The sequence below is a fragment of the Brachypodium distachyon genome, chromosome 5, assembly GCF_000005505.3.
Source record: "Brachypodium distachyon strain Bd21 chromosome 5, Brachypodium_distachyon_v3.0, whole genome shotgun sequence".
NCBI lineage: Eukaryota > Viridiplantae > Streptophyta > Magnoliopsida > Poales > Poaceae > Brachypodium > Brachypodium distachyon.
In genome coordinates this window covers 4,304,857-4,359,157 of record NC_016135.3, presented here as the reverse complement: position 1 = coordinate 4,359,157, position 54,301 = coordinate 4,304,857, and the positions used below count along the sequence as shown (strand labels likewise).

Sequence of the window (54,301 nt, the reverse complement as noted above, 5' to 3'; positions counted from 1 at the left end):
AAATGGTACAACATATATTGGTTATTGTTTCTTGATAATTCATATAGAATTATGTGAACAATAAATATGCCTTATATATTATCCTTAAAAACCCCGGTGGGGAAAATAAAAAAATATGACATATAATCTTATGTTGATATTGCGTCACTAAAAATCTTTTACTAGAAACTAGTGAGTAAAACTCATAATAGGAAAAAAGTGCAATATGATGTCATGAACAGGTTAAATTCAGGTGAATACTCCCTCTGATGCTTGCAAAATTTTAAGTTGTCGCATACTGATCCCATGGACACATTTTTGAAATGTGGAGTTGGGTAAGTAATTAGTGAACAAATCTGCGAGGTTATCACATGATTTGGTTTGCAAGATATTTATCTCCCCATTTTATTGTAGTTCATGAGGATAGAATAATTTGGGTGCAATATGTTTAGTCATATTGCTTTTTATATAACCTGTTTGCATCTGTGCAACACAAGCCGAATTATCCTCATAGATAATTGTTGGTGATTCAATCGAACCAATACCACATGATTATTGTATGTGGTTAATGATTCCGCGTAGCCATACACTTTCACGAGATGCTTCGTATAAAGCTATTATTTTAGAATGATTTGTGGATGTAGCCACTAGTGTCTGCTTAGAAGACTTCCACGATATGGCTGTCCCACCGTGTAGGAACACGAAACCGGTCTGGGATCTGGCATTGTGGGGATCAAATAAATAGCCAACATCAGTGTATCCGATTAGTTTAGAGTCTTGGTTTTCCTTTTGGAAATATAGACCTAGATCTCTAGTGCCTTGTAGGTAGCGAAAAATTTGCTTGACTCCCACGCAATGGCATTTTGTTGGAGCTGCGCTGTGTCTTGCTAGTAAATTTACCACAAATGCAATATCCGGACGGGTGCAATTTGCAACGTACATTAATGCTCCAATAGCACTAAGATACGGGAACTTAGGTCCCAAAATTTCCTCTCCATCACCTTTTGGTTTGAATGGATCTTTCTCTACGTCTAGAGATCGAACTACCATAGGGGTTTTGCATGGATAGGATTTGTCCATGTTAAATTTCTCCAAAATTTTCTGGCTATATGTAGCTTGGTGAACCAATATTCCCGAGGGAAGATGCTCACGTTGTAAACCTAAGCAGAACTTGGTTTTACCTAAATCTTTCATTTCAAATTCCGTCATTAGATGATTACGAGCTTCATCTATATCCTGTTTGTTGCCAATGATGTTTAATCATCAACATATACAGAGATAATGCAAAATCCTGTTTTGGATTTCTTGATGAATACACATGGGCAGTCATCATTGTTAGAGTAACCCCTTTTAATGAGAAACTCACTTAGTCGGTAGTACCACATTCTACCTGGCTGTTTTAAACCGTATAAAGATTTCTTCAACTTTACACAGTACATGTTGCGTCTTGCGTTAGTATTCGAAATTTGGATTCCTTAGGGAACCTTCATGTAAATGTCCGAATCTAATGACCCATAAAGATATGCAGTCACGACGTCCATCAACTACATAGATAGACGATTTTGAACAGACAATGAGATTAAATATCGGAAAGTAATTTCGCTCATAACCGGAGAATATGTTTCATTGAAATCAATGCCGGGTCTCTGCGTGAACCCTTGTGCTACTAGTCTCGCTTTGTATCTCACCACCTCATTGTTTTCGTTCCTTTTCCGAACGAAAACCCATTTGAATCCTACTGGAAAAACATTTGGAGGTGTAGGTATTACTTCTATAAAAACCTTCCTTTTATTCAGCGAGGCTATTTCTGCTTGAATTGCATCCTTCCATTTAGACCAGTCGGAGCGTTTTTCAAACTCGGCCATGGTCTTTGGATCATGATCATTTTGAAGGTTGTTTGCAATCTTAGCAGAGAAATAAGTGTGGACAAACGTAGTCTTTCTATTGTATATTTCTCCAGTGTTTAAGTAATTTGTAGAAATTTCGTTTACCCTTGGTGACTGTTCGTGATTTCCCGTTGCGGTTAAGTCCGGGTTTTCCAATGTCCCGGCATCAGTAATTGAGTGCACTATTGAGCTGGTTGTGGATATTGGTTTTCCGCTGGGTGTATATTACCCAATTGATCTCGGTCAATCATATGTTGACTCACATTTGTTGTTGTAGAAGGAGGTTTAGATGGTTTATTCTTCTGTTTTCTTTGCCGCGGCTCCTTCGTTTGTTCCTTTTGTTGCTTGCTGGAAGCTGGGTCCTTTTTAGTTGTCGTGCCTCTCCCCCTCTTCCTTTGAACAGTAGTTACAGGAGGTCGACTAGTTTTTATAGGTATCTCTACTCTTTCGTGTACGTTCTTTGCAGGATTATAGGACTTAGTTACACCTTTGTAATCAACAAATGTGTCTGGTAAATTGTTTGCAATATATTGCAAATTTATAATTCTCTGAACCTGTTGTTTAGTTTCTTGAGTACGTTGATCTGAGGCGGAAATGTCTTGGACATTCCAATTGATTTCTTGGCATTCTTGTTTTTCGTACTTTAATTCTCCCCCTAATATGGGGAAATGATCATCATGAAAATACAATCAGCGTACCGGGCAGTGAATAGAACCCTTGTGAGAGGTTCTAGGTACTTGATAATTGACGGTGATTTGTGCCCCACATAGATCCCCAATTTTCTATGTGGTCCCATTGGTGTACGTTGTGGTGGTGAGATCAGTACGTATGTAGTGCAACCGAATTTTCGCAGATGGGAAATACTTGGCGGATTTCAATGTACTAGCTGAAAGGGAGAAGAATTATTGTATGCAGTTGGTCGCAGTTGAATTAAATCAGCGGCATGGATAACCGCATGACCCCAACAAGTTGTTGGTAAATTACAATTCTGTAATAAAGGTTTTGCAATAAACTTAATTCTCTTAATTAAAGATTCGGCCAAATCATTTTGTGTGTGGACATATGGGACTAATTAAGTGCTGAACTTCGATTCCTAAGACCATGCAATAATCATTGAAGGCGTGTGAGGAGAATTCAGCTGTATTGTCCATTTGAATTGTTTTAATTCGATGTTCTGGATAATGAGCTTTTAGTTTAATTACTTGGCTCATTATTTTTGCGAATGCATGGTTACGTGTGAAAAGGAGACACACATTAGACTATCTTGTAGATGCGTCGATTAAAACCATGAAATACCTAAATGGTCCAAACATTGGTTGGATAGGACCACAAATATCTCCTTAAATTTGTTCAAGGAATTGGAGTGGTTCCGCTTGTATTTTAAGATGAGAGGGTCTTAAAATAAGCTTGCCTTGTGCACATGCAGTGCACACAAAATCCGAAGATTCTGGGAATTTTGCGTTATTGAGATTATGACCAACATAATTGTTAATAATTTTCCGTATCATCCGATACCGGGGTGACCAAGGCGATCATGCCAAGTCTAAATGTATTGACATTCTGAAAAATTATTTTATACGCAACATGGGCTACATGTTTTATGTATGTATAGTACAATCCAGACGATAAAGAAGAATTTTTTTCAAGAATTTGTTTGCCATATCCGTTACTTTTTGTAAAAAGGAGAAATTCCTCATTATTGTCATCGTGGGTTTCTATATGAATCCCATTTCGACGGATATCTCTATAACTTATTAAGTACAAGTTGAATCGGGATACAATAAAGCGTCCTCGATTGTTACTTGTGTACCCATAGGAAGAGTGATGATGGCACGTCCAGAGTCAACAACTAATGTATTGTGTCCATCGATTGTCAAAATATTCCCTTGCGTTTTAGTAAGAGTTTGAAAATATTTTGTTTCCCTAAGTTCTTCGTCCATTTTGGATTGACTCCCGTAGAAAACTGTATATGGAAAAAGGAAGAATTTTAATATAATCCTTAATAGTATATAGAATACATACAAATTTATTTATGTATTAAAGTGATAATACAATATCGTAATTTACAATCATATGTCAAATATGTAGGTACCAAATGCTGATACAATAGTGTAATATTACAATATAGGTGACAACGGTCACTATAATTTATTTACAACAATACTTGGGACGTAAATATAGATAATGTCTATTTCGGAGATAGGTAAACTAGCTTAGGTCTCCAAACATGTTATTTGAAGTGAATTCAATGATCATGTTCTCCGTGCTCATTAGGTCCTCAAATGCCCGGGGATTGTCGGATTGTTACTTGGGTCCTCCTTGATATCATGCGAACAACCGGCTTCCTTGAAATTGTTGTATTGGAGGTTGAAGTGTGATTCAAATCTTGGTGTTTGATGAGCAGGTCGCTTGCGTCCTACGGATTGGAGGTACAGATCTACCAAATGACAAGGGGTACGGCACTTCTTTGTAATATGCTTGTAGCACCCACATTTCTGACAGGCATTAGATTTATCATATTGTGGCTTGAAAATACCTTTCCCCTTTTCCGGTACACGTGGCCTGTTTTTCTTGTTGCCCTTTTGCTTGCCTTTGAAGTTGTTTGGTCGTTGAGCTGACCCATTGAACTTGTTATTTTTCTGAAAATTGGCATGTAGGCAAAGGTGCAGCACCTACGGGACGCTGGTGATGATTGCTCATTAGAAGTTCATCATGCTTTTTGGCTTGAAGTAAAACATGGAAGATCAGAATATCTATTGAATTGGCGTGCACGATACTGTTGCTGGAGGATCATATCGGCCGGAACCATAGTGGATAAGGTTTTTTCAATCTTTTCCGCTTCAGAAAATTCCTTTTCGCAAAATTGCAACTTTGAACAAATTTTATGAACGGCATGATTGAACTCTCCAATAGATTTAAAATCTTGTAGGCGTAGTTTAGTCCATTCATGTATGGCTTCAGGCACGTTCTGCCATTCATATCTAGTTTTAAGGGCAAGCCATAGTGTGTATGGATTTTCTTCCATAAAATACTCTAATTTGAGATCAACATGGATGTGGTTCCTTATAATGTATAAGGCATTATATTTGTTGGGTTTGCCCAAAGATCAATCACATGAAGACGTACATGATCGAAAATTTATTTGTCAGAGCCACGTGTCATGCCTTCTTTTCTTTATTTCTTTTAACTTAATCTCTTACAACTCCACGTTACAAACACTAGGCCTGGTGCATGTGTAGGCCTGGTGCATGTATATATACACGCACGTAGCTAGCTAGCACGAACCACACAAACCAAACCTGATTAGGACTCGAACACACTTGTCCTAGTCCAACTCTAACTGGTACTTTAGTAACTCCAATCTTAAACTCACGCACGGCCAGCACTCAACCCTATTAGGACTCGTACTCAAGATTATGCTAACAATCTCTCTCTAATTTTGACTCATGTCTTTCGCGCTCTCCCTGATCTTGACTCACCGCAGTTTTACGACTTCTCGACTCAGTTCAACGTATGATCTTGACTCACAGTCACGTTAACCTTGTGCACAACACCGAACACCCTGTGGCAACACCGTCCACTCCTAGCGCAAAACATCCACACGCGACTACTCACATAGTCTCATGCAGGGGACATGGTTGCCGTCTCACAATACTCTTGAGCTTCATCTCCTCGCTGAGACACACAGATGACCACCTGCCACCTTGTCTGCACGCACGTCTTCGCCCTCTGTGATATACTTCACCGGACAGCCCTTCGACCGTGACGCACTTCTGCTGCAATAGAGTCCCACACAGACGAGCACTTGGACACAACCACGACTCACAGACGCTGACCTGGACGTACATACGCAGCTTGACCCGATGTCGAGTACTTTCTGACGATCAGGATGATCTCCCGTTACTAGGAGATCGATCCACTGTGACGATAGTCCTATTTGATCTGTTGAATGTCGCTCCTCGCACGGCCGCCAATTTCCTGCTTTTATCCGCGGACACCGCTTCGTCACTGATTGCCCGCTCTTATCCGCGGACGCAGTTCTGCCACCGTTGCCTGCCCCGAGACGCTAGCACATCGCCACCTCAGGGCAAGCGCGTCTTCAAATCTTGGACCTCGCTCTGATACCAAATGTTGGGTTTGCCCAAAGATCAATCACATGAAGACCCACACGATCAAAAATTTATTTGGCTAGAGGCACGTGTCGTGCCTCCTTTTCTTTATTTCTCTTAACTTAATCTCTTACAACTCCACGTTACAAACACAAGATTATGCTCAAGATTATGCTAACAATATTTGTATAGATCTGTGATGGGCAGTTGTCCCTCTTGAAGAGGTTGTATGGCCGCTGAAAGACCGCGTGACGCAAGGCCACTTTTATGTCCATTGCCCAAGTTGGATAGTTTCGACCGTCGAGGGCGAGTTCATCAAACTCTTTCTCGGTCATTTTGTCCTACACGGGGTTGAAAAACCTTGGATTTTGTCAATTACTAGTAGGTAAAGCCAAAATGTTGTGGTCATTGTTGTAATTAAATTTCAAAAATGTATGAGATTTAATCAATGTTAAATTCATATAGTGTAGACCTCAAATAACACTTTGAAGATAATCACCAATTATTGATGTAGATCTCTCAGCTCTACACGAAAAATTTGCTGCTTTCAATAAGGTGTATGTTCCCACGGAACATTCAACGCCATTAAGCATTTAACCATTATTGAAACACTGTAGCACCTTGTGTTATTTTTTAATTTAATATTGGAAGAGCGCATTGAAGGTAGTCATTGTGTACATTCGACACTATGTAGACCTCTCAGCACTACGCGAAAAATTCGCTGGTTTCAATAATGTGTATGTTCCCACGGAATATTCAACGCCATTTAGCATTTTACCGTTATTGAAAGACTATAATACCTTTTGTTTCGCATATATTAAATTGAGGTAGTCACGTAGTGATAATTTTTGCTTATCACGAATGGAGATTTTTCTTGAATCAAGTCTAATTTGGGCATTTTGATGCCATTTGGGACTTAATCGATGAAACAAACTCTCAAATATGCAAGAAATAAGGATCTCAATTGCAAATGCATAAATATCACATGTAATAGGGGATGTATATTATACAAAAACATTGAACTCAACAGTATTTACATTGACATTTAAATAGGAACATGTCTTTTAATAGGAATCCAACATAAAATCACTGGAATCTAAATAAATATAAGTTTAGGAACCTATAAGTATTAATATTGCTACTGTTAACTAGATACTTGGACCAAATCGCAAATAGCCAAAATCTTCGGGCTTTTTTGCAAAATGTCCTTTTGCGAGTGGGGAGGGCGCGCGCACAGGGGGGTTCCAGCGGGTGGGCCTGGGCCTCGGCGGCCTTTCGGCCGGCCCAGGTCAAGGCTAAGGGGGTCGGGCGGTTGGGTATAAAGGGGGTGAGGGGGGGGAGGCAGTTAGGGTTAGGGTTTCCCCTGCCCCATCCCGCCGCCGCCGCCGCCGCCTTCTTCTGCGCAGCCCGCCGCCACTTGCCGGCGCGCTTAGAGGGAGCCCCCCCCCCCCCCCCCCCGTTGGAGGAGGAGAGACCGAGGGCCGCCGGGTCCCAACCGCCGGCGACCGGACCGGCACGGTGGGCGGCCATGGCGGTCGCGAACTTGCAGAGAAGGCACCGGGCCTCCGGGGGGACGACGTCGAGCACTTCACCGGTGTCGTCGTCGGCCGTTGTAGCGGGGTCGGCGGCCGGAGGCGCGGTGTCCGTCAAGATCCAGTCCATCGACGGCGAGTAGTCTGGGGAGGCCGGCGGTGCAGTGGTCGGAGCGGCCGTACTTGGGCCGGCACGGGTCTCCATGGCGGCGAACCGGCGGCCACGGCGGACATGGAGGCCACCCGTGCGGGTCCAGCGGCGGCGTGGGATCCATCGGCGGCGAGCCGAGCGGCGACGGTAAGTTCCCCTGTGTCTTGCATCTTGGCCAAAGAACTCGAGGAGAGCCACAAGAACTAGGGGCATATCGTAGATCGCCATTTCTCATCTTTCTCTTCTGTGATTTTTGCTCTTTATTGTTGGAGAGACAAACGTGGCTGATAACGTGTTGTGAAATGAATGAATGTGTGTTCTTTCCATTGAATGTGTTCATATATATACAAGGGGAGGAGACACAGGCGTCCCAATATTTGGGCACAGACGTCCCAAATTTTGGAATATTGGGACGCCAGTGCCCGTTTGGTCTCAACCGTGAGAAACAAAGAGAAAAGAGGCGGTTGCTAATTAACTTCCAAGTTTACTATTAATTAACTAATAATTAGATCACATGCTAAATTATCTTAACAGGTTTTACCCGGGCTGCTGGATCAGGCTGGCTCCGCCGATCGATGGTGACATGTGCTGTAAGTGTGATGCAAAACCTCTTCTTCAATGAATACACCAAAAGGAGTCGCAAATTCGGTCCTAAAGAATTGGAATGACACCTGTATTTGCAAGCGAAGATGAGAAGACGAGCTTATGCGGCTGCCCCGACTGAGACAAGGTCGCGATAGACATACGGTGATGAGCTAGGATCATATGACAGATCTCACATCTAAGCTATATATGGTTGGGCTCAAATTAACAGCAGTGCATAGAATTAGAATCTAGGATGACAATTTATTGGTACTTTCCACCTCTATGTTTAGTGTCTGGGAGTACAAAAGTACCAAAAAAGCGCTCAGTCAAAAACTGATCCGTTTGTATAACCTTTCGTCAAAATGAATTGTACACATGTATCTGAAGCAAATTCATTATCTTGCTTAAATTTACTTCGGCAACGCTCACTAGATTATGTGTGGAAAGGCATGCATCTGAATTTCTTTTATGCTAGTGTGGAAAACTACAGAAGAAAACATGCAAAAGTTGGTTAGCCAAAAAAAAAGGCAAAAATTTGTTGAAAAAGCTAGATTATCATAATGCACCTCAATCTCAAACTCAGCCTAAGTGACAAGAAATATTTACAACCGACTGGAGCAACATAGCACAATATATAGCCTTAACATCACATTCGAGAAGTCATGAATACTAAATTACAGTAGCAACATTGGTAGAATAGTTCCATGGGTCACACAGACAATAGAATGCAACTTGGTGTCTTGGTCAACAGACCACCATGAGGATACATACTAAGGACAGATCCCTCTGGCCTGCCCATAGCTCTGCAACCACTGGTACTTGCACATTTTCAGTTTCTCCCCGACTTCAGTCATAGTAGGCCTTTCATTCACTTCATCCGCAAGACACTGAATAGCAACGAGACCAACTTCCTCAAGGCACTTCACGTCCTCCTCCAAACCGGACGCAACAATCTCTGCATCATACATCTCCTTTGTCTTCCAATCCATGGAAGCCTTGACATAGTTTATCGGAAGGCTATTGTTTCCATCATACCTGGCCTTTTTCCGTGTGATGATCTCTAGGAGCACGATCCCAAAGCTATAGACGTCGCTCTTCTCCGTGAGAAGTCCGGTCTTCATGTACACTGGGTCGATATAGCTGCTATCCCCAATCACCCAGTTGGTGTGATCTTTGTCGATGGACATGAGCCGAGACGTCCCGAAGTCCGAGACCTTGGGCACAAACTCGTCGTCGAGAAGGATGTTGCCGGACTTCACATCGCCATGCAGGACTACATTCTCGCTCGCCTGCGAGTGCATGTACGCGAGTGCGTCCGCGGAGTTAATGGCGATGTCGAGGCGTGTTTGCAGCGGGAGAGCGTCCCTTTTGCGGTGGAGCACATCATAAAGGCTCCCACGGGGGACAAACTCGTAGACTAGCATGGGCACCTTCGTCTCCAGGCAGCAGCCCAACAGCTGAACCAGGTTTCGGTGGCTGATCTTCGACTGGATCGTGATCTCATTCGCAAAGTCCTTCTGGCGGTCCTCGTTGATGGCGATGGACCGTTTTACGGCAACACGTGCATTGTCACCGATGGTTCCCTTGTAGACCTCGCCGAAAGCACCTTTGCCAACTATGTAACGGTAGTTCTCTGTGACATGGTCTAACTTCTCCTTTGTGAAAATCTCGATCTTGATGCTTTTTAATAACTGCCCTCCGTTCTTGTTGAAATGATCTCTCAGCTTTCTTTTCTCACGCTTCGTATGTAAGAATATTACTAGCACCGCCAATAATGCCATGGCACTGATTGTACCTGCGGACATAGAAATCATTCATTTTCATACAGGACAACAAAGAATATTAATTTAATCATGTGATTGAAATATTCTGTCTATTGCTGGTTGTTACCAGGGTGGGTGTGCATGTCTTTAGAACATTAATAAAGTAAAGCATATAAAAAAGCCTCACCTATCACTGCTACTGCAGTCGTTGAGATTATTGCTTCACATCCATTGGGACTCTTACCGTCACCTCTTCGTCCAAAGTGGCATCTACATTCATAATCACCTATTTCATCGAGGCATGTACCGCCACTACAAGGAAATAGATCCTTGCGTTCACATTCATTAATATCTGAAAAATGTATGGAAAATTGCATATTATTTAGTGACTAATTAGAATTTAGAAGCAAAGACTAGAACTAATCACTTGTATTTTTTTCTGTAAGGGTGCATAATAAAACTACAAAATAGTTTTATTATTGCATATTATTGTAAGGGTTTTCGGTAAGGTCATCCCATGAGCCCAAAAAATCCGGAGATCCCAAATCTTTCCCTACAGGCTGCCATGGTATTTGAACCATGCATTAAAATATTGAAAATAAATTTGATATTGAAGACTATAAAATAGAACTACTTCCCTCTCAAAAGAAAATATAAAGGGTGTTGTGAAGTATACAAACTTGTGCATCCGTTTAGAATGTAGGGGTTTCCGGCATATCCTCGGGAACAGTTGCAGAAATAACCCAATGTACCGCTGCTGGCATTAACACAGTTGCTGTGGGTGCTAATGCAAGCGCCATAGGGAACACTTTCCATGTCGCCACCTGACGGTGTCGATGGGCAGCTCCCATTCCTGATTGCCCAGTCAAGAACAACTGGGATGACATTGCTTGGTCCAAGTCTGTCGGCCAAAGTCTTATTTCCAATGAGATCTTTCTTGCTGTACTTGTACCTGCATGATAGATTGAATAAACAATCTGGGTTAACACTATGGTAATCGTTCTTTTATATATATATATGTGTGTGTGTGTGTGTGTGTGTATTGCATACATATATCATATGCAATAGTGTATGATGACACTAGAATACATATAACATAGGGACATATAACATAACAGCTTGTATGAAATTATAGCCACCAGAGCTACCCCCGCCTTGCATGGCTGGTTCTCTACATATTGTTGTACTCCAGGGCAATATGATATTGTGTATATTCATGAAAGGTGCTAATATGATACTCCAGGGCAGTATTGTGTATATTAAAGAAAATTGCTAGATCGTTTGCTTTATCATCATTATTCAAAGCCACGAGATCCAGCCGCCACTATTCAGATGTGGCCAGACTGACCACCATTAGGGCACTGCTGCTTCCCATTTGCTGCCTCTACTACTATAGAATGGGCCTCTTCCGCCCCCCTTCCAGTGGCGGTTTCCGCTAGCCAAATGGATATCCGTCACTAAAAGACGAACGGGGACTCCAGGCAAATCCCTTTGCCATCCTTGAGTGGCAGCCAGGCTAACATGTTGGAAATAATCTTTCCTTAATCAAGGTAGGTCAGTCCGAGTGCTACAAGAGTTAGTATTAGGGAGTTAGTACTTAACTAGTAGTGCTAGTTTAGTTTGAGTCCTAGTCCGTGTAGGTTTGTAGCTAGGAGAGGATGTGTATATATACGCATGGATGGCTGCAGCTTGTAAGGATAAGCTTGTAAGGTTGTGGGTTTTGAGAAATAAAGAAAAAGAGAGGCACGACAGGTGCCTCTGGTCAAATAATTCCCGATTGTGTGCGTCTTCATGTGACTGATCTTTGGGCAAACCTAACATTTGGTATCAGAGCGAGGTCAATGATTTGAATACGTGCTTGCCCTGGGGAGGCGATGTGCTAGCGCCTCGGGGCGGGCAACGGTGGCGGAACGGCGTCCGCGGGTAAGAGCGGTCAATCGGTGCGCAAAGAGGTGTTCAGCGGATCGGATCGGGCAATCGGTGGTTGTACAGATCAGATAGGACTATCTTCGTAGTGGACTGATCTTCTAGTAACGGGAGATCATCCTGATCGTCGGAAAGTACTCGACATTGGGTCAAGCTGTGTATGTACGTCCATGTCAGCGTCTGTGTGTCATGGTGGTGTCCAAGTGCTCGTCGGTGTGAGACTATGTTGCAGGGGAAGTGCGTCACAGTCGAAGGGCTGTCCGGTGAGGTGTATCACTGAGGGCGAAGACGTGCGTGCAGACAAGGTGGCGGGTGTCATCTGTGTGTCTCAGCGAGAAGACAGAAGCTCAAGCGTATAGTGGGGTGGTAACCAGTGAAGGTGAGTCTTTTCAATGAGGACATGTCTCTACGTGGAGCTATGGGTTTAGCTAGCACTTATTGGGCTAGGTGTGGATGGTGTAGTCCATACGAAAGCTAGCGTGACCGGGAGTCTGGATCATACGTTGAGTGTAGTCGACGAGTCGTGAAGCTGCGGAGAGTCAAGTTCAAGGGGAGCATGAGGAGACAGCAAGTAAAGATTAGGGGGAGATTGTTGAAAATAATTTTTCCTTAATCAAGGTAGGTCAGTCCGAGTGCTACAAGAGTTTGTATCAGGGAATTATTACTTAACTAGTAGTGCTAGCTTAGTTTGAGTCCGTGTAGGAGTTTGCATGAAACTATAGTCCGTGTAGGTTTGTAGCTAGGAGAGGATGTGTATATGTACACATCGATGGCTGCAGGTTGTAAGGATAAGCTTGTAAGGTTGTGGGTTTTGAAAAATAAAGAAAAAAAGAAACACGACAGGTGCCTCTGGCTAAATAAATTTTCGATCGTGTGCGTCTTCATGTGACTGATCTTTGAGCAAACCTAACATAACAATCAATAATGGGTTCACCTCCAGTGTCGTTTCTGGCTTTTCAAAACTTTGACCGCCATTGGAGGCTACCCCATCGGCAGCTCCGTCAGTGGCGGTTTGCGTTTACTGAGCCACCACTGGAGGATGAGGCTCCAATTGCTGGACAGCCAGTGATGTACCAGTGGCGGTTCACATGCCAGGAGCCGCCAGAATAGAAACATTAAAGATTACCACACAAATTCGAAAAAAAAAACAAGTTCGCAATGACATATTATAGTAATTTGATCAAAGTTCATAAAACATTCGATCTAATATTTAATTCTAAAGCAAAATAAATTCAACTAGGCCGCAGCGTCGCCAGCGAACTAGCTCGAAGTCGGAGGAGACTCCTCCACGGACGCTCCATGGCCCCACGCGAGCTCCATGTAAGTAAACATGAGACTGCACGCGTGGACTCCCATGATATCCACATGGTCTAGTTCTCCTCCGCGTTGATGCCGTGCATCAAGGGCGCTAGCGGAGGGTTGGCACAAATGGGAGGGGGAGGCTGCAAGCAGTGGTCCAGGAGCTCTCCGGTGGCAGTTTCGACAACCACCACTAAGGGCGATTTTGAACTGTCATTGGTCGCCTGTTCTGCAGTAGTGCTCACACAGTCTTCTCATTTATCAAATGGACGTTGAGACAACTTTTCTATAGGGAGAATTCAACGATGAAATGTACATGGAACCGCTAGAACAGGAAAGGATGGGCGAGTTGTTAAAATCTTTGCAGGGTCTTAAGCAGGTATCTAAGCAATGGCATGAGAAGTTCGAAATGACTTTAACTACCGCAGGCTTTGTTGTAAACGAAGCTGACAAGGGAGTTATCCTTTGTTTGTTGATGGCATACTGATCTACGAGACCAACCTTAGTGTGATCGAGGAGTCAGGCATTTCTTATCCCGTTGCTTTGAGATGAAAGATCTAGGAGTTGCTGAAGTTGTGTTGAACGTCAACCTGTTGAGAGACGATCATGGTGGGATTATCCCATTTCATCACTATGTTATTTAGGTCTTGAGTTGCTTTGGTTAGATCGACTGCAAATCTTCTTCAACACCATATGATCTTAGTGTGCTGCTTCGAAAGAATCGAAAGATTGCTAGAGAATAATTGATATACTCTCAAATCTTTGGCTCGCTTATGTATTTAGTTAGTGCCATGAGGTCTGATATCTCATTTGTTGTGAGAAAACTGAGACGATTTGTTTCAAATATGGGAGTTGATCATTGGCATTCTCTTGAGAGAGTGATGCACTATCTAAAATGCAATACGAGTTATTGTATTCACTAGACCGAGTATCCAAGGGTACTAGAAGGTTAAAGTGAATGAAACTGGAAATCTGATGTTGACGAGAGTAAGACCAAAAGTGCATATGTGTTTAGTACCATCTTAATGAGGTCAACAATGGAAGGAGAACTCAAATCAGTCGACAACATGGTAGTTGGAGCAGGTTTGCTTCATTATCTCCTGATGACATGCATGTGTTTGAAAAACCCGTACGGCCGTACCGGCTATGCAATGAACATTGATTGTCTAAGGTGAATAGTTCCAAGGATAATATGAAGTCATCGTTGCATGTGAAGAGGAGACTACAGTATGTTGGAAAAACGAGAAATTCTGTGGCTATTGGCATTGGATTATGAGTGTGGATGTTTTTACTTGTACAAGCCCCAGCTTTGAACTATCTCACCGTTTGATTCCTACTTCGAGATTTTTGCACCGATTGCGCCTTATATCCAAATATGTAAAATTATTGCAGATCCTTTTACGAGGGTTTATAAACAAATGCATCGAAGTGGATGGGTATGTGAGACCGACAATATGATTTATACCGAGTGGCAACCCACGCTATTTGATCAGAGATCCTATGAAGTAGAAGTGCGAGGCAAGTTGTTGGTCAACTGATACTTATATCTTTCTTTTGTGAAAAATACCACTCCTTGAGGATGCAATAATTGTTAGATTTGTCCAAAGATCAAGACATGAAGACGCACACGCAAAAACGATCACACAATTATTTGACAAGTACGCGTATCGTGTCTTCTATTTTTCTCTTTATTTTTTTCTCACAAATCCACGACTTGATTACAAGCTACGGCCCTCGGGTGTGTGTGTATACACACACGCACAGCCGGAACACCTAAACCTACTCGAACACAAACTCACGTTTGTAAACGCAAGCACCTAAAGACTACTACTGCTCGGGGACACACACGTCCAAGCAATACCTAAATCAACTAGGACTGAAACACATGCGGACACTAATTGCTCCTCCTCATTGTCCTAACTCTAATAGGACTCATAATCAAGATTGATCTTAACATTCTTCCCCTAATCTTAAAGTTGGTGTCTTCCATGTTTTCCCTGCTTTTCGCTCTCTCTTCAGATTCACCACTCGTCGACTCAACTCAACCCATGATCCGGACTACCAGCCCACGCGGACACATCTCGCGCGCTACGTGTAGATTACACACACCATTAATCTCACGCAGGAACTCAACTAAACTGGTCATGATCCCACTACACGCCAAGCTTGATCTTCTCGCGGAGACACGCAGATGACCACATGCCACCTCATCTGCACGTACGTCGATCTCTTGCTCCGATGACAGACCATACCAGACAACCTTTGACCGTGACGCACTTCCGCTACAACAGAGCCTCACACCGACGAGCACTTGGACACAACCACGATTCACGGATGCTGACGCTAAAACACATAACTCCTCACGAGCTTGCCGACAACAGTTTGCCCTGATGCCGAGTACTTTCCGGCGATCAGTATTATGATCTCCCGTTATTGGAAGATCGGCCCACCTCGATGATAACTCGATCCAATCCACTCCACGCTACTCCATTGCACAACCGCAGATCGCCACCCTGATCCAGGGACGCCGCTCCGCCATCGATGCCCGCCCCGAGGCACTAGCACATCGTCACCCCGGGGCAAGCGCGTCTTCAAATCTTGGACCTGGCTCTGATACCAAATGTTGGGTTTGCCCAAAGATAAAAACATGAAGACGCACACGCATAAACGATCACACAATTATTTGACCAAGGACGCGTATCGTGCTCTCTATTTTTGTCTTTATTTCTTTCTCACAAATCCACGACCTGATTACAAGCTACCCTCGCGCGTGTGTGTGTGCACACGCACAGCCGGAACACCTAAACCTACTCGAACACAAACTCACGTTTGTACACAGCAAGCACCTAAACGCACCTAAAGACTACTACTCGGGGACACACACATCCAAGCAATACCTAAATCAACCAGGACTGAAACACATGCGGACACTAATTGCTACTCTTCGTTGTCCTAACTCTAATAGGACTCATAATCAAGATTAATCTTAACAATACTCTCATAATCTGCATGGCAAGTTGATGTTTATCTTAATAAGTTCTCAGTGTTTTTTCAAAACAGACATGTTGTGCTGCAAAGCATCTTTGGAAGAACACACACATGGACGAGTTTCACTGTGAAATGTCGCAGTCCTTTAGAGTTGGGCACTCTCTAATAAATTCATAAACGTCTTGGAGTATGACATATAAGCTCCACCCACGAGAGGAAGCCTTGCGGCAGCTCAGTATTGGTTGGCCAAGACTTTGGGTGGAGCTAGCTTCGTGGAAAACTTGCAATTCAAGGCACAGTATCCAAGTTGTGAACTAGTCTAGCATTAAGATTTAGGTGGAAGTTAGTTTAACTTCAGAGTCTCGTCCAAATTACCGGTATATAAACAATGTTTTATAACCATAGACAAACTCTGTTTGAGAGAGTGTCCTATTTTGCCTGTCTTTACCTGTAAGTAAAGTAGTGTTTTATAGTAACGTGCATAAATATTCAGAGTTTCAGACCATCAAAAAGTGTATATGTACTAGCTGCATTTGTTCCTTGCAGTGTCCTTGTCCCGTGCTAATGCTACTCATATTTTTATATAGGAACTCAGGTTGCTAGTTCTTCTCTGGTTGGTGGATGGCTGATGTCGAGACCTGAATAAAGTTGGTGGATGGCTGATGACGATTACGTATATGTTACACCTCCTGGACATCACATCAGACAGTACTTACACTGATTTTGCGTGATCACACGGAACCAACCTCTACCGCCTCTCCGTCCTATTTTCTCTACGATAGTTACTCCGTTTCATAATTCTTGTCGAAATATTATATGTATCTTCACGTTTTTTAAAATAGATACATTCTTTTTTGGGCAAATTTGAGACATGCAAGAATTATAAAACGGAGGAAGTATTTTTTATTTTCCCGTCCGTGATCTCTTTCTTTGTTTTAGCAAAATATAGGTGACGAGGAGGGTTGTCGATCATCAGGTGTATGACAGCGGTCCAAATCTGAATACGCCGCGGTATATATGGAAAATAACACTTTGGTTCATAAAAAGCAAAGCGGTTAAATGCTGCACTCACGAAGAAACAGAACTAGATCAACATGTACACAATTTCAATTTCCAAAAATCATTCCATGTGGTAAACATGGTGATCAATGAAATAAAACTTTTAAAAATTATACTTCCTCCCATATTAAGTGACTCTTTATTACAAGTATTTAGACGCTTTTTAGTCATGAATACATCCATATTTGAACAAATTTTAATCAGATAATATGGGACAGAGGGAGTAGAAAACAACTATCCAACCAAAATTGTGAAAATTAGGACCCTTGGTCTAAGAACTTAAATCTCAGATTTCAAGGAATACATTAGCATATAGCCACCCTAAGAGGTAACTTCTATATAATTGCTAGGCTTCAATAGAATAAGAGTAAATACAAAAGGACGTGGCATCAAAATTGCGCCTACATTTTTTTCTAGAGTTTAAACAAATCGAAAACTAATTCATAGCACGTGCTTGTCCCCCTATGGGTAGCACGCGCGTGCTCGAGTTTTTGGAAAAATAGTTTTCATCGAGTAGCCTGCTCATCCGCGCACTTTAAGTTCCTGAGATATTGGAATATAAGTATAAAGTTTTATATTTTCTTTTTTAAAAAGGTGGTTGAAACCTTCAGCCTCTGACCACATATATACTTCTATATTTAGTTGAGGTTTAGCTTATTTAAAATTTTGGTCAGGCCTGACCGTGTTGCCAACTCGGAAACATAAATATGTCAGGTTTTTTCTCCCTACCCGCTGTACCTGACATGCTTTCTGACATGTCTCAGCTTACTAAACCGCAATGTTTTGTTGGTTTTCATGTCATCTTCCTTGTGCCGTAAAAAAGAATGAGTAAAATACATCATGAGTCCATGAACTCGAAAAAGTGAACATTTTAGTCCACGAATTCGGAAAACGCACACTTAAATCCCTAAATTGGGACTACTGTGTCACTTTAGTCCAAAAACGGTTCGGCGAGGCTTAATTCCGCCACGTCAGCTTCGGTGACCCCTTCACCGGCGTCCTCTCATCAAAATTAAGCATTGTGCGCTTGATAGCAACCTTAGGCGAGGCGGCGGCTGCAACGACACGGTTCTCAGGGCCCAAAGATCCCCGTCTGGACGCGGCCGCTTTGCCCCTCGCGAGCAGCCGGGCATGCTGATTTTGCAAAAAAAATCCTGAAAAAACCGAGTAGCTTCCCGCGGGCTTGGACGAAGCTGACGTGGTGGCCACGTGGCGTATTTAAGCCTCGACGAACCGTTTTTAGACTAAAGTGACACATTAGTCCTAATTTAGCGGTTTAAGTGTGCGTTTTCCGATTTCGTGGACTAAAGTGTTCACTTTTGCCGAGTTCATGAACTAGTGTGGTGTATTTTACTCAAAAAGAGTAGGAAGTAGGGAAATAACATACAGACCACACTGAGAACTTACAACCATGAGATGACACGCTTGATGCTTACTCCGATGGAGAAGCAAGCACGAAGTTAGTTTTATACGGTTTAGTAACCTAGTGCAGGTGGGATAAGCATCAGGTGTACCCGATAGGGAGAAAAAAACTCCATGCATGTTTAACCTTCTGAGCTGGCATCTTATTATGGTTCCCATGAAGGGTACAAGGGTGATATTAGTTAGGATAATTACGACCGAATCTGACTATATAGGATACGTGAAAATAAATAACTATCTGGTCGGATATGATATAGAATATGGTAAGGGCCTTATCTGGCGGTACCAAATTATCCACAATTACGATCGGCTAATCCGACACTCATAAGTCGGATATTGACCCTTTTTACTTTTTGCATCTATGCTTCAACTTCCGGTGTGTATACTACTACACTGATGCTTGAATTTCCAGTGTGTGCATATTAGTATGAGTGTGTGTATGTTTGTGATATTAGCCATGGTTTGTGTTTGGGTACAATAAATGATTATGAACTTATTAATTACAACTACTATGTACGTATTATATATCCGCCCATCATTATCCGTTTCCGGTCAATGCTTTGCTACCGTACCATATTTGTTTCCGCATCCGTATCATTTCCGAATCTGATAAAAAATCATTTCCGCATCCGTATCGTTTCCGAATCTGATAAAAAAATACGGAATATGATATGGTATGGGTACTATATATCCGACCGAATTCGATCCGTTTTCGCCCTTACATGGGTCGGACCAATTACCAGTTATAACCGTGCAATATTCTTAAATGATGTAAACCTTGTGATAGTGTAACAAGTCAGGGTGAACCATGGCACATAATTTTAACTGAAATAAGGGTTCGTCACCTCTTTCCTAATATGCAATTGAGCTTTTTTGTGTGTGGGAGTTGTACATCAAGACTCGATCTTAATATGCATTTGAGTTTTCTGTGTGTCAGCTGCACATGAGTTAGACTTAAAAGTATTTTTGGGCGAGATGCACATCACCTACGAGCAATTTAACCTATGTTTGTATACTACTATTGATGATTATTAATAGATCGGTGGACCTTTTCACAGAAAAAAAACATCCTGTATACCTATAGATGAACATCGAACCACATTAATCTTCTATTGGACATGGGTCCAACACAATGTACTATATCAACCGTCCATCACGTGTTGGGATGAGCAAAATTATTTTGTCTTATATTTCTGATAAATAATTCACAATAATTGGCATACCTGATTTTTAAACTATCCTATTTAGGTATACGTGCACTACTAACCTTTTTAATATATTCAATTAGGCCCCCACAATCAAGGTTGTCCTCCAACAATAAAATGCTCTTTTTTAGCGAGGAATAAAATGCTATTTTTGAACACTTAGCTTGAATAAATTTTAATTTTGTGTCGAAATGATTATATTCCATCTTAGAATTGATAATATTACGAGGAAAGAAGCGGAGATGAAATGAAAACAGAAAAGTTTATAATGGCCACCTGGTGAAGAAGGAGCACGTACCAGCCTTTGGCGGCTATGAAGGCGTATTGGCACCAGTTGTCTGTCACCCGACGGAAGCCTTTGTTCCAGGTCAAACTAACTTGGCTGAGACCGGGCGTTAGCGGCGCCTCGCAGCAGCCGTGTCCGCGGCACGGCGTGCCGTCTTCCCCGGTGTCGTTCACACTGCCGCAAGACGTGATGCAGCCAGTGAGGTACTCGGAGCGGTTGTAGCGCCGACTCCGACCACGGCCCCGTCCCCGGCCTTGGAGCACGGCGATGGAGCTGCATCCGACGGCCGTGAACACGTTGTCCGCCGGCGAGAGCACTAGTGGGGAATCGAGTTTCAACGCCATGTCCTTGGTCGTCCGGATCGATTCGTTTTTGCTGACCGGGAAGCTGCAGGTGTAGGTCAGGAAGGTGTAGGCGACCATCTGCGCCGTCTCCAGCGTGATGTTTACTACCTTGACGTTGCCCGTGAGCAGGCTCGGAGGGTTCGTCGTCGTGTCGCACGTGAGTTTGAAGCCCGGCAGTGAGCACCCGGGGCCGATTCCGAATGGGTAAAGGATGTCTACGTCCCCGCACTTGGTAGGGCAGTTCGGCCCCGCCGCCTGTGGCGGAGGCGACGCGCTGGACACAGCGGCGGCGAGCAGCGCCGCATAGCAGATAACTCGGAGGAGCGCTGGCATGGCTAATGCTAATTAAATGGTTGTGACGGCTCGGGCCTCCTATACGACGGTTCATATATATGTAGATCCAGAAACTAGCACCTACTACTGCTCTGTCACAGATAAGTGTGAGGTTTCGTCCTATGTAAAAAAATTAGGTTTGACCAATTTTGTTGAAAAAAGTAGCAACACCATCAAATTGATATTATAAAACTACATTTCGAAATGGATGTAGTGATACTACATTTTTCAATAAAGTTACTCAAAATTTAATATCTTTGATTTAGTACAAAACTCATAAATACACTTATACGTGGACTGAGTGGGTACATTAGTTATTTAAACAGCCACACATCCGCGCTTCCTTGCCCCAAGTGTTAAAAGGTAGTTCTTTTTTAAGAGCTATAGACGTGAGCGCGCAGATCTACGGTTTGTTATTGGAACATTCGATCGAATAACTCCCCACGGTGTTCAAAACTACCTACTTATACTACTTGTTGTTCAGACAGATTGGATAACAATTAATTTGAGATGAGAATATATTACTTCAGTGTTGTAGGGATCGATGGATCAGCGTTGGACACTACGGGAGAACCTAGCTTTGCCATCTTATGCAAATTTGCCTTTGCCGGCGGCTTGGCTTCATTCCCTTCGGCAAAGAGCATCGGTGTGAACATGGACTTTGCCGAACGCCAACTGCCGCGTGTGCGAATGCAGACACCGGGAGTACGGGCACCCCTTTTTTGTTTAGGTAGAGTGGAGCGCGGGGAGAGTGCTTCGAGCCTCACCGGTAAGGACTTCGACTCCGACGATTTACCTAGCTTCGGACAACCCGAAGGTGTAATACCCTACGTCCTGCTTTATGTGTATAGATGGTGGTGGATGGCACAAAGAGTGGTTACAACAAGTGGACGGAGCGGCGAGCTGAAGCCTAAACTACGGCGGCCCGAGGAAGAGGGAGAAGCAGACGCTGCTCTTCTCCGGCCGTCGGAACACCAACCCTCCTCCTACCCGAACTGCCTATGCCTGCTCTATCCCTGATGCCAACAATTTTGAGTGGAAGCCTTGGGTCTGCTTTTATAGTTCAAGGGGTCACCACAGTGGCGAACAATGGGCACACGGCATGCGTGCTTCTACAAGGAAACATCCCCGTTACAAGATGAACATGAAGCAGTCCGCCTGCTATGTGGCTCCTGTCCAAAGTGATCTGTACCCGATCCAGGGCGTAGAGAAGCTTTCGGCCCTGTCTGGGCCGAAACGGTGATAGTCCTGGCGCGGCATGGAAGTTGGCCGGTCAAAAGGTAAAGGGGACCTGCTGCGTCCCGCCTGTCGTCCTCGCCGGCGATCGTCACATCACAGTCGTGCAGTCCCAAGGATGCCCTCTGAACGGGCAGATTCGTACTAGCCCATGCTCGTGGGCTCCAAAGTAGCCTCCCAGGACTGGCTGAGGTAAGCAATGATGCATTCTCTCCCCCGGTGCCAGACCAGGCACCCCTGCAGAGCCTTTCGATTCCAGGCCCGAGGGAGGAGAGCACAGTCACAAGTTTCCCGTGAAGACAATCCCGGGAAGGCGGTTCCCGGGGTACCCTGTCCCCGGGGGGCCTAATGCTGACATGGTGGGGCCACGTCTCGCGCTCCTAGGATCCGGGATACTCCCGTATCCCCGGAGCCAACACCAACCTCCGGCAAAAACAGGCCTCCGACAAAGAAAAATAACATACATGCCCGCAAGGAGGTAAATGGCGGGCCACATGGCAGGCGGCTTTGCCGAAGGCCAACTTCGACAAAAAAATCGAAAAACAAAATCATCCGGTCGAAGCTAGGTCCCAAATTCCCACCGCCGCTGCCTGCTGCCGCGCATGCTGCCCACCGCTAATATGCTCATCTAGCCCACCGCGGCAGCCGTTTCTGCTCGCCACGCGAACTGCCCGCCGCTGCAGCTGCTTGCCATGTGCGCCGCCTTGTTTGTCGCTACTGCTCGCCCCGCCCGCCACGAAGGATGATATTAGCTGTGTTAAGATGATGAAACCGAGGAGATTTGTGGTTGGAAACGTGCCGCGCCGCCTCAAGAAGACCATCCCAGCAAACTCTAAAGAATAGGCCAGGACCTAGAGTTTGTTCCATAGCCCCGGGCATACAAAAAATGTGTTCAGATTTACCCAAAGCTAGAAACTGTGCTCATTTCTACACTTGTGCGTTCTCTGATTCCTCGCAAATGCCCTCACAACGCACCTGCTAACGGTCATGATGCCTTGACTGTTTGACTCCGATGGGTGGGCCGCGTGCAACCCAAACAGGTGGGGTTGAAGCAGCGTTCTGACGTGTGGGGCTGCGAGGATGCAGCGCAAGCGGGCAGGGCTTAACGGGTCCTGTTTCCTTACATGCGGGCCAAGGCGTGGCATGAAAGGTGGGGGCGGTCATCGCTAGTGACAGGTGGGACGCAGAGGGAGCAACAGTCAACAGAGGGCGGGGGCAAGTTGTGACAGGTGGGCCGAGGAAAGGATGACAGTTGGTGCCGAGGCAAAGGATGACGGGTGGGCTGAACCAAAGGATGTCAGGTGGGCTGACCCAAAGGATGACAGGTGGGATGAGGCGTCGGATGACAGGTGGGGCTAGTGTACTCGACACTTAAATGTGGAGCCTACCTTCTCCCTTTTACTCTCACCCCTAGCTCACCCAAATCCCGACCAGAGCCCTAGAACGGCGGAGGTGCTGCGTTTAGTAGGTGTGTACATCCGAGCGGGAGGCGGCGATGGCGAACACTAACCCACCCCCATACCACAATGTCCGTAGCTGCCACCGATTCGGGAAGGAGATATTTTGCCGCGGGGAGCCTGATATCCGGCCTGATTTGGCCAAGATAGTGATTTCCCACACCTTCGGGATGGAAGAGAAGGCGACGAGGCTGCGAGGTAAAGCCATCGTTGCTACCATCCATGCCGTCGGAGGAGGAGGCGCCGAAGTAGAGACAGTAATGGTGAACGGCGGCGCGACGACATAGAGCAACAACGTGGGGGACGATGAGAAGGGAGAGCCAGAGTACAAGAATCGTGGAGGAGGCGATGGCGATGGGCACGGTAACGGTGGTGGACGGAAGTGAACGGCCTGTGGGCACGTCAAGGCTGGCGTCGTTTCCGCATCCTTTCTTCCACGGCGGGTCCGGATGGGGAGCCTTGAAGCGCGCAGCCTGCTCTCTATCGTTTCGCTCTCCGAAGACGCCGCGCAGATGATGGTGCCGACCTCAGAAGAGCCATGAGGGGTGTCTGAGTCGGAGGAGAGTACGATGTAGTCCTCCATCAATGAAGGCACCGGTAAGCAGAGATGTACCCTACGCTGTCGGCCGGACTAGCAGGCTCGCCAACGACGGCGGAGCAGCATTGGTAGTCGGAGCAGTCAGACGAAGCGGATCTACAAATCCTCTCAAGACAAACCCTTCTGGATGAACCATGGCGAGGTGGATGGAGGTCAAATATATGCGGAGCTCGTGGTGCATCGTCTTCCTCCGTTTGAGGGTATTTATTGGTGGGGGTGAGGCTGGGAAACGGACCGGAGGCGGAGGCGATGGACCGAAAGAGGAGGCCATGGACTGGATAAAGAGGTGTATGCGTGTACTCCTGAGGCGGGTTGCCGGGAGCACCATGGCTATAAGCTCATACTCTGCTCGATTGCTAAAACACGCTCCGTCTCTACAACGAGGGGCAAACTCTTGAACCTTTATCGGTGCACTTGAGAAGTGTACCGAGGGCTTGGGGAAGATAACCAGAGCGCGCAAGAATAATTTATTTTTGTCTTTAGTTGTATTTTTTTTATTTCTATATGTATATGTGTGTGTGTATATATATAGGGAAATTGCGCTATATATATATATATATCTGCGCGCGCGTGTGTATTTTCAATTTTTGATCCATTCCAGTTTTTTTAGTTAAATTAGTTTTGATCAATTCGTATAGAACTGACCCGCAAATATCAAAAGAGAGATTTAAACTTGTAAAAGGCAAAAAAAAACACCGCAAATAATAATGCAAGACGTACAACAAGGTGGGAAACAAGCTAGCCTGATGCGTGACGAACATGGTCAGAAAAACGCCTAAGAAACACTGACGCTTTACTAGTACTCGAAAGTCAAAGATTGTGTTGCCCATGTCTTTGACATGTTCTTAGAAGAAAGCGTCAGAGGAGCTTTACACTACTCTGACACTTCTTACTTAACAAAGAGTCAGAGGTAGGGAGTGTCATAAGAGAAGCAACTCTTCTGACGTGTTTTACGGGACAAAGTCAGAGATGGTTTTTACACGCCTCTCGCAGGTGATCTCTTTGGCTAGCTACGTAAGAAGGGTCAGAGGTAACCAGCATTGCTGACGTGTTTCCCTCATGTGTTAGTGGGGTGCTTGCAGGAGTAACAGATTTTGTAGTAGTGAGCTGAGGGCATGGATGCGTAATCCTTGTGCCATCCCGAAGTGGTTGATGATGAGAGTGCCTACTTCGGCCACACAACCAGCTTCTCAGTACGCCGATGTGGACAGTGATGATTCAATTGCAGCGGCAACAGCTCAAGAAACTAGACGTGCAGTCTCGTTCAGGGTCATCGTCCACGTCCATGAAGTGGTTGATAGGTTTCATCTTCTAGCTGATGGTTCGGAAGAGAACAATAGGGATTACTCTGATTCATCTTCAGATGATGAATCTTATCTAGACTATGGTGGTTCTGGAATACCAGATCTCACTCACCTCCATGAGTTCCCCTGTTTTGCTGGCGCTGCAGATGGTTCAGTTCCTCCAGGAGTAGGGGTTAATCCATGCTGATGTTGTGTTCTGGTTGTCAGTCCATTCAATCAAGGGATGGCATCATGCTATGTGTTTTTATTTGTGATCAGTGGTATGCTATCTATGAATTAGTGTTTTGTTTTCCGAAGACTAACTATTTGTACTGATGCGGAGTAGGTTGTTGCTCTTTATCTCACTACAACACAAATGTCTTGTAGAGACATTTTTGTTAAGGCAATATACTCTTTGTCTTTACCTAGAGACAATTTTGAGGCAAAGTTTCATGTAGAGGCAATCTATGAGGCGCTATGAAAAATGTCTTAATTATAGAGGCACTAGTTGAGACATTATGGTGTAGAGACATTTTTTGAGGCATTTAATATATTGTCACAAAAGTCTGTAGATATGTGGTTTTGAGATACTTGATGAAATGACCTTATGGTATGGTTAGAGACACTATTTGAGACACATTTTATGTTGTGTAGAGACATTTTTAGCAAGGTTGAGACATGTAGTAGACTACTCATAACAATTTCATTAGGCGTATAAGCACAAATTGGTGTTAGGTTGAGATGGTTAGGTGACTGTGTATTTTTCCTTAAGGTCTTGAGTTCAAGGATGGTCTCAACATGATTTTTTCAATGTATATTTTCTAGCACATGGGTATAGAGACACAATGTAATGTTTTTACAAAATGTCGCATTGAATGTAGAGACAATATAGTGTTTTTATGCAATGTCTAAAAAGTATAAAGACACAATGCAATGTCTTTATGAAATGTCATATTGAGCGTACAGACAATATAGTGTCTTTATGAAATGTCGAAAACAATAGAGGCGTTTTATTAGTGTTTCATCACACATAGCGACACTGTCTGTAGTGGCAGTATTGTGACACTGTACCAAGTGTGTCTAAAGTTATGTAGAGACAATTATAGTGTCTCTACGAACCAAAAATAGTGTCTCTACGGGCTATTCCTCTTGTAGTGTCTGAACTTGGGCATGTCCTGTTATTGTTACTTATTCGAACTGAATCTCCTACAAATTAATCTTGCATTGCAAAAATGGAACCTAGGCATGATGCTCACAGACCAAAATTTGAACTTCATATGAGACAGTTGATTTTTGTTGACCAGGAAAAAGATAGCCAATTTTAACTATGTGAGCACCCCAAAATGGACAATTTTGGAGAAAGCTTCAATATTGAAATTCCTCCAAATTGATTAATAATTGCACAAATCGAACACAAACGGAAAGTTATGCGAGAGGACTAAATTTCAACTTGTTTTGAGAAAGTTGATTTTTATTGACCATCGAAAAAACAACTACTTTAATGTGGTGAACAGACCCAAATCTATACAAATATATTAAATTGTAGTTGGTGGTGATGGTACGGTCGCCACCGTAGTTTTTTTCACGATTTCTCCTACTCCGTCTTACAACCGATGGCACCACACCCGCATGCCGAACTCGACAGCGCCATGAGTTGCCTACACAGAAAATAAAAATAAATTGTTTGTGATTTTGTTGACCCGTAGCAACGCGTGGGCACACCTGCCAATGAACATTAATTCCCCTCTCTTCGCCAACCACGCCTGCGCAAGCTACCTCCTCCCAACGACGTAGCCGCCACCTGATCTGCGCAAGCTACCTCCTCCCACCTGATCCCTCTTCGCACATCAGTGGGCCCAGAAAAGTTGAGGAAACAAAAAAATTGGCCCGGCCAGGGGTGGCACGGGCACTAAGCAGGGCCACGAGTCATTTTAATTGAGTCAGCAGGGAGTCAAAATCGGGTCGAGCGAGTACAGGACAGGAGCAGTAACCGGTGGGGTATGTTGAGAGAATCTGACAGTCAGAGAAACGCATCTTTTTATAGAGACCTATATGGGTTAATTTCATTTTTACAATTGCATAAACTAAGTTCCTGCAACTTTAATGACAAATATGTGCCATAATCATCCTAGAAGATTTACAGAGTATGTTAAGTACATATTTATATTGTTCTCACCAAATTTCAGATTATTCGTAACATAATTACTATATTTCGTAAGTTATTTGAATTTCTTGCTATTTTCGGTTAATAATTGGTAAATCGATGAAACTGAACAGAAATGATTGTTCAATCAACGCAACAAAGTTAGGTTAGAACCAAACAAGTCCAGAAAACTTGGAATTCATGTGGTTGAGATGAATTTGAAACCCATTTGTACATCATAACAGGGATTTCCCTATTCGGTAATTTGGAAACAAAATATAATAATATGAAATATTGTCCAGAAATTTCTGAAAACTTGCATGGGCTCTTTATTTGACACTAGTTATCACCACAAAAAAATTCAGAGCAAAAACGTTATGTCATCATATGCTTGCTGTTCAAACTAGCACATCTCTCTAAGGTGTTTTATAAACTCTAAAGGAGATGTTGGAGATTTGATCTTTATGCTGGAATTCCATCACAATACTTTCTCCAAATCAACTGAAACTTTGTACATTAGCCAAATATTTCTTGTAATACCAGTATCTCAAATGTTGTTCATTTCTAAAATGTTTTGCTACCTTTTGAATTTCAAATTCACTTAAATTTGGATGTTTCTTACGTGGTTAATGAGAAACGTGTGCAAGAATTATCATCCCAGAAGATTAACAGAGTATTGTGAGTGCATGAATGTTGTTCTCACCAAATTTCAGATTTTCTGGACTTGAATACTGCATTTCGTACATTCTTTGAATTTCTTCTTTTTAGGTCGGTAAATCGATGAAACTTAACAGAAATGATTGTACAACCAATGCAACAAAGTTAGGTTAGGACCAAACAAGTCTAGAAAACTTGGAATTCCTGTGGTTGAGATGAATTCGATACCTATTTGTACATGATAATAGGGATTTCTCTTTTTTGCCATTTAGAAAAAAAATGGAATAATATGAAATATTTTTTCAAAAAATCTGAAAAAATGCACGGGCTCTTAGTTTGTTAGAAGTTATCGACATAAAACAATTCAGAAGAAAATCTTTTTTCCATCATATACTTGGTGTGTAAATTCACTCAAATTTGAGATGTACCCATTGACATGTGCGGATGTGCCAATTGACAAGTGGGGCCGAGCTGGGCCTGTTACCGTTCCCATTTATACACTTCAGCAGCCAAGGATCCCTCAGCTTCTAATCCATCTACTTTTCCATCTAATCTCACCTCAGCGCTCTCTGCCGCCCCTTTCGATCTCATTTCACCGCGCCGCCGTCCGAAGCCATGGAGAACCTGGGAAGGAGCAAGAGGAAGGCAGAATCGCTCGGGGATGATGGCAGAAAGGTGAGATCTACTTTTCCCTTTTTAAATTGATGCGATTTGTCTTGTGTGGTGATCTTAATCCACTTAGTCTTAGGCGCACGTGCAACGATGATTCAGTGGTCAAGAGATCCGAAAGGTACCACTGCTTCCCATCCATTTTTACCTCCTGATCTTTGTGGTTTAGCATCGATCCTGGACCACCTTTTCTTATAAATGTGGATCCATTCCTCGTACCCATCCTTGTACTCCACCTCGTGTCCATCCTATTTTAGCAATCTCTTAAATATGGATCTGTGTTACCATCATTAGGGTTTATTCCTTTCTAAATCTAGGGTTTTTTCCTGGACCTCCTTTAGGGTTTTTTCTCGCCTTTGTAAATCTAAGGTTTTGTTTCGGGTCAGGGTCTCCGTTTGAGAATCGTAATTATTTTTATTTCTGTCCCTTCCACTTAATACATATGTGATTAAATCTGTCTGTTTCGATCAAGTTGGATTCGGTTTCGATTTTGGTTTGGTCGCCCGCAGGATGAAAAAGGATGGCAGCTGATCTGGAGGGTAGTTGGCCCACTGGAGTACAAAAATCTGGACGAAAGGGAGAAAACGTCCTATTCAGGTTTGTGTCCCTGTCCTTTCCAGTGGCGGTTCTATGTTTTTGAGATAGGGTGGTCCAATGTATAAACTTCTAAACTTTTATCCCAATATAAATTATAACCAGCAATTTTTTTACCTCAAACATACTACTAGTAGTATTGAATTTGGGAAGAGAAAAACCCGGCATTGGAACAATTTTGCGATAATTTCAATTCGATCAATGAGCAAATCTTAATTCGATTCAATGAAAGACCGAGAAATATGTCGCCGGCTCCGTGTAAGCTGCTGCCCCGTCGCATGCTCGCGTTGATGAAGCGTATGTTTGCCGTCCGCTGGCAGTCAGCGATGATGATGACGAGAAATACGATGCGATGTTAGCTGCTCATGCTCGTCTGCTCGGCAAAAATACGATATGATGTCAACTGCTCGTGATCGATCGCTAGGCTGCTACAAGGTCCGATCTGATGTGGTGATGCGTACACTACACAACAGAAAAAAAGGAGAACTGGCGGGAAAGAGAGGCTATTTGCTCGGGCTAATTTTTCTTTTTTGGTAGATTTAAGATACACTAGTGTATATGTATACGGGTTGTATTTCCAGGGTGGTCACCACCCTGGCCACCCTATGGATCCGCCGGTTGTCCTTTCCTATTGGCACCTTTTCATTTATTTTTAATTTCTTTCAATTGGCCCAACAGATTTCAGGGGGGCCTTCTTTTGTGAAAGAGCTTTGGGGATTTATCAGCCCATACCTTTTCATCCAGCTAGACGCTGAGGCGAAGGCTGTAATCGGGCGGCAGTTCATCGGCCACCTGAGGTGGCTCGAAGCCTTGGACGATACGGTGGAGATTAAGATGGTCAGCCAAGACGAACTGGAGGAGGTGAAGAAAGTTCAACCAGACTTAAAGGTAACAACTGCTCCATGTTGAACAAGTTTCCATGCATGCTTTTTAAACCTAGGGGTCAGTTTGAATGATGTGTTACATCTTTGACAGGCATGTATGGAACTGGAACATGCTGATGTACGTGAAGTTGATTACCACGATGAAGAGAGCATCATTGAGGTCGCCACTAGGATGTATGATCTCCTCACTCTGGGAAAGTGGAAGCCGTTCGGCTCTGACAGGGGTAAGCTGCCCATGGTGTCTCCGGTTGACCAAATAGCCTTCTTGAGCGTGCTTCAGTACGCAGAGTTCTACCACCGCCCTCAGGAGCCAAATGCCGGGGGCAGACAGGGGAAGCACATGGGCCTTCAGTGGTATCCAAGGGCCAACATACCTGCCCATCTCCAAGCCATGGTGGCTGGAAGAGATTAGGCAGGGTGCACGCCCCCTAGGTGCCACGAGCTTCTATTAAAGTGATTTCCCTTTAAGTAATGTGATTTTTATGTAAGAATCTGTGGGTATTTTTCTGATACTATGTCGGTCTGCTACTATTTTGCTATGGGATCCCTTGGTTTATCCCGGTTAAACTATGTCGGTCCACTACTATAATTTAGTATGTTTTATGTTGGGATCTCATATGGTTGATTTTCTGACCATCCCTTGATTTTAAAGATTATAGCTTTTTATCCTGTACAATGCAAGATGCTAATATAGGTGCTTAGAAAAATTAACCAGTTTTTATTAAGCACATATGCTTATTTATACTATGTAGATGCCTAACTAGGCACCTCTCCTATACAAATAAGCACCTTCACAGTGCTCAACAAATGGCTTAGACAGTGCTCAATTTCACAGTACATCCACATCCAAATAAGGCCTGGAACCATCTAGAAACCCTTGGCAGCAAGCCTTGAAACATACAAACGCCACAGATCCTCGTGCCAGCGCATGGAAGGATGCAACAGAAGCTGCTCTTGGGGCGGGGTGGGGATGATGTGCGGAGGCTTGATTGGGAGAGGAAGTTGGGGTGTGGCAGGAAGGACGCGTGACGTTTCCCTTTATCAGCCTCGCCGGCGAGCTCACGAAGACGTATTTGGCGGCGGCATCGTCGGTGCTGCGCAGCTGCTCGGTCCTGATTTGGGGTGGGAGGGGGGGGGGAGGGATGAGAGATATAGGCGACTGACCCCACCTGTCATGCTTTGCGTCGCACCACATGGAAGTTAAGTCGACCGCCCCCACCTGTCATGCCACTCGTTGGCCTCAATGTAAGCAAACTAGACCTGTTAAGCCCTGTCCGCTTGCACTGCATCCTCGCAGCCCCACACGTCAGAACGCCGCTTCGGCCCCACCTGTCAGGGTTGCGTGCGGCCCACCCGTCAGAGTCTAACGGTCAAAGGGTCTTGACCTTTAGCAACTGCTCCGTGAGGACATTTGCGAGGAATCAAAGAACGCACAAGTGTAGAAACGAGCACAGTTTATAGCCTCTGGTAAATCTGAATATAGCTAAGGAAGGAAAGGCACATAAATAAAAATCCCTATGAAAAATGGCTCCAGATTTCTGGGAGATATTGAACCGTATCATATGTAATGCACAAAACATATACCTAGAATTATCAAAATCTAATTTTCGGACACTTTTGGATGATGTCGTCCCACTTTGCTAGTTCACCTTAAACATGACAATTGTCGGTGTTTTTTCTTCTACAAGAATGCAACCCAGCGGATGCATCATCTATTAAAGAAGAAGAGTCAGAAAGCTAGTACAACACCGAAATGGCAATACATCGCCAACTAGTGGCAAAAGAAAATAAAAATGACTATGTGCTAGCCATCCACCCACTCGCCCTCAAGGCCGGATAAGAAATTCTACCCCTAAAGAGCCCCGCATACTCCCAAAAGCCAAATTTCTCCCGAATGTTGAGAAGGATTCGCACCATTGAAGGTGCCGCCCCATTGAAGATCACATCATTCCGATGGCACCAAATGGTTCAAAGGACAAATATAATCCCTGTCTGAAGGTCCTTCCGAGCCCGAAGCGGAAAAGGAAGGGAAGACCACCAATAGCGCAGTGTTGAGTCTGCACTCTGTGCCCCCAAACCTGCCTCGCCATGACACATCCCAATAGCAAATGGAAAATTGTCTCCATATCTTGGTCACAGAGGCGGCACTTGTCCGGGTGTTGAAGACCAGGTCTCGCAAGTCGGTCCGCCCTCCGGCATCTATTCCTCACCGGTTCTTGTGTCATTTCCTTTTTTTTCGCCTTCTGTACTTATGTAGTTGTGTGCAGCCTCACGCAGAGGCCAGAATATGTTATCCCAAAAAGACAGAAGTTGAATATACCAACAGTTCAGATAATCAAATTAATCAAGGACTTAATTGCGTTGCCGGGGCACGCTTTTCTTCACGCTGTACGTGGTTCTTATTAATTACTGGTCCTTAGGGCAACTCCAGCCACGCGACCCAAACGGACCACTTTGTGTGGTCATTTTTGTCCGTTTGGGTCGCGGGCCGGACACAAATCCGCGCACTGTCCGTTTAGGTAGCGGGATGCGTCCAACCGGGCTACCCATTTTCATTATATAAATTCATAATTTACATAATTAAACTAGAAATTTAAAACTAAATATAGATTAAAACTAAACATAAACTTAAAATAATACTACTACGAGGTCATCTACTCGGAATCCGAATCCAAATCGATGACCTCATGCTCCGGAGACTCCGGAGTCCACGCCTCCATGTCGTCGTCCTACCATGGAGACCAGTCCTAATATGGCTCGAGGGTGGCCCAATCTTTCAATGCATACCTATTTATCGATTTGGGTAGGAGGTGATGTTGAGGATTTGACTACAACCTAGGATCCGACTACAACCTATTTATCAAGTCCTCCTCGGGCTCCAGTGGAGCTTGCGCCGGCGGCGGCGGCAACAGTGCTATGCGGCTCCTTCTTGCGGGAGCTGGGAGAGGTACAGTGCCACCCCAAGGTCGGGCCAGCGCCTGACCTCCTCCCACTCGGACTCCTGGATTCCCGCCACCAGCATTGCCCGCTCCTCCTTGGCATAACGCGGCGCTGGCGCCACCACCTCCTCGAGCTCCTCCTTGACGACCGGAGGCGGAGGAGGTGGCGGGGCCATGCCGCGATGGGCCGGGACGGCGGAGAAGAAGGAGTGACGATGCAGGTCGTGTTCCGTCTCGAACCACGCATCCCAGTACGGCGAGTCCTCCACGAAATCTGGGTCATCGCAGAGGTCGTCGGGAGCTCGGAGCGGCAGCGCCAGATCTCGACCTGGCGCGCGGCCCCTCACCGGGACCGGTGGCACAGGAACCCGCTCGGGGTTCAAGTGCCACCCATGCGGGACGTGGACGTCACACAACGGCAGCGGGATGCCATAGTCCCATTAGTGCACCGCCGTGCGCACGTCCACGTACGTGCGCCCCTCCTGCGTCCTCCTCACCAGCGTTAGGCGGAAGGGCGGCGGTGCCGCTCACCGAGCGCGCACGCCAGACGAGGAGCCGGCTTCGTGGTCATGCCGGCCGGCCAAAGCTTCTTCAGAGTCATCACCGGTCAGTGGGGAGCGTGGCGGGGGCTTGGGTTTGCGCCGATGCAAGCGGTGGACCGTGGGTTGAAGTGGGAAAATGGGGACGAATTTTTCCCCATTTAATATGACCAGGACAGGTGGTCGTGGGCCGCTGCCAGGTGGGGCTGGAAGGCGAAAGGTCTTGACCAAGTGCGGTCACGCCGACTGAGCGGCGCTCCGTTTCTCGGTCCATGGGGACGCAAATCCGGTGCACATTTGCACCCGAAATGCGTCTTCGCGTACCGAGAAACGGACGCCCGACCGAATGCGTCACCCCGCTGGAGGTCGCATTTCGTCTATTTCCCGCAAACGGACCGCGCCGGCCCAAATGCATCGCCCCGCTGGATGTTGGAATTCAGGCCCAAATCCTCTCACGCAAGCAACAACCACGATCAGCTAGCAAGCTGATTGATTACGGCCAGACGTGCACGTACAGCAGCAACGCTATGCAAATCGATTAGCAAAGCAGAGCAGTACTCACGTCAAGCCACACACGCACGGGAAAACAGATTGGAGTTTGTGGATAGCCAAAGGCTCGTGTCGAGCCTTTCCTTTCTCTTTTTTTCTGGGGTTAAGAGTTACAGCTTACAGGGACCGTATACACATAATTTTATACATGGCCAGGACAAAACCGACTCAACACCGAAACTGAATACGACTAGGACTACTACTTCAACCAGAAAACTAATTCTATTCGGATTGCATCTTAAGCTTACATTCTCCTCCTAAGATCAAAACGAACTTCTACTTGATAACATCGACGCCGATCTTCTTCCTCATCTCCTGAAATTTCACTCTTCCAACTGCTCATTTGTACTGATATAATCAACATCAAGCTTGGCTTCTTCCACCCATCCTCGTATGTAATGAAACCGGGTGTGATATGTGTTGTAATATAGTAAAATCCTTACATGGGTCAGGCCGTAATCCTACGTGGCGGCGATCAAGTCAACAAATCCCAAAGACCGGTCAAAACGCCAACAAGGCATACCCATGCCAACTAGGCGCTGGTCAAAGGAGTCAAAAGGGTCAAGCCTCCCATGCCATGGTCAAAGGAGAAGAAGAGTTAGAGTAGGGGCCAAGAAAGGTGTGGGGATGAGTTTACCACTTTGCCCTCGCTTCCCTCTCCCTCAATGGTAGCCATGGTATTTTGTCATGTACCCCTAGGCTATAAATACCCCCTCATGAGGGCATGTATCATTCACTCTCCATTGGAATAGGATCAAATGGGAGAGAGCTAGAGTAACCTAAGGAGCCCGCTCTCAAGTGCTTGGGTCGAGCCTAGTCTCAACTCGACCTCAGGGACGCGACTTAGGAAGCCTAGTTTCGAGGTTCCCGACTGTCTAGTATGACCTCGACTCGAAGTCGAGGGATCGGGTTAGAGTCTCAAGGGTATCCCAACCTCGCTACTTGGGAAGACAAGTTCGGCCCAAGTCTGAAGCGGTCCCTAGAGATCTCTCGCCATAGGTGATTTGGGAAGACGACTTCGGCCCAAACACCCGGCTAACGACCCCCTCGAAGACTCTCCTAACATAGGACTAAGTCGTGCCCGCAGGGTTGACTAAAACCTATTCAAAAAATATCAACGTGTCAAACTTTTCCAAGTGTACGGCGACCTTCGCTATAAGGCTAGCGTACACACCCTACATACTATTCTCGCACCTGAGCCATCGAGCATTGGCACCCCATACTCCTGTTGTTTTCTAGAACAACAACAATTGCGCCGACCGTGGGGAACCCTCGCCACAATTGAAGATTTGATGGCACCGACAAAGTCTACTTCATCGGGTGCCCAACTTGCCGAGAAATCTACACGGTTACAAACGAAGAAAGCAAACGCCTTGGGGGCTCCCGAGGAAGGAGAAATTCTCACCAATCCGGACGTCACCGCAAGCATGGGCGCTACGACGGAAGTCGTGGCCGCACCCCCGCTCCCTGCCGTCCCCGAAGGAGCCAAAGCACTCGGAACCATCGTAGGCGGTCCTTCGGTCCTGCCCGACGTGGTGGCAAGGATCAGCGAGCTACCCGCAGTTACCTCCCCCGCAAGGGACGCAGAACTCGGTATGCCTCGTTCAATGGGCTTCGCACCGCCTCCCCTGCAACCGGTAGTAACCTTGCCCTCGGAGCCTACAAGGGGAAACAATGTGGCGTCAGGGGGATCCGTGTCGGAAAACCAAGGAGTCCCGGCTTATGACCCCTCCAACCCGGGACTACCTCCATTCACGCTCGCCGCGATCGCCCATGGAGCTCCTTGGTACCACCCATATTGGGGACTTCCGCTGCACGGTGCTCTCCAAGTCGCACACGCTCCGAACCAACCTCGCTTTGGAAGCGCCTCGCAAGCGTCCCTTGCTCCCCCCGCCGGGGCCGAACAAGGTGGCAACCAAGTTCCGCCTCAAGATGTGCCCTGCGGAGAACGAGATCCCAGCGTGCACGGAAACGAGCATGTGGCGGAGTCCGGAGCCCTCGCCGGCGGTGAATGAAATCCTCGTCGACGCTCCGACCCTCCAAGAAGACGCCGAGATCACTCTTCGAGTGATCCTTCTAGCGATGAGAGCGACCTCGACGAAGGAGTATCTCGTCGTTGGAGAAACCAGAAGGGCTGACCATCTTGTAACGCGCTCACGCGGGAGATCCAAGATGCGGTTTTCCCGCCAAGGTTCAAGCCGCCGACGATACGGCCATACGACGGAGAGTCCAACCCTCTTCAATTCCTGGACGTCTACTCCACCACCATACGAGCGACGGGTGGAGGCCCCATTGAGATGTGCAACCTTTTTCCGCTCGTGCTCACCGGGATGGCGCAAACTTGGTTCTATAACCTGCGAAAAAATTCTGTGCATTCGTGGGAGCGCCTCCAAGAGGTCTTCATCACCAACTTCCAGGGAAATTTCAAAGAACCCGTGCAAGCTCACGAGCTTTACGCCGTGAAACAAAGGCCAGAAGAGTCTCTCCGAAGGTCCGAAGCCAAATCGCCAACTCATCGTTGACGACCGTGATCGACGCTTGCATGCAGGACCTTCTCCAAGGAGAAGTGAATCGCGCTCTAAGTCGCAACCCTCCAAAGATGACCGAAGAGCTCTACCGAATCTTGCAAGAATACGCTCGGGGCGAAGATGGAGACATCACCAAGAAGGACACGCCACGCGGCGCGCCTGAAGGGACTCCCTCATCAGATCAGCTCCAGGCATCTGCACCATCTTCCAAAAGGAAGAGGAGGCGGGGGAAGAAGGCGCCCGGCGATCAAGCCTGAAATATCTTCGCCGTCGAAGGGCAAACCTCGTCCCAAAAGACTTGGCAGCCCAAGAAGCCTCCTTGCACCGTCGAGGGAGGCGCCAGAAGATGCCTCATCCACAACTCAGCGAGCCACAGCATAGAAGAGTGTAATACCCTCATCGCAGCTCGTGAAGAGTTCCAAGCACGAATGCAAGCCCGGCGCAGGGACGAGAAGGCGCCCGAGGCTCCGCGCCCCGCCAACGTCCTCCTTGCCGATCCTGCGCCCAAGGAAGCGAACCTCCCGTTTCAAAAACCCGCTCACCATGTCGGGGTGATACTCGGGGGCTCCGCCACAGGCCAAGGGTCAAAGAGGCAACGCAAGGAGTACGCGTGCGAAGTCAACGTCGTTGGAACCTTCACCCCAACGCCACCACCCAAATGGGCGAGTGTACCCATTTCCTTCACCGAAGAAGACGCTAAGGGGATACGCTTGCCACACGACGACGCCCTCTTCATGACGGCCATCGTCTCAAATTGCAAGCTCAAGAAAATACTCATGGATGGCGGAAGCTCCGCCGACATCTTGTACCTTAGCACGCTAAAGAAGCTGATGAAGCCACAAGGAGGATACAAGAACGGTTCCTTGCAACCGTCGCTTTAACCCCTAACCAGTTTCGTCCCAGGCAAGTCCATCCAGCTGCTCGACCAAATTGAGCTCCTCACGACTTTCGGAGATGCCACTAATCACCGGACCGAGCTCGTGCGCTTTGACGTGGTGGACATGGAGGTCTCTTTCAACGCCATCCTTGGCAGAACGACCTTGAACCGCCTCTGCGCTGCCGTCCACCACAACTTCCTATGCATGAAGATTCTAGGCCCAAAAGGCATGATCACGGTCCGTGGTGAGCAATCCTCCGATAGGAAGACGCTATATCGCCATGAGACTAAGTGGGCCGAGAAGGGAGAAGCATCCAAAAGTGTCCACGTGCTCTCGGGAACAGGGGAGTCCAAGACCGATCACCCAGAGCGCTACATCCCTATGCCCCTTCCTGAGGGAGAGCTTAAGGAGATACGCATCTCCGGCAATGACGCCACGCGCGTCGTGAAGATCGGGGCCGACCTCTCGATCAAACTCGAGAAGAAGCTCATCGACCTACTCCGGGATAACTCCGACCTTTTCACTTGGTCTCCCTCCAACATGGGAGGAGTCTTACGCGACGTCATGGAACATCGACTCGCTGTAAGGCCCGACAAAGCGCCCGTGAAGAAAAAACTCCAAAAACTCTCCACGGAGCGAGGTCATCAAGCAAGAAATTGTGAAGCTCTCCAAGGCCGGACTCATCCGAGAAGTTTGGCACCCCGAGTGGTTGGCCAATCCGGGCTTGGTGAAAAAAGTCAACGGCAAGTGGTGGATGTGTGTCGACTTCACCGACTTGAACAAGGCGTGTCCCAAGGACGACTACCCTCTCCCGCGGATCGACCAGCTAGTCGACTCCATGGCGGGATGCGAAAGGTTGAGCTTCTTGGACACCTATTCGGGGTATCACCAAGTCCACATGGCCAAGGAAGACGAGGAGAAGACCAGCTTTATCACTCCCATTCGCACCTTCTGCTATCGCAGATTGCCTTTGGTTTGAGGAACGCCGGTGTGACATTCCAACATCTCGTCAGCCTCATCCTCAAAGAATAATTGGGGAGAAACGGCGAAGTCTACGTTGATGACGCCGTCATCAAAAGCTAAGTGGCGAATACCCATCCTGAAGACTTGCAAGAAACCTTCAACAACCTCCGCAAATGTGGCGTGAAGCTCAATCCTTAGAAGTGCGCATTCGTAGTTCGAGGAGGAAAACTCTTGGCTTTCCTCGTCTCCCAACAGGGGATTGAGGCCAACCCAGAAAAAATCCGGGCCATCCTAGAGATGGAGCCCCCTCGCTCCGTCAAAGACGTGCAGCGCCTAGCAGGGAGGATGGCGGCATTAGGACGATTCGTCGCCCGATCAGCCGAGAAGGTTCTTCCCTTTTTCAAAGTCCTGAAGGGCCTTAACAACTTTGACTGGACCGACGAAGCTCAAAGGGCCTTCGAGGAACTCAAAACCTGTTTGTCGACTCCTCCACTCCTCACGAGCCTGAAGCAGGGAGAACCTTTACTCCTGTACCTCACCGCAACTCCGGTCGCCGTGAGCGCAGACCTCGTGAAGGAAGAAGATGGGTCGCAACGCCCGGTGTACTACGTGAGCGAAGCTTTGGGAGGAGCAAAGGATCGGTACACTCCGATAGAAAAGATCGCATACGCCCTTCTCGTGGCCTCTCGAAAGCTCCGTCATTACTTCATGGGCCACACCATCATGGTGCCGACGGTGTTCCCACTCAAAGAAGTCTTCGGCAACAAGGAGGCCACCGGGAGAATCGCCAAATGGGCAACGGAACTGGCTCCCTTCTCGCTGGAGCTCACCGCGAGAACGGATTGTTGCACCAGTGGCACCCGGGGTACCACCGCCGCATGATGCGTGGGCCCCATTCCCGAGTTCCCAGGAAGGTTTCGTCCCGGGCAGCGCCTATGAGCAGCCCGGCAAGCTACCAGCCCAGAAGGGGCTAGCGGGGCTTCGGGGAATATTCCCGCCTGGGCGCCACCCGGGAAGCTGCTTCCCGGGGGAGGTTCCTGGGTGCATTGGGCCCGGGCGCTTCCCGGGGATCGACTTGCCAAGACAGGGGGTTCCCGGGCGCATGCCCCTGCCTCAAGCATGGGGCAAGAGCGGGAAGCAGCGCGCTCAGGAAACCGGCTGCCCCAAGCAGGAACCCCGGCGGAAGCCATCATCGCCACGCAGGGCACGCCGGCGCACGAGACGTGGGGCGAGGAGTTGGAAACGCGTCTCGCCCTGGCTGCCCAGCAGCCGCAAGGCGAGGGCGCCCCGGTAGGCTCCGGCCACAGGCAGAACCCGGAGCGCGGGGACACGCCACCCACCTCGCAACAGGGGGAGAACCCTCCCCCTCCGCAGGGAGGCCAAGGAGACGGGGGCCCGGAGGGGTCCTCGAACTCATCGCCCCCCGTCGCCCACCGTTCCGGGGGGCGATTTGCGCAGCATTTTGAATGCCCGCCAGCAGGAGGATTTGCATCAGCGCTTGGAGCGTCGGCGCAGGCGCCCACAGGAGCAGGAAGACGCTCCCCTGGGCCCCGAGGACGGTTGCACCACGTTCACGCGCGAGCTGCGGGGGGTGACGTGGCCCCGTAAGTTCCGAGCGCCCGTGTTCGGTACGTACGACGAGACCGCCAACCCCAAGGATTTCCTCATGACCAACACGTTGGGCATGCATGCCATCGGCGCCGATGACAAGGTCAGGGCAAACTGGTTCCTGATGGTCCTGAAAGGATCAGCGCGAACCTGGCTGCTCAACCTGCCCGCCGGGTCCATCGCCACTTGGGTAGACCTGCGCGAGCAGTTCGTGAGGGCGTTCCAGGGCGGCTATAAGCGCCCGGGAACCATGGTTGAGCTGCACACTATCGTGCAGAAGCCGGGAGAGACGTTGCGGGCCTTTGTCAACCGCTTCTCCAACCTCCCCTATTCCATCCAGAGGCGGAGGTGGCCGCCATCATCAACACCTTCGCCCTCAATGTCCGCGATCCCAAGATGCGCGAGAAGCTGAGCAGGCACTGGATCCGGACGACGCAGGACTTGTACGCCCTGGCGCACAAATGCGCCATGGCCGAGGAAGGGCGCCTAGCGCCCGAGGTAGCAGCTAAGGCTGCCGCGAGCCCTGGCGAGGGCTCGTAGAAGAAGGGTTCCCGTAAGCGCAGCGGGAAGCAAGTTCTCGCTGTGGACTCGGGGGCTCCTGCTGCGAGGCCTGCGAAGAAGGCCTCGCCGGGTGGCGGGTCTGGCGGGAAGCAGGGCAACGCGCCCCGCTGCCCCATCCACAGCAACTCCACCCATGACGCGCAGAACTGCCGTGTTCTGCAGGGGATCAAGTAGCGGCGGGAGCAGCGCCATGAGGAGCGCCGTGCCGCCGGCACCTGCTTCAACTGTGGCGACATCGGGCATCTCTCCCGAGACTGCCCGAACAACCCCAGGGCGGGGTCAAGGCCTGCCGGCGGCGGAGCCGGCAGGGATGAACCCCAAGGGGGGCGCGGTCAGCCCCGCGTTGGGCGGGAACGCCCCCCCCCCCGGGGACGTGACAGGGCACGCGCTGAGGAGCAGCGCGAGTCTGACTGTACTGGCGGCGTCGAGCCGGGCTTCCAGGAGCCTCACGGTGTCGCCTGCATCCATGGCGGAGCTTACGCTCTCTCATCACACGCCGCGGTGAAGTGCCTCACCCGCGACGTGTGCGCGTTGTTGCCGGATGCGGAGCCGCAACAGCCGCTGAGGTGGTCGCACGTGCCGACCACCTTCAGCGCCGACGATCACCCAGCATGACAGTTGGGTTCAGGGGTAATACCCTTCATCGTCTCACTGATCATTACTTGGCTGGCTAACCCTATAGTAGTGCCTAAAGCAGGGAATAAGCTTCGCATGTGTGTAGATTTTACTGATCTTAATCGCGCATGCCCCAAGGATCTCTTCCCTGTACCTCGTATCGATCAAATAGTTGATTCTACCGCTGGTTGTGACTTGCTGAGTTTTCTGGATGCTTTCTCCGGCTACCATCAAGTCAAGATGGCGGTTGAGGATGAGAAAAAGACAGCGTTTATCACCCTGGTTGGCTGTTATTGTTATACATGCATGCCTTTCTGGTTGAAAAACGCGGGCTCCACATTTCAGCGCGCCTTGCGCGAATGTTTGGGGCCCCAGCTAGGCCGCGACGCGGAAGCCTACAAGGACGACATCGTCATCAAATCGAAGAGTGGGAACTCGCTGATTGATGACCTGCGGGAGACGTTTGACAACCCCCGCAGGATCAATCTCAAGCTGAACCCCGATAAGTGCACCTTCGGTGTCAACTCCGGGCAGCTTCTGGGCTTCTTGGTTTCACACAGGGGGATACAGGCCAATCCGACCAAGATAGAAGACATCGAGAAGATGGAGGCCCCCCGCAAGGTGAAGGATGTCCAGCGCCTCAACGGCTGTGCTGCCGCGCTGGGACGTTTCATCTCCAGGCTTGGCGACTGTGCCTTGCCTTTCTTCAGGGTGATGAAGAAGAAGGGTCCAGTCGACTGGACTCCCGAGGCCGAGGCGGCATTCCAGGAACTCAAGTAGTACCTGAGGTCGTCGCCGTCCTCGTGGCCTCCAAGCCAGGCGAGCCACTGCTGCTATACTTAGCAGCGACTGACCAGGTGGTCAGCTCGGTGCTGGTTGCCGAGATGGAGGAAGATGTCCCGGGAACTGGGGCTGCGGGGCAGGGGGCGGAGCGGCCCTCGGCAACCGCCTCGGACCCGGGGACCACCCCCGAGTCGGCACCCTCAGCACCGCGGAAGCGGTTGGTGCAGCACCCGGTGTACTTCGTTAGTACGGTGCTGCGCGACGCGCGGACGAGGTACCCGCAAGTGCAGAAGCTCCTTGTGGGGATTCTCCTTGCGTCCCGCAAGCTGCGCCACTACTTTCAGGCGCACCGCGTCACGGTGGTGTCCGAGTTCTGCCTTGAGCGGGCCCTCACCAACCGTGAAGCCACCGGGAGAGTGGCCGAATGGAGGATGGAGTTGTTTGAGTTCAACCTCCATTTCGCCAACTCTAAAAGCATTAAGAGCTCGTGATCAACCAGGTGAACAAGGACTACGACTGCCCTCAAATGGCGCCGTACATGGAGGAGGTCCGCAAGCTAGAACGAAAGTTCGAAGGTTTGCGCTTCGAGCACGTCAAGCGAAGGATAACTTCGCTGCTGACGAGCTGGCCAAGATGGCAGCAGAGCGCCGGAAGCCTCCGGTGGGGGTGTTTTGTCAGAAGCAAGCGGCTCCTTCCGTCGCCCCCCAGCCGGCTGCCGAGGACACCCCTCTGGCACCCGAAAGAACCCCTGCAGCAGTGGGGGTCCATGCTGTTGATATAGTGGCATGCGTTGGCAGGGAGATTCCCCCCTGGGCGGAAGAAATCGCTTGCTACTTGAAAGGGGAAGCTCTCCTGGAAGATGACGTCGCCGCGGAGCGAGTAGCGCGGCAAGCCAAGATGTACACTGGGGTGGATGGGAACCTCTACCGCAGGCGTGCAAACAGTGTCAAGCTTATCTGCGTGCCGCAGGATGAAGGGCGTGCACTGGTTGAAGACATACACCGAGGCACATGTTCACACCATGTGGCCTCCCGGGCTTTAGCCGGCAAGGCGTTTCGGCACGGCTTCTACTAGCCCACGGCCTTGGCTGACGCGGAGCGGCTGGTAAGGATGTGCAAAGCGTGCCAGTTCCATTCGAAAAAGAGCAACCAGCCGGCGCAGGCCCTGCATGTCATTCCGTCCTCATCCCCGTTCGCGGTCTGGCGGCTTGACATCGTCGGCAAGCTACCAAGGGCGGTTGGCGGTTACGAATATTTGTTCGTGGCCATCGACAACTCCAAGTGGGTGGAGGTGGAACCAGTGCGGAAGGTGACCGCCCAGGCGGCCATCAAGTTCTTCAGAGGCATTGTGTGCCAGTTTGGTGTGCCTAACAGCATCATCACCGACAACGGCATGCAGTTCACGAGCGCGGCGTTTCAAGCCTATTGCGAAGACATGGGCACTAAGCTATGCTTCGCGTCCGTTGCTCACCCGAGGAGTAACGGACAGGCGGAGCGAGCCAACGCAGAGGTACTGTGGGGGCTCAAGACGAGAACCTTTGACGAGCTCAAAGGCCACGGGAAACACTAGGTCGAAGAACTCCAGCCCTGCTGTGGTCCATTCGGACCACACCTAGTCGGACAACGGGCGAAACTCCTTTCACCCTTGTCTACGGGGAAGAAGCAGTGCTGCCCCTCGAGCTCAAGCATGGATCTCCCCGGGTACGTGCGTACGGCGACACCAGCCAACACGAGCAAAGGGTCGACGATCTAAACTTCATCGAAGAGCTTCGATGCCGGGCTGCTGTGCGAGCCGCGCGCTACCAGCAGGGACTCCGTTGTTATCACGACAGGCGAGTCCGTCCCCAGGGGCTCGAGAACGGAGACCTTGTCCTGCACCGGATACAAGGAACGAAGGCCGGGAACAAGTTGAGTCCGAAATGGGAGGGCCCCTTCCGGGTAGTGCAGGTGACCAGGCCGGGGGCTGTCTGGCTAGAAACCGAAGACGGCTTGCCGGTGCCCAATAGTTGGAATATTGAGCACTTGCGCAAGTTCTACCCTCAGGTGATGCCGCCGATGCTTACCTCTCGAACTAGTGTAGCCGGGCAGCCCCTTTGTGTAAACCACTAGTTATTGTGAATAAAGATAAGTGTTTCGCTCCTGAGCTTTGAATTTGCCTTGTTTATGCGCATGTTCCTCCCTCTTCTGTCTCCTACTTTAAGTGCACGAAGGTGTATTTCCATACTTGGTTGTGAGCAGGGGGCTGTTGGAGCCTCGAAAGCATAAACCCGTTGCCGGATCGTTCCGGCACGGGGCATGTAGTTGCCGGGCCTCCCGCAACGTGCATCACTGGACATGCGGTTGCAGAGCTCCCCGCAACCCACAGCACTGGACGTGCCGTTGCCGGCCTCCCCGCAACATGCACCACGCAGTCGCTGCGCTTGGGAAATGAAATGTTCACATCTAAGTTTGGCATCGACCCCTTTGTGCCTGGGGGCTGGGAGGCGGGAAGAGTTTGTCTGTGTTGCTTTGTGTATTTTCGTGAATTTCGAAAATTTTGCAGCACCTCGGGCCTGGTAAGAATCTAACCTGCAGGAAAGGGTGGAATCTTGTGCACTATGATGCTCGTGGGCTACACATGGGTCGCACCATACACCGGTGCCTTGTGGTGCGGGATGACCGCAACACAAGAGGCTCACCGCACTCCGAGGCTTCTGACTTGGGAGGGCGCCGCCACGGGTTCGGCAGTTGCCTGGTATGCATGACGGCGGAGATTGTACCGCGTTTCGGGGAGGGCTGCCACGGGTGCTGCGCAGGTCCGTCGCGCGCGGTGGCAAACCCCCCTCCCGCGCCTATAAGAGGCGTGCCCAGCCACGGAACGGCTCAGAGCGAAGCCTCCTCAGGCGGGTGGTTGCTGGGCGAGGGTCGCCGCGGAGGCACTGTGGGGGTGCATCCAGCGCTGACGGGATGCAGTGCCGCAGTGCCCTTGCCGCGCCCCTCCATAAGGCACCACCGCAAGGAGCAGGGGCTGCCGCGGAGACTCTATGGTAGTGCATGCCATCCGTGCCTTGTGCCGACGGGTGCACTATCATAGAGACCCGGCCGCATTCTCCTTGAGACGGCACCAGGACCAATGAACATGTCGAAAAACTTAATTGATTAAGGGTCGAAAGATTAAATGGGCTAATCCAAAATATGATTGTTCAAACGGCGCTAAGCGCCATACTTGCAGGGAGAGCAAACTAAAGAAGATACATTGGGAGCAACGAGCACGGCTTCATCTGCATCCGCTCGACGACCTCGTCGACAAACTTGCGCACTGTTTGGGTGTGCGTGGGCTCGTCCTCGCTGCCGGACCAAGCGTCCAGCAGGGACTCGAAGGGAAACTCTGGGTCCCGGAGATGAATCCGCGGGAGGATTGTCCCGGCAACCTCCCGGGCGCAGTTGGCGACTTCGTTGGCGCCGTACCGGGCGATCCAGACTTTGAGCGCCCCGAGCTTTCCCATCAGATCGGAGAAGAAGGGGATAAGCGTTGTGACATCTGTCCCGTCCACTTCCGCCGCCTGCAGCTCGAACTTGGGCAGCAGGTCGCACAGCGACTGGGCGATCTTCAGCAGCTTCTCCGTCTCGATCTGCCGCTGCCCGATCAACGTACCGTGATGGAGTCGAGCGTCATGCGCGGCCTTTTTAGCCTTGCGGACGTTGCCTTCCATCGCCGTGAGCTCCGCGGTCTTCGCCGCGATCTCGTTGCCGGCCTTGGCAAGCTCCTCCCGGACGGCGGCCCGCTCGGTCTCGTGCCGGGCCGCCGCTCCCACTGCGTCCTCGGTGGCCTTGACTTGCACCTCCAGCATGACGCGGAGGCCTTGGATTTCGCCGTGGTAGTTGGCGATCAGGACGCTTTTTTTGTCCAACCGGGCCTGGGCCGCCGCGACCACCTCGGCGTGTTCCTTCCTGGTCGCCTCAAGGGGGGCCGACATCGAGTCGAGCTTCCCTTGAAGCTCCATGCGCTGGGCCTCCAGCTGTCGATGGAGCTCGGCCTCCAGGACCACCGGCTCCCGGGCGTCCTCTAGGGCTTGCCGGGCCAGCCGCGCCTCCTCTTCAGCGAGGCGCGTCTCCTCGCGCAGCCGGGACAGCTCTCGCCACTCTTTCTCCACGGCTTCCCGCACCTTGCCGAGTTGATTCTTGGTGGCGCTGTGGTGCTCTCTCAGCTTATTGAAGGAGGTGACAAAGGCCAATTGCTGGTCCCTGACGGCGTCCAGGAACCGGTGCCCCCGCTCGAAGATGCTCGGATCCCAAGTAAGGGGGTTCCAAGCAACCCCGGCGAGGGTGCCGACGTCGGTAACCGGGAGAGCCGAGGACAATGAAGCCCCCGCTGCCGATGTGGGGCTGGGCGCGGGGTCAACAACCTGCTCCCGGGGGTCTTGTTGTCCTTCCCCGGCAACTTCCCTTGCGCCTGCGCCCAGGGACCCCGGGGTTGGGGAAGCCTCCCTGCTCCCGGCGAAGGCTGCCCCCTGCTGGGTGGCGGGTGAGCCCGCGCTAGTCGCGTCCGCACCTGCGGGCGCGTTGCCGGGCGCTGTCACAGCGGCGGCGGCGTCCACCGCTGCCACTGTCTCCGCTGCAGCGGGGCTAGACGTGAAAGCCGGTTCCGGCTCCACCTCCGACCCCACGACCTCGGCGACCGGGTCAAGATCGACCACGGTCGCGCCCGTTCCAGGTATGGGCGCACTTGTGCCTGCAACAATGAGAAGCATGAGGATCGGCGAGTGATGGAGCTATCAAAGACGGACAAGGGTGACCAGGATGGTTACCTTGCGCGGCCGTCGGGCTTGCCGGGGGAGCCTCCCCTGCCTCGCCTATGCCGGCAGGAGCGTCCAAGAGGCTTGCCGCGGGCGAGCAGCTGCTCACTGCAAAAGAGGTACGTCCATGAGAGGCCCTGCCTCTGTGGGGGCTGGGTCATCAAGGGGCGTGCCCGCGTCGCTGCCGACCCCTGCGGCCGTGGGGTCGGCGGCGCCGCGGGCACCGGCGCGCGCCCTCTTGCTTGGTGTGCCGAGCGGGGAATCGCTCCACGCCCTCTTGCTGGCACCCGCCGGCGAGTTGGACTTCGGGGGGTTACGCCGGAGCACGAAGCCCCGGAAGACCCAGCGGGAGCCAGCAGGGTCGTCGTGACCTAGAGAGCCCCGGCGGTCGACGGTGATGCCGCCACGGTGCCGGGAGCCGAACTTGTGGAGGCCCCCGCTACCGGGGCGAAGGCCATTGCCAGGGCACCGGTGACCCCTGCAGGCGCAGGCGCTGCCGGAGTACCGGCGGGCGCCCTAGGAACGGCTGCCGCCACGGTGCTAGCGGCTGCCGCTGAGGCCGAGGCCGCCGCCGAGACATCCGCGGCCCCTGTTGCCGCGGGGGCCGTGGAGGTGCCGACGGGCGCCCCTGAAGCGGCCGCCGCCGCGAGGTTGGTGGCCGCTGTTGGGGCGGACGTTGCCGTCGAGGAGAGGGCGGCGGCCCCTGCAAACGCCCTCGATCTCCTCACGATCAGGGGCGCGCTGTCGCTGCTTTCGTCGTCGTCGTCCACGGCGACGACCTCCGGGGACGCAGCCGTCTGGCCCGCCTCGTCGTCCAGCGACTGGAGGGAGGGCCAGCTGGGCTTGGATCCGCCCCGCTCTCCTTGAGCACCTGCTTCTCGTGGTGCGCTTGCAGGGGAGCGTGCGGGACCCGGGTGGGGGTGTCGTCCATCAACCCCCACTCATTCTGTGGCGGGAAGGCGCCGACGATGTCGCTGAGCGCCTTGACGCCGGCATGAAAAGTGGAAACCCCCGGCGGGAACTCCGTTGATTGGAAGGTCTCGCCGGAGATCCCCTTCACCCATGTCCTGAGGGTCTCAAAGTCCACGCCGTCCTCCTGGAGGCGTGTCCTGTCCCCGGGACCCGTGTACATCCACACGGGCCGGGAGCATAGCTGCAGCGGGGCTATGCGCCGATGGACGAAGGTGCGTGCCACGACCACATCGGTGAGCCCCGCTAGCCGCAGCGCCTTGATCTTCTCCACGATGGGGAAGAGGTCGGCGTCGCGGTGGTACCTATCGTACCAGCCGTTCTGGGGTTGCGACAGCTCCATCGGCGACTGGATGAACTCCTAGGGGTCCTCCACTCGGACCCAGCACCAATCGCTCCGCCACTCCTTTTCGATCTTCTTCCTCGACTGGAGGATGAACTCAGACTTCATCTGGTCGCGGGCGCGGAATACCACCCCCGACGACATCGCCTTCGCGTTGTCCATGCGGGGGTAGAAGTAGTGGCGGAAGAGCGCCACCGACGGCATCACCCCCACGAACGCCTCGCAGAGGAACTGGAAGGTGGCGAGGAGGAATAGCGACGTGGGGTGGAGCTGCGCCACCCACAACTGGTAGGACTCCATCAGTGCGTGGAGGAATAGGGAGAAAGGCGGCACCATGCCACAGAGGAGGAAGCGCGCGAACACCCGGAAGTCGTTGTCCTGGTGCTCGACGCCCGCCGGGAAGATCCGCGTCTCCCCATGCTCGTTGAAGTTCGAGGCGACGGCGTGCCGGAGCTTCCCCAGCGCCTCGCTGTTGTAGCCAGGGCGAAAGAAGGCGACTGTGGCCCGCATCTCCCGCCTCTTCTGGTCCTTGGCAGCGGCCGCCTTGATTGCCGCCTCGCTCTTGCTTGTCGCGCCCTTCTTCGAGACCTGGACCTCCTTCCCCTTTCTAGTGGTGGGGGGCGCCATGGAAAGCGAGGGCGAGAGCTAGCAGGAGCGCAGGGATGAGATGCGGAAGCGGATGGAGACGAAGGCTATGGGGGCAGAGTGTTGTTCCCCTTTTGGCAACAGTGATAGATGTCATCGCACGGTGCTCCGACACCGGGGGCGTGCGATCACGGCCCCCTTTTAGGTTCGGTAGGGGCGTCAAGGTTCACCCCGGTGATCGCTGGTACGGCCGATGAGGCCTGCGGGGCGGCGAAGTGAAGTACTGAAAGTGCGTGCTAATAAAAGAACAGATACATGCACGTTTTTTAACCAGGTTCAGGCCACCCGGAGGTGTAAAACCCTACGTCCTCCTTGTCTGAGCTGGTATTGGATTAAAATCAAGCGTTTACAAGTTGCCGAGTAAGTTCCCGGGTACCCTCTTCCTTTGGCTAGGTACTCCTTACTATTCTTTTGCTAGTGCTGGTAGCTAACTGTGAGCCGGTCGAACTCAGCCGAACTTCCTTCGAACCGAACACTAGCAAAAGAATAGTAAGGAGTACGTAGCCAAAGGAAGAGGGTACCCGGGAACTTACTCGGCAACTTGTAAACGCTTGATTTTAATCCAATACCAGCTCAGACAAGCAGGACGTAGGGTTTTACACCTCCGGGTGGCCCAAATCTGGGTAAAAAACGTGCGTGTATCCGTTCTTTGATTAGCACGCCCTTTCAGAACTTCACTTCGCTGGCCCCGCAGGGCCTCATCGGCCATGTCGGTGATCACCGAGGCGAACCCCGACGCCCCTACCGAACCTAAAAGGGGGCCGTGATCGCACGCCCCCGGTGTCGGAGCACCGTGCGACGACACGGATATAAAATCCTAGGTCCTCGCCGACTTCGTGGCCGAGTGGCATGCGCCGCTAGTCCTGCCCGAAGAGACGTCGCCCAAGGCCGCCCCGCCCCCCCCCCCCCCCGAACCACATTGGATAATGAGGTTTGATGGCTCCAAGCGCCTCAACGGTGCTACGGCTGGAGTCATAGTCATCAGCCCCGAAGGGAAAACCTTGGAGTACGCCGCCCACCTCAACCTCAACACAACCAACAACATGGCAGAGTACGAAGCACTCCTTCTCGGACTCCGGTTGGCTAAGGCCATGGGTGTTCGACGCCTTCTCATCCAAGGTGACTCCCAGCTGGTGATAAACCAAATGTACAAGTCATATCAATGCCTTGATGAAAGGATGAAGAAGTATATTGAGGAAGTTCGCAAGATGGGACGGTATTTCCTAGGCATGGAGGCGCGACGCATCACACGAGGAGAAAATCACCTCGCCGATAGATTGGCCCGAACGGCCGGTTCCAAGGAACCGCTGCCACCCAGCGCATTCTTCGAGGTGATCCGTGCCCCATCCATAGGAGAAGAAGCCGATGACTCTGACGAAACTTCGAAGATCAGCATGGTCATCGACAATCCACCCTCTTGGATGACGCCCATTATCTGCGACTTGAAAGGAGAGGTGGATGAGGAGGCGGAAGGCCCAAGCGCCAAAACTCTGCTTGCAAAAGCAAAAATGTATGTTCTCCTTGACGGCATCCTTTACAAGAAGGGTGCGGCCGCGCTACTCAAGTGCATAACCCCCCGACAAGGGGGCTGAGCTCCTCCAGGAGATCCACTCCGGAGTGTGCGGCCATCATCTTGCGCCAAGAGCCACCGCGGCGAAGGCTTTACGGCAAGGATTCTATTGGCCCACCATGGTGCAAGACGCAATCACAATATTGCGAAGATGCGAAGCTTGCCAGAAAATGGCTAAGTCAATCCACGCGCCGGTGACGACCCTGAAGAATATCCCAATAACTTGGCCATTTGCACACTGGGGAATGGACCTTTTCGGGCCTTTCCCCGCATGCATCGGGGGCTGCAAATACCTCGTGGTGACGATTGATTACTTCTCCAAATGGATAGAAGCTGTGCCACTCGGCAAGATCACGTCACAGGCCATCCAGAATTTTTTCTGGAAAACATTTTATGTCGATATGGTGTCCCACGAGAGCTAACCGTGGACAACGGCAAACAGTTTGACTGTGCGGAATTCATCAAATTTTGTGAATGCCTCGAGATCAAGCTGCACTTCGCATCCGTGGCCTACCCCAAGAGCAACGGCGCATGCGAAGCCAATGGATTAATCCTCCAAGGACTCCGCCGAAGGACACACGGCCAGCAAGGCAAGAGGAGCATGGGGGGACGAACTCGCCAGCGTGGTTTGGGGCATACGCACCTCCGTAAGCCGTTCCATGGGCCGAATACCATTCTCTTTGGTGTATGGCGCCGAAGCAGTTCTTCCCGCCGAGGTAGAGTTCCGCTCACCTCGGGTCGAAAGACTCCAAGAAGCTACTCCACTCGCCTTCATTGAAAATGAAGAGCATCACAGGACGGCCGTCGACCTTGTGGAAGAAGCTCGTGACAAAGCCCTCATGAGGCACGCCATCTACGAGCAGAGCGTCGCACGCTTCTATAACACAAGGGTGCGGGAACGAGCTTTCTCCCAAGGAGACCTCGTGCTGAAAAAGAACGTCGACCCAAAACTCCAGCGCAAGCTCGACCCTAAATGGGAAGGACCATACCGCATCACCGCGGTATTGGGCAATGGTGCATACCACCTCGAGAACATGGAAGTCAAAAACCTCGTCCATGCTTGGAACGGCGACAAACTCCGGCGTTTCTACGCTTAAGGAGGAACCTCAAGGATGACCCTCGCCGGTCCCGAAAGAAGACTATCAGTGCCCAACTGGCCACTTCCTCACGAAACTTCGGGGGATCGTAAGCGCCAACGAGGCCACGTCTACATAAGGCTTGTAAGCGACCATCGGGCCATACCTTAAGACAAGCAAGCGAGGGATCAATGAAAACGAGTCCTTGATAAGAGTGACACGAGACACTCATACGACCCACCGTCATAAAGGGAACCCCGTCGAGCGACAATGTCACGAAGGGACGATCGCCAAAAACCGAGTTGCTGCCCTAGTGCCGCTCACCAAGGGACGTCGAAAGGCCTACACTGGCCCGGATGTCACCTAAAAATGTCTTCGGACATAAGTCGCCACCAGGCCCATTCCTTGGTGGATGCTAGCATGCCTCAAGGCCATCCTCCAAGTAGAACCAAGTCCCTCGAGGGCCGGAAGCTCCTTAAAATGCATTTAGGGAGAACCGCAAATAAACGAGTTATGCATGAGCTTACTTACCTCGGAGAACCATGCTACCCGCGTGCGAGACGTTGCACACGGGCCTGCATGATAGTAACTGAGTTAAGGCTCTATAATAATCGCGGGAAAGCATAGCTTCCTGAAGTCCGAAGAGGGGAAATTCCGCATGAATTTCCTCAAAAGGCAGGTCGAAACGTCCGGATCACTACCGGCGTATCGATAGCGACCCCCACAAGGGTACTAGGATCCATGGCTCGTAACCATGGCCTTAGGCACCGAAGCCAAGTCGTATCCTAACGGCGACAACAATTGATTACACAAAAGTGTGATCATAGCGAACGACCACGAGCTGTATAAACTGAGGAAATATAGTACTTCGCCAAGAAGGAAATATAGTACTCCAAAGAACACATGTTGAGCCAAGTTAACATTTCCGATAATGTTGACTACATGGTGAAAACATAAGAAAATACATGCCCAGCTAAGTTGACATTTCCGACAATGTTGACTACAAAGCAAAGCGTGAAACACATCAAAAAGGTTGCCTTACAACCTCTATGTCTAAGGCTAGAACATGCAAGTCATGAGGCTATGTCATAAGTGGATATGCAACAAAGTAAGCAGCTGGGGTACCTTGTCGCCTCAAAAGGCAACAAGATTTAAGCCCCACCGTCGCTCTCCTGAAGAGCGGGTTCAAGGCAACGCACGAAGCATCGAGCCAAAGCGCGAAGAGGAGCTCCCTGGTCCGCCAGAAACTTCTTCGCCCCATGAGTCATCTCACCCTCAAGTCCACTCGTCCCGTCACCGCCATCCAGGACAGCCACGACTGCCGACGAAACAAGTCGAGCACCCGTACTCAGAAGGCACCTCTTCACGGCAAGCTCAAGGAGCTCCACCTATGAAGTGAGCACCCTACTTGCCTCATCCGTTGCTCGACACGGGGGAAGATCTGGCTGAGGGGAGCCCTTCAAACAGAGTATCATCTCTCGAATCTCCGAAGCCTGGGCGAGCAGGAGCAAGACCACCTCCGGACGGCCGTCCGAGGGGGCACGAGCACGAGGGGCAAACACCGGTCCGAACCCGGCGTCCTCCGACTCTGCCTTGAGGGAGGCGACCTCCGCTCGAGTGTGCTCCACGTTGAGGCTGGCCACCACCAAGTCCTCCTCAACACGACGGGTCTTCGCGATCACATCCTTCTAGCCCTCCTCGGCAAGGTAAGCCTTTGCCTCCACGACCGCAAGCTCCGCCCACACCCGAGAAAGCTCAGTCTTGGCGGCCTCCCACCGCGCCCTCTCTGAAGCCAACTCACTTAGGGCAAGGGTAGACCTCGAGGTCTCGGCGTCCAAGGCCGCCGAAAGCACCCCAACCTGAGCCTTGAGAGCGGGAAGAGTGCCCATGGCCTCGACCAAGCCTCTCACCTGGCAAAGGAAGAAAAATCATGAGCGCTGACCGACAAAATGGACCTAGCAAGAAGAGAGACGAGGAAAGCGGACTCACAAGCTCCAACGCCTCAAGCGGGTCTCTCACTCCTCCCTCGGTCCTCAGAAGCACCTCTCCCTCCTCTGGAATCGGGGGCTCGGCCTCGGGAGCATCATGCGCCGCAGGCCCCGTACTTGAAACGAGACAAAGAAGACCCCGTGAGAACATTCTCGAAAGGGAATTAAAACGCTCAACACGCGCACACTCACTGGCGGCAGGAAGCTCCTCCTCGATAGGCCCTCGAGCCATAGAGAACACTGGAACACCCGCACCGCTGGCTTCCGAGGAGGTATCCACCACAAGCTGAAGCCCGGTCCTATGGGCGAAAGCTGCACTCTCGTGAGGCGACGGGGGCAGGATCTTCTCAATGTCGATCTTCCCGGCTAGGTGCATGTCCATGGACTCTCTCCAGGGAGACCTCGACTCAGCCACGTCGGCAAGGTCAGGAGAAGGAGCCCTCCTCTTGCGTGAACTCGGAGGACGAGGGATCTTGGGCATTGGGGCCGCCGGCACACCCAACCCAAGTACAACCTGAGGCTTCACCTTCCCACAAGTGTCTCTAAGGTGAGAACAAACGGTGATCATCGACGGAGTCGCAAGAC

The 54,301-nt window shown here is 49.9% G+C and overlaps 2 protein-coding genes across 2 annotated transcripts; one reads left to right on the top strand and one right to left on the bottom strand.

The window, feature by feature from the left end:
* Nucleotides 1–8,776: 8,776 nt before the first annotated feature.
* On the bottom strand, nt 8,777–20,911 carry LOC100843230 (wall-associated receptor kinase 2). The gene is made up of 4 exons (XM_003581011.4): nt 20,203–20,911; nt 10,686–10,957; nt 10,193–10,357; nt 8,777–10,037 (listed from the first exon to the last, which is right to left on the bottom strand). Exons 1-4 carry the CDS (start codon nt 20,865–20,867, stop codon nt 9,013–9,015), a joined length of 2,127 nt encoding a protein of 708 aa, XP_003581059.1. The 5' UTR covers nt 20,868–20,911; the 3' UTR covers nt 8,777–9,012.
* Nucleotides 20,912–30,189: 9,278 nt separating this feature from the next.
* On the top strand, nt 30,190–30,977 carry LOC106865585. The gene is made up of 2 exons (XM_014895810.2): nt 30,190–30,392; nt 30,480–30,977. The coding sequence occupies exons 1-2, from the start codon at nt 30,339–30,341 to the stop codon at nt 30,798–30,800; spliced, it is 375 nt and encodes a 124-aa protein (XP_014751296.1). The 5' UTR covers nt 30,190–30,338; the 3' UTR covers nt 30,801–30,977.
* Nucleotides 30,978–54,301: the final 23,324 nt, after the last annotated feature.

Coding starts and splice junctions, on each gene's coding strand:
- LOC100843230 (XM_003581011.4), bottom strand. CDS start 20,867: ATGCCAGCGCTCCTCCGAGTTATCTGCTATGCGGCGCTGCTCGCCGCC. Junction 10,958..20,202: donor TTCATAGCCGCCAAAGGCTG/GTACGTGCTCCT, acceptor TCTATCATGCAG/GTACAAGTACAGCAAGAAAG. Junction 10,358..10,685: donor CATTCTAAACGGATGCACAA/GTTTGTATACTT, acceptor TACATTTTTCAG/ATATTAATGAATGTGAACGC.
- LOC106865585 (XM_014895810.2), top strand. CDS start 30,339: ATGGTCAGCCAAGACGAACTGGAGGAGGTGAAGAAAGTTCAACCAGAC. Junction 30,393..30,479: donor AAGTTCAACCAGACTTAAAG/GTAACAACTGCT, acceptor CATCTTTGACAG/GCATGTATGGAACTGGAACA.